At 46.1% G+C, this 72,089-nt stretch overlaps 3 protein-coding genes and 2 long non-coding RNA genes across 19 annotated transcripts in view; 3 read left to right on the top strand and 2 right to left on the bottom strand.

The window, feature by feature from the left end:
• Positions 1-15,875: 15,875 nt before the first annotated feature.
• Positions 15,876-33,198, bottom strand: LOC127928748 (regulator of cell cycle RGCC-like). The gene is made up of 5 exons (XM_052516097.1): positions 32,993-33,198; positions 32,525-32,710; positions 30,866-30,946; positions 28,112-28,174; positions 15,876-16,943 (listed from the first exon to the last, which is right to left on the bottom strand). Exons 1-5 carry the CDS (start codon positions 33,033-33,035, stop codon positions 16,936-16,938), a joined length of 381 nt encoding a protein of 126 aa, XP_052372057.1. The 5' UTR covers positions 33,036-33,198; the 3' UTR covers positions 15,876-16,935.
• A 1,697-nt stretch (positions 33,199-34,895) lies between these two features.
• Positions 34,896-43,002, top strand: LOC118378410 (protocadherin-20-like). The gene is made up of 3 exons (XM_035765387.2): positions 34,896-35,020; positions 38,701-38,894; positions 40,461-43,002. Exons 1-3 carry the CDS (start codon positions 34,997-34,999, stop codon positions 42,892-42,894), a joined length of 2,652 nt encoding a protein of 883 aa, XP_035621280.1. The 5' UTR covers positions 34,896-34,996; the 3' UTR covers positions 42,895-43,002.
• A 21,235-nt stretch (positions 43,003-64,237) lies between these two features.
• The window catches only part of LOC118378409 (myelin proteolipid protein-like), a 12,436-nt gene continuing 4,584 nt past the window's right edge, over positions 64,238-72,089 (top strand). For 5 of the 8 annotated variants that reach the window (XM_052515993.1, XM_052515980.1, XM_052516008.1 and 2 more), the window contains exons 1-3: positions 66,180-66,382; positions 67,814-67,970; positions 71,195-71,366. In XM_052515993.1, the coding sequence (XP_052371953.1) occupies positions 66,180-66,382; positions 67,814-67,970; positions 71,195-71,366 (532 nt within the window). Of the gene's footprint in view, positions 64,692-66,179; positions 66,383-67,813; positions 67,971-71,194; positions 71,367-72,089 lie in introns of those variants that run through there. The other 3 variants (XM_052515988.1, XM_052515995.1, XM_052516018.1) reach the window with 3 other exon arrangements.
• LOC127928745 (uncharacterized) lies at positions 70,104-71,181 on the top strand. Its single transcript, XR_008132060.1, has 3 exons — positions 70,104-70,207; positions 70,274-70,768; positions 70,999-71,181. It is a non-coding gene; the product is annotated as an uncharacterized LOC127928745 (long non-coding RNA).
• Positions 71,376-72,089, bottom strand: part of LOC127928735 (uncharacterized) — a 1,486-nt gene continuing 772 nt past the window's right edge. The window contains exons 2-3 of one of the 8 annotated variants that reach the window (XR_008132044.1): positions 71,548-72,089; positions 71,376-71,501 (exon numbers count right to left, since the gene is read on the bottom strand). The exon at positions 71,548-72,089 is cut by the window's right edge and continues 240 nt beyond it. This is a non-coding gene — a long non-coding RNA (uncharacterized LOC127928735). The other 7 variants (XR_008132040.1, XR_008132056.1, XR_008132058.1 and 4 more) reach the window with 7 other exon arrangements.

Below are 72,089 nucleotides of genomic sequence, written 5' to 3'. Positions count from 1 at the left end.
TTACCATGTAGCTAACTACTGGAACTACACACTACTGTTTTACCATGTAGCTAACTACTGGAACTACACACTACTGTTTTACCATGTAGCGGTGTAGCTAACTACTGGAACTACACACTACTGTTTTACCATGTAGCGGTGTAGCTAACTACTGGAACTATACACTACTGTTTTACCATGTAGCGGTGTAGCTAACTACTGGAACTACACACTACTGTTTTACCATGTAGCGGTGTAGCTAACTACTGGAACGACACACTACTGTTTTACCATGTAGCGGTGTAGCTAACTACTGGAACTACACACTACTGTTTTACCATGTAGCGGTGTAGCTAACTACTGGAACTATACACTACTGTTTTACCATGTAGCGGTGTAGCTAACTACTGGAACGACACACTACTGTTTTACCATGTAGCGGTGTAGCTAACTACTGGAACTACACACTACTGTTTTACCATGTAGCGGTGTAGCTAACTACTGGAACTATACACTACTGTTTTACCATGTAGCGGTGTAGCTAACTACTGGAACTACACACTACTGTTTTCCCATGTAGCGGTGTAGCTAACTACTGGAACGACACACTACTGTTTTACCATGTAGCGGTGTAGCTAACTACTGGAACTACACACTACTGTTTTACCATGTAGCAGTGTAGCTAACTACTGGAACTACACACTACTGTTTTACCATGTAGCTAACTACTGGACCTACACACTACTGTTTTACCATGTAGTGGTGAAGCTAACTACTGGAACTACACACTACTGTTTTACCATGTAGCGGTGTAGCTAACTACTGGAACTATACACTACTGTTTTACCATGTAGTGGTGTAGCTAACTATTTGAACTACACACTACTGTTTTACCATGTAGCGGTGTAGCTAACTACTGGAACTACACACTACTGTTTTACCATGTAGCTAACTACTGGAACTACACACTACTGTTTTACCATGTAGCTAACTACTGGAACTACACACTACTGTTTTACCATGTAGCGGTGTAGCTAACTACTGGAACTACACACTACTGTTTTACCATGTAGCGGTGTAGCTAACTACTGGAACTATACACTACTGTTTTACCATGTAGCGGTGTAGCTAACTACTGGAACTACACACTACTGTTTTACCATGTAGCGGTGTAGCTAACTACTGGAACTATACACTACTGTTTTACCATGTAGCGGTGTAGCTAACTACTGGAACTACACACTACTGTTTTCCCATGTAGCGGTGTAGCTAACTACTGGAACTATACACTACTGTTTTACCATGTAGCGGTGTAGCTAACTACTGGAACTACACACTACTGTTTTACCATGTAGCGGTGTAGCTAACTACTGGAACTATACACTACTGTTTTACCATGTAGTGGTGTAGCTAACTACTTGAACGACACACTACTGTTTTACCATGTAGCGGTGTAGCTAACTACTGGAACTATACACTACTGTTTTACCATGTAGCGGTGTAGATAACTACTGGAACTACACACTACTGTTTTCCCATGTAGCGGTGTAGCTAACTACTGGAACGACACACTACTGTTTTACCATGTAGCGGTGTAGCTAACTACTGGAACTACACACTACTGTTTTACCATGTAGCGGTGTAGCTAACTACTGGAACTATACACTACTGTTTTACCATGTAGCGGTGTAGCTAACTACTGGAACGACACACTACTGTTTTACCATGTAGCGGTGTAGCTAACTACTGGAACTATACACTACTGTTTTCCCATGTAGCGGTGTAGCTAACTACTGGAACGACACACTACTGTTTTACCATGTAGCGGTGTAGCTAACTACTGGAACTACACACTACTGTTTTACCATGTAGCAGTGTAGCTAACTACTGGAACTACACACTACTGTTTTACCATGTAGCTAACTACTGGACCTACACACTACTGTTTTACCATGTAGTGGTGAAGCTAACTACTGGAACTACACACTACTGTTTTACCATGTAGCGGTGTAGCTAACTACTGGAACTACACACTACTGTTTTACCATGTAGCTAACTACTGGAACTACACACTACTGTTTTACCATGTAGCGGTGTAGCTAACTACTGGAACTACACACTACTGTTTTACCATGTAGCTAACTACTGGAACTACACACTACTGTTTTACCATGTAGCTAACTACTGGAACTACACACTACTGTTTTACCATGTAGCGGTGTAGCTAACTACTGGAACTACACACTACTGTTTTACCATGTAGCGGTGTAGCTAACTACTGGAACTACACACTACTGTTTTACCATGTAGCGGTGTAGCTAACTACTGGAACTACACACTACTGTTTTACCATGTAGCGGTGTAACTAACTACTGGAACGACACACTACTGTTTTACCATGTAGCGGTGTAGCTAACTACTGGAACTACACACTACTGTTTTACCATGTAGCGGTGTAGCTAACTACTGGAACTATACACTACTGTTTTCCCATGTAGCGGTGTAGCTAACTACTGGAACGACACACTACTGTTTTACCATGTAGCGGTGTAGCTAACTACTGGAACTACACACTACTGTTTTACCATGTAGCAGTGTAGCTAACTACTGGAACTACACACTACTGTTTTACCATGTAGCTAACTACTGGACCTACACACTACTGTTTTACCATGTAGTGGTGAAGCTAACTACTGGAACTACACACTACTGTTTTACCATGTAGCGGTGTAGCTAACTACTGGAACTATACACTACTGTTTTACCATGTAGTGGTGTAGCTAACTATTTGAACTACACACTACTGTTTTACCATGTAGCGGTGTAGCTAACTACTGGAACTACACACTACTGTTTTACCATGTAGCTAACTACTGGAACTACACACTACTGTTTTACCATGTAGCTAACTACTGGAACTACACACTACTGTTTTACCATGTAGCGGTGTAGCTAACTACTGGAACTACACACTACTGTTTTACCATGTAGCGGTGTAGCTAACTACTGGAACTATACACTACTGTTTTACCATGTAGCGGTGTAGCTAACTACTGGAACTACACACTACTGTTTTACCATGTAGCGGTGTAGCTAACTACTGGAACTATACACTACTGTTTTACCATGTAGCGGTGTAGCTAACTACTGGAACTACACACTACTGTTTTCCCATGTAGCGGTGTAGCTAACTACTGGAACTACACACTACTGTTTTACCATGTAGCGGTGTAGCTAACTACTGGAACTACACACTACTGTTTTACCATGTAGCGGTGTAGCTAACTACTGGAACTATACACTACTGTTTTACCATGTAGCGGTGTAGCTAACTACTTGAACGACACACTACTGTTTTACCATGTAGCGGTGTAGCTAACTACTGGAACTATACACTACTGTTTTACCATGTAGCGGTGTAGATAACTACTGGAACTACACACTACTGTTTTCCCATGTAGCGGTGTAGCTAACTACTGGAACGACACACTACTGTTTTACCATGTAGCGGTGTAGCTAACTACTGGAACTACACACTACTGTTTTACCATGTAGCGGTGTAGCTAACTACTGGAACTATACACTACTGTTTTACCATGTAGCGGTGTAGCTAACTACTGGAACGACACACTACTGTTTTACCATGTAGCGGTGTAGCTAACTACTGGAACTATACACTACTGTTTTCCCATGTAGCGGTGTAGCTAACTACTGGAACGACACACTACTGTTTTACCATGTAGCGGTGTAGCTAACTACTGGAACTACACACTACTGTTTTACCATGTAGCAGTGTAGCTAACTACTGGAACTACACACTACTGTTTTACCATGTAGCTAACTACTGGACCTACACACTACTGTTTTACCATGTAGTGGTGAAGCTAACTACTGGAACTACACACTACTGTTTTACCATGTAGCGGTGTAGCTAACTACTGGAACTATACACTACTGTTTTACCATGTAGTGGTGTAGCTAACTATTTGAACTACACACTACTGTTTTACCATGTAGCGGTGTAGCTAACTACTGGAACTACACACTACTGTTTTACCATGTAGCTAACTACTGGAACTACACACTACTGTTTTACCATGTAGCTAACTACTGGAACTACACACTACTGTTTTACCATGTAGCGGTGTAGCTAACTACTGGAACTACACACTACTGTTTTACCATGTAGCGGTGTAGCTAACTACTGGAACTATACACTACTGTTTTACCATGTAGCGGTGTAGCTAACTACTGGAACTACACACTACTGTTTTACCATGTAGCGGTGTAACTAACTACTGGAACGACACACTACTGTTTTACCATGTAGCGGTGTAGCTAACTACTGGAACTACACACTACTGTTTTACCATGTAGCGGTGTGGCTAACTACTGGAACTATACACTACTGTTTTCCCATGTAGCGGTGTAGCTAACTACTGGAACGACACACTACTGTTTTACCATGTAGCGGTGTAGCTAACTACTGGAACTACACACTACTGTTTTACCATGTAGCGGTGTAGCTAACTACTGGAACTATACACTACTGTTTTACCATGTAGAGGTGTAGCTAACTACTTGAACGACACACTACTGTTTTACCATGTAGCGGTGTAGCTAACTACTGGAACTATACACTACTGTTTTACCATGTAGCGGTGTAGCTAACTACTGGAACTACACACTACTGTTTTCCCATGTAGCGGTGTAGCTAACTACTGGAACGACACACTACTGTTTTACCATGTAGCGGTGTAGCTAACTACTGGAACGACACACTACTGTTTTACCATGTAGCGGTGTAGCTAACTACTGGAACTATACACTACTGTTTTACCATGTAGCGGTGTAGCTAACTACTGGAACGACACACTACTGTTTTACCATGTAGCGGTGTAGCTAACTACTTGAACGACACACTACTGTTTTACCATGTAGCGGTGTAGCTAACTACTGGAACTATACACTACTGTTTTACCATGTAGCGGTGTAGCTAACTACTGGAACTACACACTACTGTTTTCCCATGTAGCGGTGTAGCTAACTACTGGAACGACACACTACTGTTTTACCATGTAGCGGTGTAGCTAACTACTGGAACTACACACTACTGTTTTACCATGTAGCAGTGTAGCTAACTACTGGAACTACACACTACTGTTTTACCATGTAGCTAACTACTGGACCTACACACTACTGTTTTACCATGTAGTGGTGAAGCTAACTACTGGAACTACACACTACTGTTTTACCATGTAGCGGTGTAGCTAACTACTGGAACTATACACTACTGTTTTACCATGTAGCGGTGTAGCTAACTACTGGAACTACACACTACTGTTTTACCATGTAGCGGTGTAGCTAACTACTGGAACTACACACTACTGTTTTACCATGTAGCTAACTACTGGAACTACACACTACTGTTTTACCATGTAGCTAACTACTGGAACTACACACTACTGTTTTACCATGTAGCGGTGTAGCTAACTACTGGAACTACACACTACTGTTTTACCATGTAGCGGTGTAGCTAACTACTGGAACTACACACTACTGTTTTACCATGTAGCGGTGTAGCTAACTACTGGAACTACACACTACTGTTTTACCATGTAGCGGTGTAGCTAACTACTGGAACTATACACTACTGTTTTACCATGTAGCGGTGTAGCTAACTACTGGAACGACACACTACTGTTTTACCATGTAGCGGTGTAGCTAACTACTGGAACTATACACTACTGTTTTCCCATGTAGCGGTGTAGCTAACTACTGGAACGACACACTACTGTTTTACCATGTAGCGGTGTAGCTAACTACTGGAACTACACACTACTGTTTTACCATGTAGCAGTGTAGCTAACTACTGGAACTACACACTACTGTTTTACCATGTAGCTAACTACTGGACCTACACACTACTGTTTTACCATGTAGTGGTGAAGCTAACTACTGGAACTACACACTACTGTTTTAAAATGTAGCGGTGTAGCTAACTACTGGAACTATACACTACTGTTTTACCATGTAGTGGTGTAGCTAACTACTGGAACTATACACTACTGTTTTACCATGTAGCGGTGTAGCTAACTACTGGAACTACACACTACTGTTTTCCCATGTAGCGGTGTAGCTAACTACTGGAACGACACACTACTGTTTTACCATGTAGCGGTGTAGCTAACTACTGGAACTACACACTACTGTTTTACCATGTAGCGGTGTAGCTAACTACTGGAACTATACACTACTGTTTTACCATGTAGCGGTGTAGCTAACTACTGGAACTACACACTACTGTTTTACCATGTAGCGGTGTAGCTAACTACTTGAACGACACACTACTGTTTTACCATGTAGCGGTGTAGCTAACTACTGGAACTATACACTACTGTTTTACCATGTAGCGGTGTAGCTAACTACTGGAACTACACACTACTGTTTTCCCATGTAGCGGTGTAGCTAACTACTGGAACGACACACTACTGTTTTACCATGTAGCGGTGTAGCTAACTACTGGAACTACACACTACTGTTTTACCATGTAGCAGTGTAGCTAACTACTGGAACTACACACTACTGTTTTACCATGTAGCTAACTACTGGACCTACACACTACTGTTTTACCATGTAGTGGTGAAGCTAACTACTGGAACTACACACTACTGTTTTACCATGTAGCGGTGTAGCTAACTACTGGAACTATACACTACTGTTTTACCATGTAGTGGTGTAGCTAACTATTTGAACTACACACTACTGTTTTACCATGTAGCGGTGTAGCTAACTACTGGAACTACACACTACTGTTTTACCATGTAGCTAACTACTGGAACTACACACTACTGTTTTACCATGTAGCTAACTACTGGAACTACACACTACTGTTTTACCATGTAGCGGTGTAGCTAACTACTGGAACTACACACTACTGTTTTACCATGTAGCGGTGTAGCTAACTACTGGAACTATACACTACTGTTTTACCATGTAGCGGTGTAGCTAACTACTGGAACGACACACTACTGTTTTACCATGTAGCGGTGTAGCTAACTACTGGAACTATACACTACTGTTTTACCATGTAGCGGTGTAGCTAACTACTGGAACTACACACTACTGTTTTCCCATGTAGCGGTGTAGCTAACTACTGGAACGACACACTACTGTTTTACCATGTAGCGGTGTAGCTAACTACTGGAACTACACACTACTGTTTTACCATGTAGCGGTGTAGCTAACTACTGGAACTATACACTACTGTTTTACCATGTAGCGGTGTAGCTAACTACTTGAACGACACACTACTGTTTTACCATGTAGCGGTGTAGCTAACTACTGGAACTATACACTACTGTTTTACCATGTAGCGGTGTAGCTAACTACTGGAACTACACACTACTGTTTTCCCATGTAGCGGTGTGGCTAACTACTGGAACTACACACTACTGTTTTACCATGTAGCGGTGTAGCTAACTACTGGAACTACACACTACTGTTTTTACCATGTAGCAGTGTAGCTAACTACTGGAACTACACACTACTGTTTTACCATGTAGCTAACTACTGGACCTACACACTACTGTTTTACCATGTAGTGGTGAAGCTAACTACTGGAACTACACACTACTGTTTTACCATGTAGCGGTGTAGCTAACTACTGGAACTATACACTACTGTTTTACCATGTAGTGGTGTAGCTAACTATTTGAACTACACACTACTGTTTTACCATGTAGCGGTGTAGCTAACTACTGGAACTACACACTACTGTTTTACCATGTAGCTAACTACTGGAACTACACACTACTGTTTTACCATGTAGCTAACTACTGGAACTACACACTACTGTTTTACCATGTAGCGGTGTAGCTAACTACTGGAACTACACACTACTGTTTTACCATGTAGCGGTGTAGCTAACTACTGGAACTATACACTACTGTTTTACCATGTAGCGGTGTAGCTAACTACTGGAACTACACACTACTGTTTTACCATGTAGCGGTGTAGCTAACTACTGGAACTACACACTACTGTTTTACCATGTAGCGGTGTAGCTAACTACTGGAACTACACACTACTGTTTTACCATGTAGCGGTGTGGCTAACTACTGGAACTATACACTACTGTTTTCCCATGTAGCGGTGTAGCTAACTACTGGAACGACACACTACTGTTTTACCATGTAGCGGTGTAGCTAACTACTGGAACTACACACTACTGTTTTACCATGTAGCGGTGTAGCTAACTACTGGAACTATACACTACTGTTTTACCATGTAGAGGTGTAGCTAACTACTTGAACGACACACTACTGTTTTACCATGTAGCGGTGTAGCTAACTACTGGAACTATACACTACTGTTTTACCATGTAGCGGTGTAGCTAACTACTGGAACTACACACTACTGTTTTCCCATGTAGCGGTGTAGCTAACTACTGGAACGACACACTACTGTTTTACCATGTAGCGGTGTAGCTAACTACTGGAACGACACACTACTGTTTTACCATGTAGCGGTGTAGCTAACTACTGGAACTATACACTACTGTTTTCCCATGTAGTGGTGTAGCTAACTACTGGAACGACACACTACTGTTTTACCATGTAGCGGTGTAGCTAACTACTGGAACTACACACTACTGTTTTACCATGTAGCAGTGTAGCTAACTACTGGAACTACACACTACTGTTTTACCATGTAGCGGTGTAGCTAACTACTGGAACTACACACTACTGTTTTCCCATGTAGCGGTGTAGCTAACTACTGGAACGACACACTACTGTTTTACCATGTAGCGGTGTAGCTAACTACTGGAACTACACACTACTGTTTTACCATGTAGCAGTGTAGCTAACTACTGGAACTACACACTACTGTTTTACCATGTAGCTAACTACTGGACCTACACACTACTGTTTTACCATGTAGTGGTGAAGCTAACTACTGGAACTACACACTACTGTTTTACCATGTAGCGGTGTAGCTAACTACTGGAACTATACACTACTGTTTTACCATGTAGTGGTGTAGCTAACTATTTGAACTACACACTACTGTTTTACCATGTAGCGGTGTAGCTAACTACTGGAACTACACACTACTGTTTTACCATGTAGCTAACTACTGGAACTACACACTACTGTTTTACCATGTAGCTAACTACTGGAACTACACACTACTGTTTTACCATGTAGCGGTGTAGCTAACTACTGGAACTACACACTACTGTTTTACCATGTAGCGGTGTAGCTAACTACTGGAACTATACACTACTATTTTACCATGTAGCGGTGTAGCTAACTACTGGAACGACACACTACTGTTTTACCATGTAGCGGTGTAGCTAACTACTGGAACGACACACTACTGTTTTACCATGTAGCGGTGTAGCTAACTACTGGAACTACACACTACTGTTTTCCCATGTAGCGGTGTGGCTAACTACTGGAACTATACACTACTGTTTTCCCATGTAGCGGTGTAGCTAACTACTGGAACGACACACTACTGTTTTACCATGTAGCGGTGTAGCTAACTACTGGAACTACACACTACTGTTTTACCATGTAGCGGTGTAGCTAACTACTGGAACTATACACTACTGTTTTACCATGTAGAGGTGTAGCTAACTACTTGAACGACACACTACTGTTTTACCATGTAGCGGTGTAGCTAACTACTGGAACTATACACTAATGTTTTACCATGTAGCGGTGTAGCTAACTACTGGAACTACACACTACTGTTTTCCCATGTAGCGGTGTAGCTAACTACTGGAACGACACACTACTGTTTTACCATGTAGCGGTGTAGCTAACTACTGGAACTACACACTACTGTTTTACCATGTAGCGGTGTAGCTAACTACTGGAACTATACACTACTGTTTTACCATGTAGCGGTGTAGCTAACTACTGGAACTACACACTACTGTTTTACCATGTAGCGGTGTAGCTAACTACTGGAACTACACACTACTGTTTTACCATGTAGCGGTGTAGCTAACTACTGGAACTATACACTACTGTTTTACCATGTAGCGGTGTAGCTAACTACTGGAACTACACACTACTGTTTTCCCATGTAGCGGTGTAGCTAACTACTGGAACGACACACTACTGTTTTACCATGTAGCGGTGTAGCTAACTACTGGAACTACACACTACTGTTTTACCATGTAGCAGTGTAGCTAACTACTGGAACTACACACTACTGTTTTACCATGTAGCTAACTACTGGACCTACACACTACTGTTTTACCATGTAGTGGTGAAGCTAACTACTGGAACTACACACTACTGTTTTACCATGTAGCGGTGTAGCTAACTACTGGAACTATACACTACTGTTTTACCATGTAGTGGTGTAGCTAACTATTTGAACTACACACTACTGTTTTACCATGTAGCGGTGTAGCTAACTACTGGAACTACACACTACTGTTTTACCATGTAGCTAACTACTGGAACTACACACTACTGTTTTACCATGTAGCTAACTACTGGAACTACACACTACTGTTTTACCATGTAGCGGTGTAGCTAACTACTGGAACTACACACTACTGTTTTACCATGTAGCGGTGTAGCTAACTACTGGAACTATACACTACTGTTTTACCATGTAGCGGTGTAGCTAACTACTGGAACGACACACTACTGTTTTACCATGTAGCGGTGTAGCTAACTACTGGAACTATACACTACTGTTTTACCATGTAGCGGTGTAGCTAACTACTGGAACGACACACTACTGTTTTACCATGTAGCGGTGTAGCTAACTACTGGAACTATACACTACTTTTCTAGCAAAATGAAAAGATAATATGGGTGAACTATGCAATAATGTTCCTCATTTCAACTGACTGTCTAGTAGACTGACTCTCTACATCATTACTCTGTCATTTAGATTAACAAAGTGAGCCATAGATGATATGACCCTTGACTTTCACAGACAGCCAATCATCACCCACAAACAGTCCAAGGAGACCAATTAGCATGGAGACAACACGGGGCAGCCTTACTTGATGAATGTAATACATTACGTTCGCATCATATTGAAGGTAATTTTCTGGGAGTTGATCATGATAACAACACTGCCATCAGACAACAGAGTGATGTTGCTAATGCAACGATACTATAACACAGATCACTGCAGGTGAGCACCGATGGTTTCTGACACCGATAGAGGTAGGGAGTGGAGATGTGACTGGGATTAAGTCATGTTGTCCACTCTCACATCCTCCCAAGACAAGGTATGTATTGGAGCATGTGATTGTGCATACTGTTTTTATTAGCCTGTTTTTTATTTCATCTTGCCCAGCTCGCTAATGACATTTTTGTTGTTGTTGAATTTTACCCCCTTTTTCTCCCCAATTTCGTGGTATTCAATTGTTTTAGTAGCTACTATCTTGTCTCATCGCTACAACTCCCGTACGGGCTCGGGAGAGACAAAGGTTGAAAGTCATGCGTCCTCCGATACACAACCCAACCAAGCCGCACTGCTTCTTAACACAGCGCGCATCCAACCCGGAAGCCAGCCGCACCAATGTGTCGGAGGAAACACCGTGCACCTGGCATTCTTGGTTAGCGTGCACTGCGCCCGGCCTGCCACAGGAGTCGCTGGTGCGCGATGAGACAAGGACATCCCTACCGGCCAGGCCCTCCCTAACCCGGACGACGCTAGACCAATTGTGCGTCGCCCCACGGACCTCCCGGTCGCGGCCGGTTACGACAGAGCCTGCGTGCGAACCCAGAGTCTCTGATGGCACAGCTGGCGCTGCAGTACAGCGCCCTTAACCACTGCGCCACCCGAGAGGCCAGCTAATGAAAATTTGATGTGCATTTCTCCTCATATGCTCTTTGAGAAATCTATTGTCACACAGTGGGGTGGGGTATCCCCATTGAGAATAACTAGTGACAAAAACTAATTTAATTCTTAAGTAATCCCTGACACAATTTTGGGAATAGTGAAGTGAGAAGAGCCACAGCCTTTTCAGTTTCAATCTGAACCTGACCACTGACTGCATTGTTTTCCTCGTCATTGTGGCTCTTCCTGTATAGATGGCTCTCACCCCGACACCACCCTGTACAGGAAACTGCCTCATCAATCCTAAAACCCAAACTTCAAGGGGAAGTTCCAGACAATCTCCAGTGTTGATGCCAGGCCAAATTTGGTGTTAGCATGTTAGCTAGACCACTACCTGGTAACACTGTCTTTGTCCTAAATGGTACCCTATACCCTACGTAGTGCACTACTTTGACCAGATACCTATGGGCCCAGTCAGAAGTAGTGTACTATATAGAGGATAGGGTGACATTTTGGATACATCCCAGGTTTGTCCTCCCTGCGCCGCTGTGGCCTCAATCAGTCAGTACATCTCCTTTATCTGGCTGGAGCAGACAGGCAGTTCGGGGACAGGGACACGTTCCTCTATTGGTGACTATTGTTTTGGCGTTTCTCTCTCTATTTCTCTCTCAACCCCCACATTTCCTGCGTCTGCTCCCCCTCCCTACACACACACACACACTACTCTCTCAAGTGCTAAGTCTTGTTGTGGTCAGGTGGGGTTGAGTCGTGTTGGCAAGGGTTCAGAAGTCCCTCCCATGGACAAAGTGTCTTAAATGAACCATAAACACACAGAGAACATAATGTTTAGAATGTCCTGCCGTCCCTTCCTTTAGGGGGAAACCTTCTTACTGTGAACATAACCCATGATGCAATGGAAAAGCTAAAGGAAGGTGATGAACAGTTCAGTATGTACCAGTACCGTAGGTTCAGTAATAGCACAATAAACAACCCCTTCCTCTCGTCAGGGGATACAGCTGGCTCTTCAATACCGACTCCTTCTCCAGCTTGAATAAAGCCAGTGTTCCTTTGTCAGAAAGACAGCTTCTTTTAATGTCCTGTGTTGGTTGTTGGTCAGTGAAAGTTTGTTTGTATTATTTTGTAGCCACTCCTTCAGAGGTATGTGTATGTGAATAGGACTTGGTGTTTTTTGTTAGTGCAATGTTTCACTTAGAGTCTTGGTCAGTATTCTGTTTCATTTGTTCCCAGGGGGGTGCACCTTGGGGGTGTTTAGGCAAGAGGCCTGCGGGCATACATCACCCATAATATTTAATGTCTATGCACACTAGGTAAGACCTGGGCGGACCACCCCCTGTATTTGGTTAGCACGCCAGGTGGTGCTATAAGTTAGGTAAGTAGTGGGTTGGCAGGTAAGGTAAGAGAGGGGATTCTTTCATTTTTACTTTGGTTCCGTCCAGCCCGTTTTCCCCACTTTACCGTGTTAGAGAGGAATACATTTCCTGTAAACTGTATTTTTCTCTGCATCTGTCATCCTTCCCCTTGCCTACAATCACATCCCTTTTCACTCCACGGCCTACAATCACATACCTTTTCACTCCACGGCCTACAATCACACACCTTTTCACTCCACGGCCTACAATCACACACCTTTTCACTCCACGGCCTACAATCACACACCTTTTCACTCCACGGCCTACAATCACACACCTTTTCACTCCACGGCCTACAATCACACACCTTTTCACTCCACAGCCTACAATCACACACCTTTTCACTCCACAGCCTACAATCACATACCTTTTCACTCCACAGCCTACAATCACATACCTTTTCACTCCACAGGCCTACAATCACACACCTTTTCACTCCACAGCCTACAATCACATACCTTTTCACTCCACAGCCTACAATCACACACCTTTTCACTCCACAGCCTACAATCACACACCTTTTCACTCCACAGCCTACAATCACACACCTTTTCACTCCACAGCCTACAATCACACACCTTTTCACTCCACAGCCTACAATCACATACCTTTTCACTCCACAGCCTACAATCACATACCTTTTCACTCCACAGCCTACAATCACATACCTTTTCACTCCACGGCCTACAATCACATACCTTTTCACTCCACAGCCTACAATCACATACCTTTTCACTCCATACCTTTTCACTCCACGGCCTACAATCACATACCTTTTCACTCCACAGCCTACAATCACATACCTTTTCACTCCACGGCCTACAATCACATACCTTTTCACTCCACGGCCTACAATCACATACCTTTTCACTCCACGGCCTACAATCACACACCTTTTCACTCCACAGCCTACAATCACATACCTTTTCACTCCACGGCCTACAATCACACACCTTTTCACTCCACGGCCTACAATCACACACCTTTTCACTCCACAGCCTACAATCACACACCTTTTCACTCCACAGCCTACAATCACACACCTTTTCACTCCACAGCCTACAATCACACACCTTTTCACTCCACAGCCTACAATCACATACCTTTTCACACCACGGCCTACAATCACATACCTTTTCACTCCACGGCCTACAATCACATACCTTTTCACTCCACGGCCTACAATCACATACCTTTTCACTCCACGGCCTACAATCACATACCTTTTCACTCCACGGCCTACAATCACATACCTTTTCACTCCACGGCCTACAATCACATACCTTTTCACTCCACGGCCTACAATCACACACCTTTTCACTCCACGGCCTACAATCACACACCTTTTCACTCCACGGCCTACAATCACACACCTTTTCACTCCACGGCCTACAATCACATACCTTTTCACTCCACGGCCTACAATCACACACCTTTTCACTCCACGGCCTACAATCACATACCTTTTCACTCCACGGCCTACAATCACACACCTTTTCACTCCACGGCCTACAATCACATACCTTTTCACTCCACGGCCTACAATCACATACCTTTTCACTCCACGGCCTACAATCACACACCTTTTCACTCCACGGCCTACAATCACATACCTTTTCACTCCACGGCCTACAATCACATACCTTTTCACTCCACGGCCTACAATCACATACCTTTTCACTCCACGGCCTACAATCACATACCTTTTCACTCCACGGCCTACAATCACACACCTTTTCACTCCACGGCCTACAATCACATACCTTTTCACTCCACGGCCTACAATCACATACCTTTTCACTCCACGGCCTACAATCACACACCTTTTCACTCCACGGCCTACAATCACACACCTTTTCACTCCACGGCCTACAATCACATACCTTTTCACTCCACGGCCTACAATCACACACCTTTTCACTCCACAGCCTACAATCACACACCTTTTCACTCCACAGCCTACAATCACATACCTTTTCACTCCACGGCCTACAATCACACACCTTTTCACTCCACAGCCTACAATCACATACCTTTTCACTCCACGGCCTACAATCACACACCTTTTCACTCCACAGCCTACAATCACATACCTTTTCACTCCACGGCCTACAATCACACACCTTTTCACTCCACAGCCTACAATCACACACCTTTTCACTCCACGGCCTACAATCACATACCTTTTCACTCCACGGCCTACAATCACATACCTTTTCACTCCACGGCCTACAATCACATACCTTTTCACTCCACGGGGAGTTGAGATGTATCAGGGTGTTGCGTTCCCTCCTCCAAGAGGCGTACGATCAAATATTTCCTAAATATTTGATCAATTCAACATATTCACTCATATCTCCTCGGTGACATAGCTGATGCCCCCAAACAATGTAAAGGGTTTTGAGAAAAGTTGTAAAAGTGCTATTTGAATCCAATCCAATAGCATCATTATTCATATCATGTGATATCATTGATAGCATTAGATATATATATATATATAGATAGATAGATAGATAGATAGATAGATAGATAGATAGATAGATAGATAGATAGATAGATAGATAGATAGATAGATAGATATGGATTACTCCGTGCTTCTAGACTATTTCTTGGCTTTGAAATAACTCAAAAAGAGAGCAAACATTTTTTTAAATACGTATCTTTATTCCTCTGTACAAAAATCCTTATCATCATCAGGTTAGGGACTGGTCTGTTTGTAGTATTGTATAATATAATACTGTACATCACTTTGCACTTTACAATATAGAACGGAGCATTTACACAATTACTGTACATGGGGAGGTTCCAACACATTGGGTTGTGATAACATTGGGTTTCACTATTATAAGGCCTTCCACCAGGAAACAGCAGGTTGACATAAACACTTACTGATCACAAGATACTGTGGAGTCTCTGCTGAGAACACGTTCATGTTCTCCTGTTGAAGAGAGACAGGTTCATGTTCTCCTGTTGAAGAGAGACACGTTCGTGTTCTCCTGTTGAAGAGAGACACGTTCGTGTTCTCCTGTTGAAGAGAGACAGGTTCATGTTCTCCTGTTGAAGAGAGACACGTTCATGTTCTCTTCTTGAAGAGAGACAGGTTCATGTTCTCCTGTTGAAGAGAGACACGTTCGTGTTCTCCTGTTGAAGAGAGACACGTTCGTGTTCTCCTGTTGAAGAGAGACAGGTTGTCTATAAGACAGCATGATTTAGGTGTGACCACGTCACCAGTCTGAGGGAAGGGATGTAGTCTACCACCTCAGGTCCAGTGTTGTTCTAGATATTGGAACATGATGCTCTTTTAATTCCTCATGTTTTTCCCCAGAGGGGCCAGGAGAGAGCTGGCTTTCTCCGAACACAACAGGACAGAACTGTGCTATTTTAGATCTGTGTGTGTGTGTGTGTGTGTGTGTGTGTGTGTGTGTGTGTGTGTGTGTGTGTGTGTGTGTGTGTGTGTGTGTGTGTGTGTGTGTGTGTGTGTGTGTGTGTGTGTGTGTGTGTGTGTGTGTGTGTGTGTTCAGCAGTAGCCATCCATGCAGCCTGTTCTCTCTTCTCTTTCCACGTGGTCTCAGCAGCTCTCTCGCCTTCTCCATCTCTCTCCGTCTCTCTCCGTCTCTCTCCATCGACATCTCTCCGTCTCCGTCTCTCTCCATCTCCGTCTTTCTCCCTCTAAATCTCTCCGTCTCTCTCCGTCTCTTTCCGTTCACATATCTGTCAGACAGACAGTCGTTAGCATACAGTTATGTGTGTGCGCATGTCTACGTCTCTGTGTGTTCTCTGAAACAGCACTGCCTCTCTGCTGATAGTGGTATCAGTGATAGTCATGTACTATAGACTACTATCACTGGAGGGTGTATAGATAGCCCACCTCAACCCTGCAGACATGGAGCTGTGATTTAGCTGGATACTGCATATAGACACAAGGGGAGCTGTGATTTAGCTGGATACTGCATATAGACACTAGGGGAGCTGTGATTCAGCGGGATACTGCATATAGACACTAGGGGAGCTGTGATTCAGCGGGATACTGCATATAGACACTAGGGGAGCTGTGATTCAGCGGGATACTGCATATAGACACGAGGGGAGCTGTGATTTAGCTGGATACTGCATATAGACACTAGGGGAGCTGTGATTCAGCGGGATACTGCATATAGACACTAGGGGAGCTGTGATTCAGCGGGATACTGCAGGGATGACACTAGAGGAGATATGGGATTCAGCTGGACACTGCATATAGACACTAGGGGAGATATGAGATTCAGCGGGACACTGCATATAGACACTAGCGGAGCTGTGATTCAGCGGGATACTGCATGTAGACACTAGGGGAGCTGTGATTTAGCTGGATACTGCATATAGACACTAGGGGAGCTGTGATTCAGCGGGATACTGCATATAGACACTAGGGGAGCTGTGATTCAGTGGGATACTGCATATAGACACTAGGGGAGCTCTGTGATTCAGTGGGATACTACATATAGACACTGGGGGAGCTGTGATTCAGCGGGATACTGCATATAGACACTAGGGGATCTCTGTGATTCAGCGGGATACTGCATATAGACACTAGGGGAGCTCTGTGATTCAGCTGGATACTGCATATAGGCACTAGGGGAGCTGTGATTCAGCGGGATACTGCATATAGACACTAGGGGAGCTGTGATTCAGCTGGATACTGCAGGGATGACACTAGAGGAGATATGAGATTCAGCTGGATACTGCAGGGATGACACTAGAGGAGATATGAGATTTAGCTGGATACTGCATATAGACACTAGGGGAGCTGTGATTTAGCTGGATATTTAGCTGGATACTGCATATAGACACTAGGGGAGCTGTGATTTAGCTGGATACTGCATATAAACACGAGGGGAGCTGTGATTCAGCGGGATACTGCATATAGACACTAGGGGAGCTGTGATTCAGCGGGATACTGCATATAGACACTAGGGGAGCTGTGATTCAGTGGGATACTGCATATAGACACTAGGGGAGCTGTGATTTAGCTGGATACTGCATATAGACACTAGGGGAGCTGTGATTCAGCGGGATACTGCATATAGACACTAGGGGAGATATGAGATTCAGCGGGACACTGCATATAGACACTAGGGGAGCTGTGATTCAGCGGGATACTGCATATAGACACTAGGGGAGCTGTGATTTAGCTGGATACTGAATATAGACACTAGGGGAGCTGTGATTCAGCGGGATACTGCATATAGACACTAGGGGAGCTGTGATTCAGCGGGATACTGCATATAGACACTAGAGGAGATATGGGATTCAGCTGGACACTGCATATAAACACTAGGGGAGATATGAGATTCAGCGGGACACTGCATATAGACACTAGGGGAGCTGTGATTCAGCGGGATACTGCATATAGACACTTGGGGAGCTGTGATTCAGCGGGATACTGCATATAGACACTAGGGGAGCTCTGTGATTCAGTGGGATACTGCATATAGACACTAGGGGAGCTCTGTGATTCAGCTGGATACTGCATATAGACACTAGGGGAGCTGTGATTCAGCGGGATACTGCAGGGATGACACTAGAGGAGATATGGGATTCAGCTGGACACTGCATATAGACACTAGGGGAGATATGAGATTCAGCGGGACACTGCATATAGACACTAGGGGAGCTGTGATTCAGCGGGACACTGCATATAGACACTAGCGGAGCTGTGATTCAGCGGGATACTGCATGTAGACACTAGGGGAGCTGTGATTTAGCTGGATACTGCATATAGACACTAGGGGAGCTGTGATTCAGCGGGATACTGCATATAGACACTAGGGGAGCTGTGATTCAGTGGGATACTGCATATAGACACTAGGGGAGCTCTGTGATTCAGTGGGATACTACATATAGACACTGGGGGAGCTGTGATTCAGCGGGATACTGCATATAGACACTAGGGGATCTCTGTGATTCAGCGGGATACTGCATATAGACACTAGGGGAGCTCTGTGATTCAGCTGGATACTGCATATAGGCACTAGGGGAGCTGTGATTCAGCGGGATACTGCATATAGACACTAGGGGAGCTGTGATTCAGCTGGATACTGCAGGGATGACACTAGAGGAGATATGAGATTCAGCTGGATACTGCAGGGATGACACTAGAGGAGATATGAGATTTAGCTGGATACTGCATATAGACACTAGGGGAGCTGTGATTTAGCTGGATACTGCATATAGACACTAGGGGAGCTGTGATTTAGCTGGATACTACATATAAACACGAGGGGAGCTGTGATTCAGCGGGATACTGCATATAGACACTAGGGAGCTGTGATTCAGCGGGATACTGCATATAGACACTAGGGGAGCTGTGATTCAGTGGGATACTGCATATAGACACTAGGGAGCTGTGATTTAGCTGGATACTGCATATAGACACTAGGGAGCTGTGATTCAGCGGGATACTGCATATAGACACTAGGTGAGATATGAGATTCAGCGGGACACTGCATATAGACACTAGGGGAGCTGTGATTCAGCGGGATACTGCATATAGACACTAGGGGAGCTGTGATTTAGCTGGATACTGAATATAGACACTAGGGGAGCTGTGATTCAGCGGGATACTGCATATAGACACTAGGGAGCTGTGATTCAGCGGGATACTGCATATAGACACTAGAGGAGATATGGGATTCAGCTGGACACTGCATATAAACACTAGGGAGATATGAGATTCAGCGGGACACACTGCATATAGACACTAGGGAGCTGTGATTCAGCGGGATACTGCATATAGACACTTGGGGAGCTGTGATTTAGCTGGATACTGCATATAGACACTAGGGGAGCTGTGATTCAGCGGGATACTGCATATAGACACTAGGGAGCTCTGTGATTCAGTGGGATACTGCATATAGACACTAGGGGAGCTCTGTGATTCAGCTGGATACTGCATATAGACACTAGGGGAGCTGTGATTCAGCGGGATACTGCAGGGATGACACTAGAGGAGATATGGGATTCAGCTGGACACTGCATATAGACACTAGGGGAGATATGAGATTCAGCGGGACACTGCATATAGACACTAGGGGAGCTGTGATTTAGCGGGATACTGCATATAGACACTAGGGGAGCTGTGATTCAGCGGGATACTGCATATAGACACTAGGGGAGCTGTGATTCAGCGGGATACTGCATATAGACACTAGGGGAGCTGTGATTCAGTGGGATACTACATATAGACACTGGGGGAGATATGAGATTCAGCGGGATACTGCATATAGACACTAGGGGAGCTGTGATTTAGCTGGATACTGCATATAGACACTAGGGGAGCTGTGATTCAGCGGGATACTGCATATAGACACTAGGGGAGCTGTGATTCAGCGGGATACTGCAGGGATGACACTAGAGGAGATATGGGATTCAGCTGGACACTGCATATAGACACTAGGGGAGATATGACATTCAGCGGGACACTGCATATAGACACTAGGGGAGCTGTGATTCGGCGGGATACTACATATAGACACTGGGGGAGCTCTGTGATTCAACGGGATACTGCATATAGACACGAGGGGAGCTCTGTGATTCAGCTGGATACTGCATATAGACACTAGGGGAGCTGTGATTCAGGGGGATACTGCAGGGATGACACTAGAGGAGATATGGGATTCAGCTGGACACTGCATATAGACACTAGGGGAGCTGTGATTCAGCGGGATACTACATATAGACACTAGGGGAGGTCTGTGATTCAGCTGGATACTGCATATAGACACTGGGGGAGGTCTGTGATTCAGCTGGATACTGCAGGGATGACACTAGAGGAGATATGAGATTCAGCTGGATACTGCAGGGATGACACTAGAGGAGATATGAGATTTAGCTGGATACTGCATATAGACACTAGGGGAGCAGTGATTCAGCGGGATACTGCATATAGACACTAGGGGAGGTCTGTGATTCAGCTGGATACTGCAGGGATGACACTAGAGGAGATATGAGATTCAGCTGGATACTGCATATAGACACTAGGGGAGCTGTGATTCAGCGGGATACTGCAGGGATGACACTAGAGGAGATATGGGATTCAGCTGGACACTGCATATAGACACTAGGGGAGATATGAGATTCAGCGGGACACTGCATATAGACACTAGGGGAGCTGTGATTCAGCGGGATACTGCATATAGACACTAGGGAGCTGTGATTCAGCGGGATACTGCATATAGACACTAGGGGAGCTGTGATTCAGTGGGATACTACATATAGACACTGGGGAGCTCTGTGATTCAGCGGGACACTGCATATAGACACTAGGGAGCTGTGATTTAGCTGGATACTGCATATAGACACTAGGGGAGCTGTGATTCAGCGGGATACTGCATATAGACACTAGGGGAGCTGTGATTCAGCGGGATACTGCAGGGATGACACTAGAGGAGATATGGGATTCAGCTGGACACTGCATATAGACACTAGGGGAGATATGAGATTCAGCGGGACACTGCATATAGACACTAGGGGAGCTGTGATTCGGCGGGATACTACATATAGACACTGGGGGAGCTCTGTGATTCAACGGGATACTGCATATAGACACGAGGGGAGCTCTGTGATTCAGCTGGATACTGCATATAGACACTAGGGGAGCTGTGATTCAGGGGGATACTGCAGGGATGACACTAGAGGAGATATGGGATTCAGCTGGACACTGCATATAGACACTAGGGGAGCTGTGATTCAGCGGGATACTACATATAGACACTAGGGGAGGTCTGTGATTCAGCTGGATACTGCATATAGACACTGGGGGAGGTCTGTGATTCAGCTGGATACTGCAGGGATGACACTAGAGGAGATATGAGATTCAGCTGGATACTGCAGGGATGACACTAGAGGAGATATGAGATTTAGCTGGATACTGCATATAGACACTAGGGGAGCAGTGATTCAGCGGGATACTGCATATAGACACTAGGGGAGCTCTGTGATTCAGTGGGATACTGCATATAGGCACTAGGGGAGCTGTGATTCAGCGGGATACTGCATATAGACACTGGGGGAGGTCTGTGATTCAGCTGGATACTGCAGGGATGACACTAGAGGAGATATGAGATTCAGCTGGATACTGCAGGGATGACACTAGAGGAGATATGAGATTTAGCTGGATACTGCATATAGACACTAGGGGAGCTGTGATTTAGCTGGATACTGCATATAGACACTAGAGGAGCTGTGATTTAGCTGGATACTGCATATAGACACTAGGGGAGCTGTGATTTAGCTGGATACTGCATATAGACACTAGGGGAGCTGTGATTCAGCGGGATACTGCATATAGACACTAGGGGAGCTGTGATTTAGCGGGATACTGCATATAGACACTAGGGGAGCTGTGATTCAGCGGGATACTGCATATAGACACTAGGGGAGCTGTGATTTAGCGGGATACTGCATATAGACACTAGGGGAGCTGTGATTCAGCGGGATACTGCATATAGACACTAGGGGAGCTGTGATTCAGCGGGATACTGCATATAGACACTAGGGGAGCTGTGATTCAGTGGGATACTACATATAGACACTGGGGGAGCTCTGTGATTCAGCGGGACACTGCATATAGACACTAGGGGAGCTGTGATTCAGCGGGATACTGCATATAGACACTAGGGGAGCTGTGATTCAGCGGGATACTGCATATAGACACTAGGGGAGCTGTGATTCAGCGGGATACTGCATATAGACACTAGGGGAGCTGTGATTTAGCTGGATACTGCATATAGACACTAGGGGAGCTGTGATTCAGCGGGATACTGCATATAGACACTAGGGGAGCTCTGTGATTCAGCTGGATACTGCATATAGACACTAGGGGAGCTGTGATTCAGCGGGATACTGCATATAGACACTAGGGGAGCTGTGATTCAGCGGGATACTGCATATAGACACTAGGGGAGCTCTGTGATTCAGCTGGATACTGCATATAGACACTAGGGGAGCTGTGATTCAGCGGGATACTGCATATAGACACTAGGGGAGCTGTGATTCAGCGGGATACTGCATATAGACACTAGGGGAGCTGTGATTCAGCGGGATACTGCATATAGACACTAGGGGAGCTGTGATTTAGCGGGATACTGCATATAGACACTAGGGGAGCTGTGATTCAGCGGGATACTGCATATAGACACTAGGGGAGCTGTGATTCAGTGGGATACTACATATAGACACTGGGGAGCTCTGTGATTCAGCGGGACACTGCATATAGACACTAGGGGAGCTGTGATTCAGTGGATACTACATATAGACACTAGGGAGCTGTGATTCAGCTGGATACTGCATATAGACACTAGGGGAGCTGTGATTCAGCAGGATACTGCATATAGACACTAGGGGAGCTGTGATTCAGCGGGATACTGCATATAGACACTAGGGGAGCTGTGATTTAGCGGGATACTGCATATAGACACGAGGGGAGCTGTGATTCAGTGGGATACTGCATATAGACACTAGGGGAGCTGTGATTTAGCGGGATACTGCATATAGATACTAGGGGAGCTCTGTGATTCAGCTGGATACTGCATATAGACACTAGGGGAGCTGTGATTCAGCGGGATACTGCATATAGACACTAGGGGAGCTGTGATTCAGCGGGATACTGCATATAGACACTAGTGGAGCTGTGATTCAGCGGGATACTGCATATAGACACTTGGGGAGCTGTGATTTAGCTGGATACTGTATGTAGACACTAGGGGAGCTGTGATTCAGCGGGATACTGTATATAGACACTAGGGGAGCTGTGATTCAGCGGGATACTGCATATAGACACTAGGGGAGCTCTGTGATTCAGCGGGATACTGCATATAGACACTAGGGGAGCTCTGTGATTCAGCTGGATACTGCATATAGACACTAGGGGAGCTGGGATTCAGCGGGATACTGTAGGGATGACACTAGAGGAGATATGGGATTCAGCTGGACACTGCATATAGACACTAGGGGAGATATGAGATTCAGCGGGACACTGCATATAGACACTAGGGGAGCTGTGATTCAGCGGGATACTGCATATAGACACTAGGGGAGCTGTGATTCAGCGGGATACTGCATATAGACACTAGGGGAGCTCTGTGATTCAGTGGGATACTACATATAGACACTGAGGGAGCTCTGTGATTCATCGGGACACTGCATATAGACACTAGGGTAGCTGTGATTCAGCGAGATACTGCATATAGACACTAGGGGAGCTGTGATTCAGCGGGATACTTCATATAGACACTAGGGGAGCTGTGCTTTAGCTGGATACTGCATATAGACACTAGGGGAGCTGTGATTCAGCGGGATGCTGCATATAGACACTAGGGGAGCTGTGATTTAGCTGGATACTGCATATAGACACTAGGGGAGCTGTGATTCAGCAGGATACTGCATATAGACACTAGGGGAGCTCTGTGATTCAGCTGGATACTGCATATAGACACTAGGGGAGCTGTGATTCAGCGGGATACTGCATATAGACACTAGGGGAGCTGTGATTCAGCGGGATACTGCATATAGACACTAGGGGAGCTGTGATTCAGCGGGATACTGCATATAGACACTTGGGGAGCTGTGATTTAGCTGGATACTGCATATAGACACTAGGGGAGCTGTGATTCAGCGGGATACTGCATATAGACACTAGGGGAGCTGTGATTCAGCGGGATACTGTATATAGACACTAGGAGAGCTCTGTGATTCAGCGGGATCCTGCATATTGACACTAGGTTGAGATCTGTGATTCAGCGGGATACTGCATATAGACACTAGGGGAGCTGTGATTCAGCGGGATACTGCATATAGACACTAGGGGAGCTCTGTGATTCAGCGGGATACTGCATATAGACACTAGGGGAGCTCTGTGATTCAGCTGGATACTGCATATAGACACTAGGGGAGCTGTGATTCAGCGGGATACTGTAGGGATGACACTAGAGGAGATATGGGATTCAGCTGGACACTGCATATAGACACTAGGGGAGATATGAGATTCAGCGGGACACTGCATATAGACACTAGGGGAGCTGTGATTCAGCGGGATACTGCATATAGACACTAGGGGAGCTGTGATTCAGCGGGATACTGCATATAGACACTAGGGGAGCTCTGTGATTCAGTGGGATACTACATATAGACACTGAGGGAGCTCTGTGATTCATCGGGACACTGCATATAGAGACTAGGGTAGCTGTGATTCAGCAAGATACTGCATATAGACACTAGGGGAGCTGTGATTCAGCGGGATACTGCATATAGACACTAGGGGAGCTGTGATTCAGCGGGATACTTCATATAGACACTAGGGGAGCTGTGATTTAGCTGGATACTGCATATAGACACTAGGGGAGGTGTGATTCAGCTGGATACTGCATATAGACACTAGGGGAGCTGTGATTCAGCAGGATACTGCATATAGACACTAGGGGAGCTCTGTGATTCAGCTGGATACTGCATATAGACACTAGGGGAGCTGTGATTCAGCGGGATACTGCATATAGACACTAGGGGAGCTGTGATTCAGCGGGATACTGCATATAGACACTAGGGGATCTGTGATTCAGCGGGATACTGCATATAGACACTTGGGGAGCTGTGATTTAGCTGGATACTGCATATAGACACTAGGGGAGGTGTGATTCAGCGGGATACTGTATATAGACACTAGGGGAGCTGTGATTCAGCGGGATACTGCATATAGACACTAGGGGAGCTGTGATTCAGCGGGATACTGCATATAGACACTAGGGGAGCTCTGTGATTCAGCGGGATACTGCATATAGACACTAGGGGATCTCTGTGATTCAGCTGGATACTGCATATAGACACTAGGGGAGCTCTGTGATTTAGCTGGATACTGCATATAGACACTAGGGGAGCTGTGATTCAGCTGGATACTGCATATAGACACTAGGGGAGGTCTGTGATTCAGTGGGATACTGCAGGGATGACACTAGAGGAGATATGAGATTTAGCTGGATACTGCAGGGATGACACTAGAGGAGATATGAGATTTAGCTGGATACTGCAGGGATGACACTAGAGGAGATATGTGATTCAGCTGGATACTGCATATAGACACTAGGGGAGCTGTGATTCAGCGGGATACTGCAGGGATGACACTAGAGGAGATATGGGATTCAGCTGGATACTGCAGGGATGACACTAGAGGAGATATGGGATTCAGCTGGATACTGCAGGGATGACACTAGAGGAGATATGGGATTCAGCTGGATACTGCAGGGATGACACTAGAGGAGCTCTGTGATTCAGCTGGATACTGTATATAGACACTAGGGGAGCTGTGATTCAGCGGGATACTGCAGGGATGACACTGGAGGAGATATGGGATTCAGCTGGATACTGCAGGGATGACACTGGAGGAGATATGGGATTCAGCTGGATACTGCAGGGATGACACTAGAGGAGATGTGATTTCCAAATGGCACCCTATTCCCTTTAGGGATGTACTACCCCATAGGGCTCTGGTCAAAAGCAGTGCACTATACGGCTTGTAGGCTACTGGCTACTTGCCGCTCTACATGTTAACATCTCAATGAAAAGGGGAATGAATAATATTAAAGGCCTAACCAGCAGTAAATAGTGCAGGCCACTGAGGCCAGGTAGTAGGTTTCACTGTGTGGGGACGGCAATAGAAGTTCAGCTGGCATAGAAACACTAGACTAATGGAATATAAGGAGATTGAAACACTAGACTAATGGAATATAAAGAGATTGAAACACTAGACTAATGGAATATAAAGAGATTGAAACACTAGATTAATGGAATATAAAGAGATTGAAACACTAGACTAGTGGAATATAGGGAGATTGAAACACTAGACTAATGGAATATAAGGAGATTGAAACACTAGACTAATGGAATATAAGGAGATTGAAACACTAGACTAATGGAATATAAAGAGATTGAAACACTAGACTAATGGAATATAAGGAGATTGAAACACTAGACTAATGGAATATAAAGAGATTGAAACACTAGACTAATGGAATATAAGGAGATTGAAACACTAGACTAATGGAATATAAGGAGATTGAAACACTAGACTAATGGAATATAAAGAGATTGAAACACTAGACTAATGGAATATAAGGAGATTGAAACACTAGATTAATGGACTATAAGGAGATTGAAACACTAGACTAATGGAATATAAGGAGATTGAAACACTAGACTAATGGAATATAAGGAGATTGAAACACTAGACTAATGGAATATAAGGAGATTGAAACACTAGACTAATGGAATATAAGGAGATTGAAATACTAGACTAATGGAATATAAGGAGATTGAAACACTAGACTAATGGAATATAAGGAGATTGAAACACTAGATTAATGGAATATAACATTTACATTACATTTAAGTCATTTAGCAGACGCTCTTATCCATATAAAGAGATTGAAACACTAGACTAATGGAATATAAGGAGATTGAAACACTAGATTAATGGAATATAAAGAGATTGAAACACTAGACTAATGGAATATAAAGAGATTGAAACACTAGACTAATGGAATATAAGGAGATTGAAACACTAGACTAATGGAATATAAGGAGATTGAAACACTAGACTAATGGAATATAAGGAGATTGAAACACTAGACTAATGGAATATAAAGAGATTGAAACACTAGACTAATGGAATATAAAGAGATTGAAACACTAGACTAATGGAATATAAGGAGATTGAAACACTAGACTAATGGAATATAAGGAGATTGAAACACTAGACTAATGGAATATAAGGAGATTGAAACACTAGACTAATGGGATATAATGGCATTGTCAGGTTGTGCTCAATTTTTGTTTTGTTTTAAGATGCATACCAGCTAGTTCCCGGTCCAAACTGTCGATGAATCTCTGTAGGTCTTCTGTGTCTCCCATTCTGGCTGGAGACAAAAAGGAGAGCATGTGAGAAGGAGAAAAGGAGAGCATGTGAGAAGGAGAAAAGGAGAGCATGTGAGAAGGAGAAAAGGAGAGCATGTGAGAAGGAGAAAAGGAGAGCATGTGAGAAGGAGAAAAGGAGAGCATGTGAGAAGGAGAAAAGGAGAGCATGTGAGAAGGAGAAAAGGAGAGCATGTGAGAAGGAGAAAAGGAGAGCATGTGAGAAGGAAAAAAGGAGAGTGGTTGAAAGGAACATTTCTGTGGAGAGATTCAGCAGTAGCAGCTCTATGTTCACTGGCATTTCCTCCTTTGGACCAGAGCAGGAAAAGTGATCCAACTCACAGAATTATATAAGAAGAACCTGCATCCCAAATGGCACCCTATTCCCTAGTGCCCTTAGGGCCCTGGATAAATGTAGTGAACTATATAGGAAATAGGGTACCATTTGGAACACAATGAAGGAGTCAGGACACAACCCCTGGTTTAACCAATATAGAAAATAAAATGCACATACTCTTATTCAGCTGGCTTTATAAAAAATCACATCTTAAACAGCCCATAATGTAAAACTCCACTGAGCCAATGAGACGCCTGCAGCACACCTCAGACTGACCGTCATGGATCTTACAGTGTTATATTTAGCTTATGTATGGCTTATGAATACTTTATGTCATGCTATGTATGTCTAATGCATGTCTTAAGTCGTGTTATGTATGTCTAATGTATGTCTTAAGTCGTGTTATGTATGTCTAATGTATGTCTTAAGTCGTGTTATGTATGTCTAATGTATGTCTTAAGTAGTGTTATGTATGTCTAATGTATGTCTTAAGTAGTGTTATGCATGTCTTAAGTAATGCAATGTGTGCCAGTATAATGGAGACAGACAGACTGGTGCCCCTAAACCAGCACTCTGTGGTCTTTCCATTAACATTATTCCTTCATCTACATTAGACAATGTAGACTCTTTCACCTAGCCACACACAGCTGCTTCTACCTCCCCCCAACTCCTCTCTCCTCCCCTCAAACCACTCTCTCCTCTCCTAAAACCACTGTCTCCTCCCCTCAAACCACTCTCTCCTCCCCCCAACTCCTCTCTCCTCCCCTCAAACCACTCTCTCCTCCCCCCAACTTCTCTCCTCTCCCCTCCAGACACTCTTCTCTCCCCTCCAGACACTCTCCTCTCCCCTCCAGACACTCTCCTCTCCCCTCCAGACACTATCCTCTCCCCTCCAGACACTCTTCTCTCCCCTCCAGACACTCTCCTCTCCCCTCCAGACACTCTCCTCTCCCCTCCAGACACTCTCCTCTCCCCTCCAGACACTCTTCTCTCCCCTCCAGACACTCTCTCCTCCCCTCCAGACACTCTCTCCTCCCCTCCAGACACTCTCCCCTCCCCTCCAGACACTCTCTCCTCCCCTCCAGACACTATCCTCTCCACTCCAGACACTCTCTTCTGATCAGTGGTACATTATTTAACCATTATACCAACCCTAGGCCACCACCACACACTGACACACAAACCTTTACCAACCCTAAACCCCCACCACACACCTATACCAACCCTAAACCCCCACCACACACCTATACCAGCCCTAAACCCTAAACCCCCACACACCTATACCAACCCTAAACCCCCACCACACACCTATACCAGCCCTAAACCCCCACACACCTATACCAACCCTAAACCCCCAACACACACCTATACCAACCCTAAACCCTAAACCCCCACACACATATACCAACCCTAAACCCCCAACACACACCTATACCAACCCTAAACCCTAAACCCCCACACACATATACCAACCCTAAACCCTAAACCCCCACCACACACCTATACCAACCCTAAACCCTAAACCCCCACCACACACCTATACCAACCCTAAACCCCCACACACATATACCAACCCTAAACCCTAAACCCCCACCACACACCTATACCAACCCTAAACCCCCACCACACACCTATACCAACCCTAAACCCCCACCACACACCTATACCAACCCTAAACCCCCACCACACACCTATACCAACCCTAAACCCCCACCACACACCTATACCAACCATAAACCCCCACCACACACCTATACCAACCCTAAACCCCCACCACACACCTATACCAACCCTAAACCCCCACCACACACCTATACCAACCATAAACCCCCACCACACACCTATACCAACCCTAAACCCCCACCACACACCTATACCAACCCTAAACCCCCACCACACACCTATACCAACCCTAAACCCCCACCACACACCTATACCAACCATAAACCCCACTCCCCAACCCCCAGATGACGCTCAATAGCCCTGCAGGAGACAGGCTGTAGAAGCACAGCAGCCCAGCTTTGTTTTGTAAACTCAACTCAATGGTGATCGATGGTAATGCACTAATTATCTGTGTAAAAGTAATATTGAATGGACTGATAATGATCTCCTACTGCAGTGTTTCCCAACCCTGGTCCTCCAGTATCCCCAACAGGAAGCCGTTTCATTGTAGCTCTTGACAAACACCCCTCATTCAACTCATTGAGGGCTTGATAATTAGTTGACTAAATGTGTACTGTTCGGAGGTGCTTGAGGACCAGGAAATACTGTGCTACTATGACTCTAGCTGGTCAGATAGCTCAGAGCTAGTTTAGATGGTCCACTGATGGGTTGAGATGTAGTGGTATAAGTCTCTTACCTTTGGGCGTCACTGTTATGCCTGCAGTGTGGAGCTCTTCTTCGCTGGTGTTCCAACTGTTACCCAGAGACACCTCACTGCCTGGAGGGAGGGATGAGCAAGAGAGGGACAGACAAGGTTAGACCATGTGGAACAACTAATATTTACCATCTTAGTAGACACTTTTATTCAAAGCAACTTACAGTCTTGGATGCCTACCTGGCATTGCTGTCATGCCCTGGCCATAGAGAGGCTTTTATTCTCTATTTTGGTTAGGCCAGGGTGTGACTAGGGTGGGCATTCTATGTTCATTTTCTATGTTTTGGATTTCTGTGTTTGGCCATGTTTGATGTCACCTGAGTCAGCTCTCCATACTCATCCTGAGGTGCGTGCTAGCCATCTGGTGAAGACTGTGCCAGCCTCCCGCACCAGGCCTCCTGTGCGCCTCCCTAGCCCTGCACGTCCTGTGCCAGCTCGGCGCTACAGCTCTCCAATACGTGCTCTGAGCCTGGTGCGCTACATTCCAGCTCCCTGCATCTGCCGGGCTAGGGTGAGAATCCAGGACGGATGGTGCCAGTCCTGCTCTACAGACCTCCAGTGCGTCTCCTTGGGCCAGGATATCCTGCGCCGGCGTTGCGCACTGTGTCTCCCGTGTGTCTGCACAGCCCAGTGCATCCTGTGCCTGCACCCTGCACGTGCCGGGCTAAAATCACCATCCAGCCAGGACGGGTTGTGCAGGCCCTTAGTTTGAGACCTCCAGTACGCCTCCACGGCCCGGTCTATCCTGTGCCTCCTCTAAGGACCAGGCTGTCTCTCCGTCTCCTCCCTCCAGGTTCTCCCGCCTGTCCGGCATCGCCCGCCTGTCCGGGGCCCGCTGTGAGGGTCCCCAGGGTCCGGGTGGGCCTTCTTTACGCCACCTAAGTGGGCCAAGCCGAAGGTGGAGCGGGGTCCACGTCCCGCACCAGAGCCGCCGCCGTAAAGAAGGGCCACCCGGACCCTCCCCTTTAGAGTCAAGTTTTGCGGCCGGAGTCCGCAACTTTGGGGGGTACTGTCACGCCCTGGCCATAGAGAGGCTTTTATTCTCTATTTTGGTTAGGCCAGGGTGTGACTAGGGTGGGCATTCTATTTTCATTTTCTATGTTTTGGATTTCTGTGTTTTACCATGTGTGGTTCTCAATCAGAGGCAGCTGTCTATCGTTGTCTCTGATTGAGAACCATACTTAGGTAGCCTTTTTTGTTTAGTGTTCAGCTTCACCATTAAAATGACGAACAGGTACCACGCTGCTGTCTTCCACCAACGGACCATTCTGACAGCTAATGTTGAATATAACTTTCAGATTGAATAAGCTAATGCAACTCTTCATCCACAGACAGTCATGCACATCCATTCCATGTAATGGAGCAAACCAAACATGCATTAGTTGAAATGGTGTTATTTTGTGTTCCTTTCTATTTTCATGTTACTCTCTATTTTCATGTAAAGTTGATGCATGTTCATGAGCCGATGATGTCACCAGAGAAACCTGTCAAGTGTGGGTTGACCGTGGCTGCCCACATGCGTATTCTCCCGCTATACCACATCTGAGTCACCGTTCACGCATAAACAACACGCGCCCTCTTCCACCTATATAATGGACACATAACAACGACCATAACGGTTTAGACCTGAAGGCTACTCACTGCAGTCACTATTGTCCTCCACGCCGCTGTCGCTGACCACTGAGCCCTCGTCCCCAAGCCCGGTGCGCCGTTTGGCTTCAGACAGGAGCCGCTCGTATGCGTACGGGACGCTTTGTGAAGGCTCTCTCAACTCCTCAACCACATCAGCGAACTCCTGGAGCAGATCAGTTAGCTCCAGCTCCAAGTCTGATAGGGGATTTCGAATATGGTTTTAGTTAGAGTGAGAATAATTCAATTCGTGATTGAATATAATAACTTTACACGTGTATTTTAATTAGCCTATTAATAATAGACTTAAAGTGATTAACGTCAAAAACGAAATAACCGATACCAAACTAAATCAGGCTATTTGAAATCGATCCAGATTAAAAATCTACACCAGCAGGACTAAAATGCAAGAAAAAAACGTTGCAATAATCAATAGCCTAGTGATAAACATGTCACATCAAGCCAACACTCAGAACCCACCTGAAAAGTTGTCTGTGGGCATTCTGAAGTTTTCTGTAGACATTCTGAAAAGCGGGAATAATGCGTCGATGACTAATAGAATACTTAAACTGTTCAAGATGTCAAGTTTCAAGTGGACACATGGGGTCTTCTGTTTATAAAGCCTCCTTAGACTCTACTCACAACGGGTCGCGCTCTGCAGCACCCAATCAGATCACTGCGTGCGCGGCGTCTGTGGTTACAATAGTGAGTGAGGGAAAAAACAAACGTAAACGAATGAACGGAACAGTCTCAGAAACCCCAAAATAGACTCTTATGCAACTCGGAGACATCTTTCTGATGGGTTTTCCATGCGTCACAGAAATCCTCTCTTTGCTGCCAATTCAGTCTAGAGTTTAAAGGAAATTGACGAATGGAATAATGAAATTTTGCAAAAAGATTTTGTCTATGAGTTCAACCATTATGTAGTAAATGGTATGCCTACTGTTTCCTATTATCTATTATAAACAGCCAATCTGGCTATCCTACTACTGTTTCCTATTATCTATTATAAACAGCCAATCTGGCTATCCTACTACTGTTTCCCAGGAAATAACCTTTATTAACAAAACCTCACTGTAAAATTCTATTCATGAAGTTCGTTTTTATCATTATTTTTGAAAATTAAGCCCAAACCACAGTAACTGTCAAATGTTTGGACACACCTACTCATTCAAGGGTTTTTCTTTATTTTTAATATTTTATACATTGTAGAATAATAGTGAAGACATCAAAACTATGAAATAACACATATATAATCTTGTAGTAAACAAAAAATGTTAAACAAATAAAATACATTTTATATTTGAGATTCTTCAAAGTAGCCACCCTTTGCCTTGATGACAGCTTTGCACACTCTTGGCATTCTCTCAACCAGCTTCATGAGGAATGCTTTTCCAACAGTCATGAAGGAGTTCCCACATATGCTGAGCACTTTTTGGCTGCTTTTCCTTCACTCTGGGGTCCAACTCACCCCAAACCATCTCAATTGGGTTGAGGTCGGGTGATTGTGGAGGCCAGGTCATCTGATGCAGCACTCCATCACTCTCCTTGGTCAAATAGCCCTTACACAGCCTGGAACCGTTTATCCTGGTACTGTATATTCACTGTAGAATGCCCATTGTTGTAAAGTAACATGAAACTATTCCAACCAACCAACAGGGGTCACTCAAGAATTGTGAATGAAACGTTACAATTCATGTCACTGCCAACGTAGACCTCTGTCCTACTGACTGACTTACTGGTGTTATGCCTACACCTCTGGGGAGAAAATATTATAGCCCTTTTAAGTCATATTTCTATACTGAGTTGGACAATACTAGAATTGGAGAAGCACTCTGAGACCACAGTGATCACTTGCCATTTGTGGCCACAGTTGACACAGGCGGAATTGGAACTTTGTGGTGGAACAGCTGTCCTCAAACTGACTCGTTTGTCATCATGATTAACAGTAAGTATGTTACTACGGTTACAGAGAAGAACCTTTTGTATGTCATGTTCCTTTCACCACAACCATTTACATAATCATTTTACTTTCAATTGGTCAATTCCTCAAACCACTAAACCAGAGATAAAGGGTACAGGAAGAAGTTAAAGAATACTGTCAAATCAGGTTATTCAGTGACCTGTAGTGCAAAGAATACTGACTAACCAGTTGTTCTTATTTTCTGCTGCAAACTGTAAAATCAGCTCATTAAGTTACAGTAGTGGGAGGGGCATCAGGTGTGTGTGTTAGCATAGCAGTGCCCAAATAAGGCAGTAGGTGTACAACCCCACCTCCAGCCCCAGTCTTCCTCCCTACACTAGTCTGGCAGAGTGACAGGTGGGAGGGGTGGGAGGGGAGGAGACGGTGTTAACAGTATCCAGGTAGGCTACAGGTACAGCTACCTCCAGCCCCAGTCTTCCTACTCTTAGCAGAGGTGGAGGCAGAGGAAACCCAGACAGGTGTCATGTGTGTAGGCTACGGGCCATGGGACGGATGAAAATATGAACTGGGCTGTACTCCTTCAGGTCAGTCAATCATTAGAGAATTTCCTTATCGCTTAATTAATGAATCACTGTACGGCAATGTATCTGTCATATCATCTGTCATATTATATCTTAATATATGCCATTCTTGTATCTATGTAATTGTCTAATAAATATTAGTTCACCAAAGGTCAGTGAACCGCCATAGGTCAATATGAGTGCAGTATCTGTGACTACATCTTCTCGTTCATGCATTGACACAGACTGATGAATAGTTTTCTCTGGAAGCTAATAGAAGGCAATATGACAGTGTTATCTTTGACTACATTCATTCGTAACCTGTTTATTTAGTTACTCTGGCAGCATAGTATTATTGTTGATCATTACTTGGTCCTTGTTTTGGTACCTCTCATATCACAGGGAGCTAGTATATGGGTGATAGGTCATGGGTTATGGGATATTGTTGAGAAAAAAGTCACAAAGTCCTTGAGTTAATGGGTTACTGTTGTGACTGGGAGCACATGAAAAAGAAGACACTCTACACTCCTTGGGTGTATAAAGAATAATGCTCAAGGAGAGCTATTATTCACTATTATTTAATATGGAACATCGTCATGTAAATATGTAAATTGTAATGTAAATGATCTGCATGTGTTTTGTTAAGTGCTTTTTTATAATGATTCTTTATAATTCCACAAGCATGTTTTGTCATTAGTCATGGTGAAGTAGGTTTGAATAGTAAGTGGATGGGGGAGGGGGGTGGGGGGTGAGATGCATCAGATTATATTACAATACTGCTGCACACACATGATTTGTCCCCAATGCCACCCTAATTCCCCAAATAGTGCACAGAGGTACTGCACTGGGCCCTGGTCAGAAGTACTGCACTGGGCCCTGGTCAGAAGTAGTTCACTGGGTCCTGGTCAGAAGTACTGCACTGGGTCCTGGTCAGAAGTACTGCACTGGGCCCTGGTCAGAAGTAGTTCACTGGGTCCTGGTCAGAAGTACTGCACTGGGTCCTGGTCAGAAGTACTGCACTGGGTCCTGGTCAGAAGTAGTTCACTGGGTCCTGGTCAGAAGTACTGCACTGGGTCCTTGTCAGAAGTAGTTCACTGGGTCCTGGTCAGAAGTAGTTCACTGGGTCCTGGTCAGAAGTACTGCACTGGGTCCTGGTCAGAAGTAGTTCACTGGATCCTGGTGAGAAGTAGTTCACTGGGTCCTGGTCAGAAGTAGTTCACTGGGTCCTGGTCAGAAGTACTGCACTGGGTCCTGGTCAGAAGTACTGCACTGGGTCCTGGTCAGAAGTAGTTCACTGGGTCCTGGTCAGAAGTAGTTCACTGGGTCCTGGTCAGAAGTAGTTCACTGGGTCCTGGTCAGAAGTACTGCACTGGGTCCTGGTCAGAAGTAGTTCACTGGGTCCTGGTCAGAAGTAGTTCACTGGGTCCTGGTCAGAAGTACTGCACTGGGTCCTGGTCAGAAGTACTGCACTGGGTCCTGGTCAGAAGTAGTTCACTGGGTCCTGGTCAGAAGTAGTTCACTGGGTCCTGGTCAGAAGTACTGCACTGGGTCCTGGTGAGAAGTACTGCACTGGGTCCTGGTCAAAAGTAGTTCACTGGGTCCTGGTCAGAAGTACTGCACTGGGTCCTGGTCAGAAGTAGTTCACTGGGTCCTGGTCAGAAGTACTGCACTGGGTCCTGGTCAAAAGTAGTTCACTGGGTCCTGGTCAGAAGTACTGCACTGGGTCCTGGTCAGAAGTAGTTCACTGGGTCCTGGTCAGAAGTACTGCACTGGGTCCTGGTCAAAAGTACTGCACTGGGTCCTGGTCAGAAGTACTGCACTGGGTCCTGGTCAGAAGTAGTTCACTGGGTCCTGGTCAGAAGTACTGCACTGGGTCCTGGTCAGAAGTACTGCACTGGGTCCTGGTCAGAAGTAGTTCACTGGGTCCTGGTCAGAAGTACTGCACTGGGTCCTGGTCAGAAGTAGTTCACTGGGTCCTGGTCAGAAGTACTGCACTGGGCCCTGGTCAGAAGTAGTTCACTGGGTCCTGGTCAGAAGTACTGCACTGGGTCCTGGTCAGAAGTAGTTCACTGGGTCCTGGTCAGAAGTACTGCACTGGGTCCTGGTCAGAAGTAGTTCACTGGGTCCTGGTCAGAAGTACTGCACTGGGTCCTGGTCAGAAGTACTGCACTGGGTCCTGGTCAGAAGTAGTTCACTGGGTCCTGGTCAGAAGTAGTTCACTGGGTCCTGGTCAGAAGTAGTTCACTGGGTCCTGGTCAGAAGTAGTTCACTGGGTCCTGGTCAGAAGTAGTTCACTGGGTCCTGGTCAGAAGTAGTTCACTGGGTCCTGGTCAGAAGTAGTTCACTGGGTCCTGGTCAGAAGTACTGCACTGGGTCCTTGTCAGAAGTAGTTCACTGGGTCCTGGTCAGAAGTAGTTCACTGGGTCCTGGTCAGAAGTAGTTCACTGGGTCCTGGTCAGAAGTAGTTCACTGGGTCCTGGTCAGAAGTACTGCACTGGGTCCTTGTCAGAAGTAGTTCACTGGGTCCTGGTCAGAAGTACTGCACTGGGTCCTGGTCAGAAGTAGTTCACTGGGTCCTGGTCAGAAGTACTGCACTGGGTCCTGGTCAGAAGTAGTTCACTGGGTCCTGGTCAGAAGTACTGCACTGGGCCCTGGTCAGAAGTAGTTCACTGGGTCCTGGTCAGAAGTACTGCACTGGGTCCTGGTCAGAAGTAGTTCACTGGGTCCTGGTCAGAAGTACTGCACTGGGTCCTGGTCAGAAGTAGTTCACTGGGTCCTGGTCAGAAGTACTGCATTGGGTCCTGGTCAGAAGTACTGCACTGGGTCCTGGTCAGAAGTAGTTCACTGGGTCCTGGTCAGAAGTAGTTCACTGGGTCCTGGTCAGAAGTAGTTCACTGGGTCCTGGTCAGAAGTAGTTCACTGGGTCCTGGTCAGAAGTAGTTCACTGGGTCCTGGTCAGAAGTAGTTCACTGGGTCCTGGTCAGAAGTAGTTCACTGGGTCCTGGTCAGAAGTACTGCACTGGGTCCTTGTCAGAAGTAGTTCACTGGGTCCTGGTCAGAAGTAGTTCACTGGGTCCTGGTCAGAAGTAGTTCACTGGGTCCTGGTCAGAAGTACTGCACTGGGTCCTTGTCAGAAGTAGTTCACTGGGTCCTGGTCAGAAGTAGTTCACTGGGTCCTGGTCAGAAGTAGTTCACTGGGTCCTGGTCAGAAGTAGTTCACTGGGTCCTGGTCAGAAGTACTGCACTGGGTCCTTGTCAGAAGTAGTTCACTGGGTCCTGGTCAGAAGTAGTTCACTGGGTCCTGGTCAGAAGTAGTTCACTGGGTCCTGGTCAGAAGTAGTTCACTGGGTCCTGGTCAGAAGTACTGCACTGGGTCCTTGTCAGAAGTACTGCACTAAATAGGAATAGGGTGCCATTTAGGACTCAGGAACAGTCCCTTGTTTTAAATGAGCCACTGAGGTAGAAATGTCACTGTTGATAATAGATCTTTAAAGGAGGGAAGATTTTTTCATCCTAGCCTACTTCAGGGGGAAATTCCAAGGATTATAATTTCCTCAGATGAATGTTTTTTCTCCTCACAACAATTTCTCTCCAGTGTTTAAGTTCCCTATTCAGGTTCTCCTTTAGAACGTGGTACATATCAGTGGTTTACTTCACACCAAGTGTTCCAAGTCCTACGTTTTCATTTCTATGTTCTCCTTTAGAACGTGCTGGTCACAGTCCATCTCAGGCAGATCCTGTGCTACGGTTCTGTTCGGCTCTCGGTTCCAGAGGAGCAGGAGGCTGGGGTCCGGGTCGGGTCCATCGGGTCCACGTTCCCCCCCCTTTACCAGCTCCTGACCCAGTTCTACCTCAGGGTGGACCAGGGGACAGGGGATGTCTACACCACCGACAACAGGTGGTTATTTATGGAAACTCATTCGAGATGTGGTAGCCTACAGGCCTTCTGACTGTTTCTTTACATAACTGGATGGATTTCTGCACTTATTTGACATTTGTTATTGCTGTATGTTTGTAATATATAGCGGCTGCTGATAAAGACACTTCCTCTTGACTAGTAGCAAAGTAATTATCTACACTATGTGACCAGAAGTATGTGGACATCTGCTCGTCGAAAATCTCATTCCAAAGTCATGGGCATTAATATGGAGTTGGTCCCCCCTTTGCTGATACGGGCGGCAGGGTATCCTAGTGGTTAGAGTGTTGGACTAGTAACCGAAAGGTTGCAAGTTCGAATCCCTGAGCTCACAAGTTACAAATCTGTCGTTCTGCCCCTGAACAGGCAGTTAACCCACTGTTCCTAGGCCGTCATTGAAAATAAGAATTTGTTCTTAACTGACTTGCCTAGTAAAATAAAGGTACAAAAATATATATATATAACAGCCTCCACTCCTTTGGGAAGGCTTTCATATTAGATGTTGGAACACTTCAGCCACAAGGGCATTAGTAAAGTCGGGCACTGATGTTGGGCGATTAGGTCTGGCTCGCAGTCGGCGTACCAATTAATCCCAAAGGTTTTCGATGGGGTTGAGGTAAGGACTCTGTGCAGGACAGTCAAGTTCTTCCACACCAATCTCGACAAATAATTTCTGTATGGACCTCGCTTTGTGCACAGGGGCATTGTCATGCTGAAACAGGAAAGGGCCATCTCCAAACTGTTGCCACAAAGATGGAAGCACAGAATCATCTAGAATGTCATTGTATGCCCTAGCGTTAAGAATTCCCTTCACTAAGGGGCCTAGCCAAAACCATGAAAAACAGCCCCAGACCATTATTCCTCCTCCACCAAACTTTACAGTTGGCACTATGCATTGGGGCAGGTAGCGTTCTCCTGGCATTCGCCAAACCCAGATTCATCCATCGGACTGCCAGATGGTGAAGCGTGATTCATCACTCCAGAGAACTCGTTTCCACTGCTCCAGAGTCCAATGGTGGTGAGCTTTGGCATTGCGCATGGTGATCTTAGGCTTGTGTGCAGCTGCTCGGCCATGGAAAACCATTTTATGAAGCTCCCGAATAATCGTTATTGTGCTGACGTTGCTTCCAGAGGCAGTTTAGAACTTGATAGTGAGTGTTGCAACCGAGGACGGACGATTTTTACACCCTACACACTTCAGCACTCGATGGTCCCGCTCTGTGAGCTTGTGTGGCCTACCACAGCCGCGATAACAGTACTTACAGTTGTCCGGGCAGCTCTAGCTGGGCAGAAATTTGACTAACTGACTTGTTGGAAAGGTGGCATCCTATTACGGTGCCACGTTAAAGTCACTGAGCTCTTAAGTACGGGCCATTATACTGCCAAAGTTTGTCCATGGAGATTGCATGGCTGTCTGTTAGATTTTACACACCTATCAGCAACGGGTGTGGCTGAAATAGCCGATTCCACTAATTTGAAGGGGTATCCACGTACTTTTGTATATATAGTGTATGTTGTAACAGTAATTTATCCATCTATCTATTGCAGGATGGACCGAGAGGCCCTGTGTCCTGACCAACTCCAGGCTGAGGAGTGTATCGTCCCACACGACGCCATCGTGGGCCCTGAGGCAGAGCTGGTGAAGTTCATGGTAGTAGTAGAGGACATCAATGACCACGCTCCTCACTTTGACAACACTGAGATCCATCTGAGTGTCTCTGAGGATGTGGCTGTAGGGGCCAGTTTCTTATTGGACGACCAGGCAGAGGACAGAGACATGGGAAGTAACGGACAGCTGCAGTACCACCTAGAGGGCGCCGGTGGGTTTTTCAGTGTGACAGTAGAAGAAGAAGATGAAGTGGCCATTTTCTTTTTGGTTGTGCGACAAGGACTAGACCGCGAGAAGCAGGATCTTCATGAGATGACTCTAGTGGCAACAGACTGTGGTTCTACCCCACTAAGCGCCACAGCAACGTTATTCATAAAAGTGACTGACGTGAATGACAACTGCCCAGAGATTACCCTGGGCAGCACCCAGAAGGTGGTTATTACAGAGGACACACCCAGAGACACAGTAGTAGCCAGGGTCAGAGCCACAGACCTAGACCTGGGCCCCAACGCTGCCATTACCTACTCCCTCAGCCCCAAGGTCTCAGAACGGGCAAGGGAACTCTTCAGTCTGAACAGTCACACTGGCCTGATCAGCCTGAGAGGAGACCTCAGAGACCGCCACAGTGACAGTGTTAGTGACAGGGGAGAGGAGGTGGTGTTGAAAGTGTTAGCCAGCGGCCCCCACTGCCCCCCTGCAGACACTCAGGTAACCGTATCCCTGCTCCCCGCTCCATACCAGGAGAATGGCATAAAGATCAGGTTCATAGCAGAGCATCAAAACCAGACGATAGTGTTGCAGGAAAACCAGCCCCCCACTGTCTTGGCTTTGCTAGAGCTACCGGGGGATACTACTAGTGTTAGAGGCTCATCGTATCTCTCCATTGAAGGAGAGGTGCCGTTCTCTTTGAGCCGGCAGAATGGCAAATACCTCCTGTCGACATCAAAGCCTTTAGACTACGAGGTGAAGAGTGAATATCATGTTTCTGTAGTGATGCGTGGTGATGTTGAAGAGCCTGCAGCTTACGGCTTCCCCAGGAGAGAGATCCAGGTGAGGGTGGTGGATGTGAATGATAATGCTCCACAGTTTCTCCAGAGTCACTATCTGATAGACATAGAGGAGAATAACCCCCCTGGGGCGTTTCTGCTGAAAGTTAGGGCGCAGGATGCAGACAGCGGTCAGAACGGGCAGGTCACTTACAAACTGGATCGACCATCACACACGGCGGCAGCGATAGCCCTTTATAGAATCGACCAGAACACAGGTCAGCTGACAGTTTCTGTACCACTGGACAGAGAACAACAGGATGTTCACAGATTGACAGTTGTAGCCAGAGATAACGGCTCTCCTCCATTAGAGTCCTCTGTGATGGTGACGATCACCGTCCTGGACCAGAATGATAACGCTCCTGTCTTCATCACCCCTCACTTCATGTTCTTCATCCCTGAGAATATACCTCTCCTGGCCCAGGTGGGGAAGGTGGGGGTGTCAGACATAGACGCAGGGCTTAACGGGGATGTGGAGGTGAGGGTGGTGAACAGCAGTGGCAGCCCCTTCGTCATAGACAACGCCCAGGGGACGCTGCGCTGCATGGCCGATGTCGACCGCGAGAAGCAGGACCGCTACGAGTTAGATCTGCTCGCCACCGACAACGGACGCCCGTCACCTCTGACCTCCGTCGCCAGGGTAACAGTGTTCATCGAGGATGTCAACGACAACCAGCCCCAGGTCATCCTTCCCAGCAGCAACCTGTCGTGTCTCACCATCTCCACTGGGACCACCACGGGCACCATGGTAACCAAGATCTACGCCATCGACAAGGACTCAGGGTTAAACTCGGAGATCACATACACCATTGCAGCGCGGGAACCACCGGGCACCTCTACATCATCCCATCACCACAGCAGCAGTCCCTTCCAGCTGGACGCTCGGTCTGGTAACGTGACCTTAGCCCAGAGGCTCATGGGTAAGGACCTGGGGATGCACCACCTGTTCATCGTGGTGACTGACGGTGGGAAACCAGCACCCCTCCACACCACCGTCTGGGTCAATCTGCTGGTCAACGACACCTTGGAACCATGCCATCTGGACACCATGCCCAGATCCCTGCCCTACAGACTGGCACAGACGCCCTCCGAAACCCCCTCCGAGATGCCCGTCTGCGACAGACACACTCAGTTGATCCTGCTGCTAGGCCTGGGCATGATGGTGGCCTCGCTCTGTCTGTTTCTGGCCACGGTTGTTTTATACATGAAACAGAGGAAGAGATCTAGAGGGGAACAACAGCAGAGGAGGGAGATAAATGAGGAGAATCAGATTCCTCTACGCATTCCGGAGAGATATTTCTTAGAACGAGAGAGAGGCTTGTTCTGATTGGACTCTATATTATGAATTGTTGACGTTTCTTGTATACCTTTTTAAAAGCATGAAATGCTTAAAATTAAATACAATTAAAATACATTTTCACTATTTTCACACAAAGGAGTCTCTCTCTTTCAATATTCTAAAATGAAACGCTCTGGTTCAATGTCTGATACAATCCAATATACATTTTATCAAGCAAATGAATGAAGGACTGAAGAAATAAAGAAAACAGCTTTAATATTAAGGTGAGGTGATGAATTAAAGAACATCATTGATGTCAGGGTGGCCTAGTGGTTAGAGCATTGGACTAATAACCAGAAGGTTGCAAGTTCAAACCCCCGAGCTGACAAGGCACAAATCTGTCATTCTGCCCCTGAACAGGCAGTTAACCCACTGTTCCAATTTTTTCTTAACTGACTTGCCTAGTAAAATAAATAAAAAGTATAACAAATGAAAGGAACATTTCTTTCTTCATTTGCTGTGAGCTTAATATTTAATTTACTTCAGCAAATTGTAGACTAAAATTAGCAGCAGAAACTAACCCAAAGTAATGCAAACAAAGACAAGACTGTGTGACTTGTTTGTTTATATGCCAAATAGCACCCTATTCCCAACATAGTGCCCTACTTTTGGAATGGCTCTGGTCAGAAGTAGTGCACTATATAGGGAATAGGGTGATATTTGGGACACAGCATATATCTAATCAAAATGTGAGTGAGAATGAAATCTGAGACATTCAAGGAAATCATTAACGAGATAAATGTGACCTGTCAACAGAGGCAGACGTTGATGTTCAATAAGGGATACACGTTTTGAATTTGTATGTAAGTAAATGTGAGAAGAAGAAAACACAAAGTGAAAGTGATTTTAATCACAAGATCTTAATGTTTGGTTTCCATTCTCTTTAGCATAATCCCTAGTGAGATCTTTATGTTTGGTTTCCATTATCTTTAGCCTAAACCATAGTGAGATCTTTATGTTTGGTTTACATTATCTTTAGTCCAATCCATAGTGAGATCTTTATGTTTGGTTTCCATTATCTTAAGTCTAATCCCTAGTGAGATCTTTATGTTTGATTTCCATTATCTTTAGCCTAATCCCTTGTGAGATCTTTATGTTTGGTTTCCATTATCTTTAGCCTAATCCCTAGTGAGATCTTTATGTTTGGTTTCCATTATCTTTAGCCTAATCCCTAGTGAGATCTTTATGTTTGGTTTCCATTATCTTTAGCCTAATCCCTAGTGAGATCTTTATGTTTGGTTTCCATTATCCTTAGTCTAATCCCTAGTGAGATCTTTATGTTTGGTTTCCATTATCTTTCGCCTAATCCCTAGTGAGATCTTTATGTTTGGTTTCCATTATATTTAGCCTAATCCCTAGTGAGATCTTTATGTTTGGTTTCCATTATCTTTAGTCTAAACCATAGTGAGATCTTTATGTTTGGTTTCCATTCTCTTTAGCATAATCCCTAGTGAGATCTTTATGTTTGGTTTCCATTATCTTTAGACTAATCCCTAGTGAGATCTTTATGTTTGATTTCCATTATCTTTAGCCTAATCCCTTGTGAGATCTTTATGTTTGGTTTCCATTATCTTTAGCCTAATCCCTAGTGAGATCTTTATGTTTGGTTTCCATTATCTTTAGCCTAATCCCTAGTGAGATCTTTATGTTTGGTTTCCATTATCCTTAGTCTAATCCCTAGTGAGATCTTTATGTTTGGTTTCCATTATCTTTCGCCTAATCCCTAGTGAGATCTTTATGTTTGGTTTCCATTATCTTTAGCCTAATCCCTAGTGAGATCTTTATGTTTGGTTTCCATTATCTTTAGCCTAATCCCTAGTGAGATCTGTATGTTTGGTTTCCATTATCTTTAGCCTAATCCCTAGTGAGATCTTTATGTTTGGTTTCCATTATCTTTAGCCTAATCCCTAGTGAGATCTTTATGTTTGGTTTCCATTATCTTTAGTCAAATCTCTAGTGAGATCTTTATGTTTGGTTTCCATTATCTTTAGTCTAATCCCTAGTGAGATCTTTATGTTTGGTTTCCATTATCTTTAGTCTAATCCCTAGTGAGATCTTTATGTTTGGTTTCCATTATCTTTAGCCTAATCCCTAGTGAGATCTTTATGTTTTGTTTCCATTATCTTTAGCCTAATCCCTAGTGAGATCTTTATGTTTGGTTTCCATTATCTTTAGCCTAATCCCTAGTGAGATCTTTATGTTTTGTTTCCATTATCTTTAGCCTAATCCCTAGTGAGATCTTTATGTTTGGTTTACATTATCTTTAGCCTAATCCCTAGTGAGATCTTTATGTTTTGTTTCCATTATCTGATCTATCAGCCGAACACAAAATGCCTAACAAGACCCAACATTCTTTGATCTAGTGTTTTCAAACCTGGGAGACAGCTACCCCTCTATTTCTATTTGTGCACCAGCTGTTTTTTTCTTTAAGGAATAAAACAACAAAAACAAGACATGAAAATTACTTGTGTCCCTAAATAAACAGTAGGTGAACTGAATAGTCACTCACTGTAAACCTGAAGTAGTGAGAAGACCATGAACTGTCTGTGTGGGGTATCAGGTGTTAAGCAACTGTACGCTAGTCCCTTAATGATGACAGTGAGGAGAGAAACACAGAGCAGCTCTTGGCCTGAAGACTGAGATCTTGTTCATACAAACCTGGGTTCAAACAGTGTTTGAAATCTTTCAAATACTTGATCTATGCTTAATTGAGCTTGTCTGCCGCAACGGAACCAATAGAATAATACCTGAAACATGCAAACTCCGCCCATCTGGCACTCCAGGGAGCCTCAAGCAAATGCTCAAAGACTTTTATGATTTCAAATACTATTTGAACCCAGGTCTGGTCTAAACTGAGGTAAGGCCCAGGTTAAGTTGATTAGAGCTTTCTCCGATTTCCCTCTCTGACTGATGGCTGCTCTCGGGTATTTAGACACACTAAAGGGTTTAATGTTCCTCTTGAGGGGAGGTGATGAAAGTTCCTCCAAGGAGCTGCTTAGAGGACTGCAGGAGGCCGTGGATCAGGTAGGTAGGGAGGCTGAGGAGGTGGGGTGTGGTGTGGTGAGGATTGGGGAAGGCAGGAGAGACAGGTGGGAGGTGGTGGGGAGGGGTGGTGACAGTGGAAGCGGTAAGGATGCAGTGGGAGAGACGGAGTGAGGGGCTATAAATTGCATATGGACAGACAGGTGAGAGGCCGGGGGAGTAATTGGGGGAGGGGTTGTATGGGTCAACAGACAGGTGAGATGCTGGGGGGCAGATGGGGAGGGTTGTATGGGTCAACAGACAGGTGAGAGGCTGGGGGGGCAGATGGGGGAGGGTTGTATGGGTCAACAGACAGGTGAGAGGCTGGGGGGGCAGATGGGGGAGGGTTGTATGGGTCAACAGACAGGTGAGAGGCTGGGGGGGCAGATGGGGGAGGGTTGTATGGGTCAACAGACAGGTGAGATGCTGGGGGGCAGATGGGGAAGGGGTTGTATGGGTCAACAGACAGGTGAGAGGCTGGGGGGCAGATGGGGGAGGGTTGTATGGGTCAACAGACAGGTGAGAGGCTGGGGGGCAGATGGGGGAGGGTTGTATGGGTCAACAGACAGGTGAGAGGCTGGGGAGGGGGATGGGGGAGGGGTTGTATGGGTCAACAGACAGGTGAGATGCTGGGGGGCAGATGGGGAGCGTTGTATGGGTCAACAGACAGGTGAGAGGCTGGGGAGGGGGATGGGGAGGGGTTGTATGGGTCAACAGACAGGTGAGAGGCTGGGGGGGTCAGATGGGGGAGGGGTTGTATGGGTCAACAGACAGGTGAGAGGCTGGGGGCAGATGGGGGAGGGTTGTATGGGTCAACAGACAGGTGAGAGGCTGGGGAGGGGATGGGGGAGGGGTTGTATGGGTCAACAGACAGGTGAGATGCTGGGGGCAGATGGGGGAGGGTTGTATGGGTCAACAGACAGGTGAGAGGCTGGGGAGGGGGATGGGGGAGGGGTTGTATGGGTCAACAGACAGGTGAGAGGCTGGGGGGCAGATGGGGGAGGGGGATGGGGGAGGGGTTGTATGGGTCAACAGACAGGTGAGAGGCTGGGGGGGGTCAGATGGGGGAGGGGTTGTATGGGTCAACAGACAGGTGAGAGGCTGGGGGGGCAGATGGGGGAGGGGTTGTATGGGTCAACAGACAGGTGAGAGGCTGGGGGGCAGATGGGGGAGGGGTTGCATGGGTCAACAGACAGGTGAGAGGCTGGGGGGCAGATGGGGGAGGGGAGGGGTTGTATGGATCAACAGACAGGTGAGAGGCTGGGGGGGCAGATGGGGGAGGGGTTGTATGGGTCATCAGACAGGTGAGAAGCAGCAGCAGCAAGGCACACCACCATCTCAAGTCACAGAGCGAGCCCTCCCTCCATCACCCGATATCTGCCATTCTCACTTCACTAATGTAGTGTTAGATCACATTTCACCCAGCCAGGACAGAACCCAGCCAGGACAGAACCCAACCAGAACAGAACCCAGCCAGGACAGAACCCAGCCAGGACAGAACCCAGCCAGGACAGAACCCAACCAGAACAGAACCCAGCCAGGACAGAACCCAGCCAGGACAGAACCCAACCAGAACAGAACCCAGCCAGAACAGAACCCAGCCAGGACAGAACCCAGCCAGGACAGAACCCAACCAGGACAGAACCCAGCCAGGACAGAACCCAGCCAGGACAGAACCCAACCAGAACAGAACCCAGCCAGGACAGAACCCAGCCAGGACAGAACCCAGCCAGGACAGAACCCAACCAGAACAGAACCCAACCAGAACAGAACCCAGCCAGGACAGAACCCAGCCAGGACAGAACCCAGCCAGGACAGAATACGCTGTTAGAAGAGTAGTGTGTAGACCAGATGTGATTGTCTGTTATAGAATAGAGTCGTGTCAGCTCTCTTCCCTGTCAAAGGCCCTGTTCAGGACAACGTTACAGAAGAGACCCCTGACATGTTGCCTGTTGTGTAGACCAGATGTGATTATAGAGTAGGGAGTTGTGTTGCCTGTTGTGTAGACCAGATGTGATTATAGAAGAGACCCCTGTCATGTTGCCTGTTGTGTAGACAAGATGTGATTATAGAAGAGACCCCTGACATGTTGCCTGTTGTGTAGACCAGATGTGATTATAGAGTAGGGAGTTGTGTTGCCTGTTGTGTAGACCAGATGTGATTATAGAGTAGGGAGTCGTGTTGCCTGTTGTGTAGACCAGATGTGATTATAGAGTAGGGAGTTGTGTTGCCTGTTGTGTAGACCAGATGTGATTATAGAGTAGGGAGTTGTGTTGCCTGTTGTGTAGACCAGATGTGATTATAGAGTAGGGAGTTGTGTTGCCTGTTGTGTAGACCAGATGTGATTATAGAGTAGGGAGTTGTGTTGCCTGTTGTGTAGACCAGATGTGATTATAGAGTAGGGAGTTGTGTTGCCTGTTGTGTAGACCAGATGTGATTATAGAATAGGGAGTCATGTTGCCTGTTGTGTAGACCAGATGTGATTATAGAGTAGGGAGTTGTGTTGCCTGTTGTGTAGACCAGATGTGATTATAGAGTAGGGAGTTGTGTTGCCTGTTGTGTAGACCAGATGTGATTATAGAGTAGGGAGTTGTGTTGCCTGTTGTGTAGACCAGATGTGATTATAGAATAGGGAGTCATGTTGCCTGTTGTGTAGACCAGATGTGATTATAGAGTAGGGAGTTGTGTTGCCTGTTGTGTAGACCAGATGTGATTATAGAGTAGGGAGTTGTGTTGCCTGTTGTGTAGACCAGATGTGATTATAGAGTAGGGAGTTGTGTTGCCTGTTGTGTAGACCAGATGTGATTATAGAGTAGGGAGTTGTGTTGCCTGTTGTGTAGACCAGATGTGATTATAGAGTAGGGAGTTGTGTTGCCTGTTGTGTAGACCAGATGTGATTATAGAGTAGGGAGTTGTGTTGCCTGTTGTGTAGACCAGATGTGATTATAGAGTAGGGAGTTGTGTTGCCTGTTGTGTAGACCAGATGTGATTATAGAGTAGGGAGTTGTGTTGCCTGTTGTGTAGACCAGATGTGATTATAGAGTAGGGAGCTGTGTTGCCTGTTGTGTAGACCAGATGTGATTATAGAGTAGGGAGTTGTGTTGCCTGTTGTGTAGACCAGATGTGATTATAGAGTAGGGAGTTGTGTTGCCTGTTGTGTAGACCAGATGTGATTATAGAGTAGGGAGCTGTGTTGCCTGTTGTGTAGACCAGATGTGATTATAGAGTAGGGAGTCATGTTGCCTGTTGTGTAGACCAGATGTGATTATAGAGTAGGGAGTTGTGTTGCCTGTTGTGTAGACCAGATGTGATTATAGAGTAGGGAGTTGTGTTGCCTGTTGTGTAGACCAGATGTGATTATAGAGTAGGGAGTTGTGTTGCCTGTTGTGTAGACCAGATGTGATTATAGAAGAGACCCTGACATGTTGCCTGTTGTGTAGACCAGATGTGATTATAGAAGAGACCCCGGACATGTTGCCTGTTGTGTAGACCAGATGTGATTATAGAGTAGGGAGTCATGTTGCCTGTTGTGTAGACCAGATGTGATTATAGAGTAAGGAGTTGTGTTGCCTGTTGTGTAGACCAGATGTCATTATAGAGTAGGGAGTTGTGTTGCCTGTTGTGTAGACCAGATGTGATTATAAAGTAGGGAGTCGTGTTGCCTGTTGTGTAGACCAGATGTGATTATAGAGTAGGGAGTTGTGTTGCCTGTTGTGTAGACCAGATGTGATTATAGAGTAGGGAGCTGTGTTGCCTGTTGTGTAGACCAGATGCGATTATAGAAGAGACCCCTGACATGTTGCCTGTTGTGTAGACCAGATGTGATTATAGAGTAGGGAGTTGTGTTGCCTGTTGTGTAGACCAGATGTGATTATAGAGTAGGGAGTTGTGTTGCCTGTTGTGTAGACCAGATGTGATTATAGAGTAGGGAGTTGTGTTGCCTGTTGTGTAGACCAGATGTGATTATAGAATAGGGAGTTGTGTTGCCTGTTGTGTAGACCAGATGTGATTATAGAGTAGGGAGTTGTGTTGCCTGTTGTGTAGACCAAATGTGATTATAGAATAGGGAGTCGTGTTGCCTGTTGTGTAGACCAGATGTGATTATAGAATAGGAGTCGTGTTGCCTGTTGTGTAGACCAGATGTGATTATAGAGTAGGGAGTTGTGTTGCCTGTTGTGTAGACCAGATGTGATTATTGAGTAGGAGTCGTGTTGCCTGTTGTGTAGACCAGATGTGATTATAGAGTAGGGAGTTGTGTTGCCTGTTGTGTAGACCAGATGTGATTATAGAGTAGGGAGCTGTGTTGCCTGTTGTGTAGACCAGATGTGATTATAGAGTAGGGAGTCATGTTGCCTGTTGTGTAGACCAGATGTGATTATAGAGTAGGGAGTTGTGTTGCCTGTTGTGTAGACCAGATGTGATTATAGAATAGGGAGTCATGTTGCCTGTTGTGTAGACCAGATGTGATTATAGAGTAGGGAGTCGTGTTGCCTGTTGTGTAGACCAGATGTGATTATAGAGTAGGGAGTTGTGTTGCCTGTTGTGTAGACCAGATGTGATTATAGAATAGGGAGTCATGTTGCCTGTTGTGTAGACCAGATGTGATTATAGAATAGGGAGTTGTGTTGCCTGTTGTGTAGACCAGATGTGATTATAGAGTAGGGAGTTGTGTTGCCTGTTGTGTAGACCAGATGTGATTATAGAATAGGGAGTCGTGTTGCCTGTTGTGTAGACCAGATGTGATTATAGAATAGGGAGTTGTGTTGCCTGTTGTGTAGACAAGATGTGATTATAGAATAGGGAGTCATGTTGCCTGTTGTGTAGACCAGATGTGATTATAGAGTAGGGAGTTGTGTTGCCTGTTGTGTAGACCAGATGTGATTATAGAGTAGGGAGTTGTGTTGCCTGTTGTGTAGACCAGATGTGATTATAGAGTAGGGAGTCATGTTGCCTGTTGTGTAGACCAGATGTGATTATAGAGTAGGGAGTTGTGTTGCCTGTTGTGTAGACCAGATGTGATTATAGAATAGGGAGTCGTGTTGCCTGTTGTGTAGACCAGATGTGATTATAGAATAGGGAGTCGTGTTGCCTGTTGTGTAGACCAGATGTGATTATAGAGTAGGGAGTTGTGTTGCCTGTTGTGTAGACCAGATGTGATTATAGAATAGGGAGTCGTGTCTGCTCTCGTAGTTACGTCTTTGACAAGTTCTCACTGTTTCACCTAACTGTTGTGAATACTTTCCAGGTGAGGAATGTGATGTGACAACTGACACGGTTCTTATCTTCACGTACTCCGGCATGCCCTTATTCCTTGGTATCCTTAATATTTGTAGACTGTTGTTCATAGTGAGGGAAAACATCAAACAAGACTTAACATGCATGTCACAAAGTTAAGAAGAATCAACATGAAAAAGGCCTCAGGTTGCAAACATGTCCAATTAGTACAACAAGATGAAATAGAACACAGAGACAAATCAATGTTTACTATATATCCAGCGTTGAAAACACAAACTGTCACAGAAGCAATTCCTGTTCAGTCAGTTCTCTCATGTTCTTCACAAGTTAAGACAGAAGAGGAATTAAATTGTTTTGCTGAGTGAACTCCCCTTATCACATAATCTTTCCAGCCATCTTGAAACCTCACACCACAGTCGTTGAAATAATTATTCAAGCCTTTGGAGTTTGGCACCTTGGGTATTTGTACCTGTCATCATGCTCGGTTTGATGTGTACGTGTGTGTGTGTGTGCGTGCGTGCGTGCGTGCGTGCGTGCGCGTGCGTGCGTGTGCGTGTGTGTGTGTGTGTGTGGGTGGGAGAGTGTGTGTGGGTAGATGAGTGTGTGTATGTGTGAGTGTGCATGTATGCGTGCAACCTCATAGATAGACATCTAGGTAGACAGGCACTATAGGCCACCAACTAGTTTCCTCTACTGTGTCTCCATCCTCATTCCTCCTTAGCGTGTGACTTGGTTTACACAGCAGTCAACTGGATGTTGAAAAAGCCTCACCGAGAATCCACAGTTCAATGGAATGTCCGTGTATTTACAACAGCACCAGGAAGTAGTGGTTATATCCTCTTCTTGAACCCGGAGTCATCTTCAGGTATTCAGTGGGGGAAGAGAACCTCCTCAAACTGTAGACTACCGATTCTCAACTTAAAAAGTGTCATTAATAAAATACTCCAGCCTGAACTTAAACAACTTAAAGCAGGTAGAAAGTGTGTAGAAATTATAATTAACTTGTTTTATTATTATTATAATTGAATCTCTGAAGAAGAAAAAATCCCTGCATTTTCAATATAAATCAAATCAAATCAAATCACATTTTATTTGTCACATACACATGGTTAGCAGATGTTAATGCGAGTGTAGCGAAATGCTTGTGCTTCGAAGTTCCGACAATGCAGTAATAACCAACAAGTAATCTAGCTAACAATTCCAAAACTACTACCTTATAGACACAAGTGTAAGGGGATAAAGAATATGTACATAAAGATATATGTACATATTGCGTTCATCCACCTCTGGCCTGCTCGCCTCCCTACCACTGAGGAAGTACAGCTCCCGCTCAGCCCAGTCAAAACTGTTCGCTGCTCTGGCCCCCCAATGGTGGAACAAACTCCCTCACGACGCCAGGACAGCGGAGTCAATCACCACCTTCCGGAGACACCTGAAACCCCACCTCTTTAAGGAATACCTAGGATAGGATAAAGTAATCCTTCTCACCCCCCTTAAAAGATTTAGATGCACTATTGTAAAGTGGCTGTTCCACTGGATGTCATAAGGTGAATGCACCAATTTGTAAGTCGCTCTGGATAAGAGCGTCTGCTAAATGACTTAAATGTAAATGTAAATATATGAATGAGTGATGGTACAGAGCAGCATAGGCAAGATACAGTAGATGGTATTGAGTACAGTATATACAAATGAGATGAGTATGTAAACAAAGTGGCATAGTTAAAGTGGCTAGTGATACATGTATTACATAGAGATGCAGTAGATGTATTTATTTTACCTTCATTTAACTAGGCAAGTCAGTTAAAGAACAAATTCTTATTTTCAATGACAGCCTAGGAACAGTGTGTTAACTGCCTGTTCAGGGGCAGAACGACAGATTTGTACCTTGTCAGCTCGGGGGTTTGAACTTGCAACCTTAAAACTTACTACCCTCTCCACTACTGTTCCGTCGATGTGGATAGGGCTATCATCCAGAAGGCAAGGTCAGTACAGGTGCATCAAAGCTGGGACCGAGAGACTGAAAAACAGCTTCTATCCCAAGGCCATCAGACTGTTAAACAGCCACCACTAACATTGAGTGGCTGCTGCCAACACACTGTCATTGACACTGACCCAACTCCAGCCACTTTAATAATAGGAATTGATGGGAAATGATGTAAATATATCACTAGCCACTTTAAACAATGCTACCTTATATAATGTTACTTACCCTACATTATTCATCTCATATGCATACGTATATACTGTACTCTATATCATCGACTGCATCCTTATGTAATACATGTATCACTAGCCACTTTAACTATGCCACTTTGTTTACTTTGTCTACATACTCATCTCATATGTATATACTGTACTCGATACCATCTACTGTATGCTGCTCTGTACCATCACTCATTCATATATCCTTATGTACATATTCTTTATCCCCTTACACTGTGTATAAGACAGTAGTTTTGGAATTGTTAGTTAGATTACTTGTTGGTTATTACTGCATTGTCGGAAGGACAAGCACAAGCATTTCGCTACACTCGCATTAACATCTGCTAACCATGTGTATGTGACAAATAAAATTTGATTTGATTTTATTTGAACACTGTGGAACACAGGGAGCACTACAGAACACTGGGAACACTATGGAGCACTATGGAAAACTGGGGCCACTACGGAACACTGGGAACACTACTGAACACTACAGAAAACTGGGGGCACTACAGAACTTTGGGGACCACTATGGAACACTGGGGACACTATGGAACACTGGGGACACTATGGAACACTGCGAACATTACAGAACACTGGGAACACTACGGAACGCTGGGAACACTATGGAACACTGGGAACACTACAGAACACTGGGGAACATTATGGAACACTGGGAACACTACATAACACTGGGGAACACTACATGTTGTTCCCTTGACAATGGAAGAGGTGGGGATGTTGTTGCCTTGACAATGGAAGAGGTGGGGATGTTGTTGCCTTGACAATGGAAGAGGTGGGGATGTTGTTCCCTTGACAATGGAAGAGGTGGGGATGTTGTTCCCTTGACAATGGAAGAGGTGGGGATGTTGTTGCCTTGACAATGGAAGAGGTGGGGATGTTGTTCCCTTGACAATGGAAGAGGTGGGGATGTTGTTGCCTTGACAATGGAAGAGGTGGGGATGTTGTTCCCTTGACAATGGAAGAGGTGGGGATGATGTTTCCTTGTCATACAGTATAATTGCTACATGTACTATCAACATAACATTGAAAATAGTTTTTCAGATTGTATTTTGGTGCTGATTTTTTTTGCTACCCAATTATTGGGTCGCGACTGAGACAACCTGGTTCAATTTGGGTCCCGAGGCAAAACCAGTTAAGAACCAATGGTCTACTGGAAGTCTATTCCTATTCACAGGATGAGCTTTGATCTGAGGATTTCTCAGGTAGTCAGTCACCTGACATAGAAATGACTACAGCCTTATAAAAAGAGACTTTTATTCGAATGGATCTTGTCTCGTGGCCTCAGAACGTGAGAAGCCTGGGTTCCTGAGGCTATTACATCTAATACTCTGATTTGAGCCTGTGTAGAACAGTATAACTTACTGTACATATGGAGCAGGCTTATCATGTGTAAGGCTGCCACCTGGTGGCTGTGATGTGTGAGGGAAATAATATACTGTTATACTGTATATACTGTCCACCAGCGTTTCCCAAACTAAGGATCGCGAAAGCAATGTGGGGTCATCTAATTTGAGAATGGATTTGTGGGAGAAACTGTGGTTCCTAGAACCAGTGTCACTGATCTCCGGTAGCCGCTAGATGCGGTTGTAATAAACAGAGCGGTTTTTGTTTTCTTCTTACAAATGTGGATCTATCTTTTGAACGGTTAAAGCTACACAATATCATGACCTCATCACTGAAAGATAATGCTGGAACACATACAGTACGTGTCTTCTATTACCCTCAACAAGGCCCACAATCCTCTTCTATTACCCTCAACAAGGCCCACAATCCTCTTCTATTACCCTCAACAAGGCCCACAAGCCTCTTCTATTACCCTCAACAAGGCCCACAATCCTCTTATATTACCCTCAACAAGGCCCACAAACCTCTTCTATTACCCTCAACAAGGCCCACAAGCCTCTTCTATTACCCTCAACAAGGCCCACAATCCTCTTATATTACCCTCAACAAGGCCCACAATCCTCTTCTATTACCCTCAACAAGGCCCACAAACCTCTTCTATTACCCTCAACAAGGCCCACAATCCTCTTCTATTACCCTCAACAAGGCCCACAAACCTCTTCTATTACCCTCAACAAGGCCCACAAGCCTCTTCTATTACCCTCAACAAGGCCCACAATCCTCTTATATTACCCTCAACAAGGCCCACAATCCTCTTCTATTACCCTCAACAAGGCCCACAAACCTCTTCTATTACCCTCAACAAGGCCCACAAACCTCTTCTATTACCCTCAACAAGGCCCACAAGCCTCTTCTATTATCCTCAACAATGCCCACAAGACTCAGAAGAACAAAAGACAAGACCAGGCACTAAATCAGACAAGGGGAGGGGGGTAACTTTGTCAATGATTATGTTATTTTATACACAGAAGAGCATACCAAATTATTGCCTGAACATCCCAATACTTTTCTGACGCATTTCAGTCAATTCAAACCATACTTCCTTCAGCTTTAAATGCTGTCAATGGTCCTGTCAGACTGATTTGTAATCCACTGTCATAGTAACAGAAAGTCTATATTGGCACTGATTCCGTCTTTTTTACATGGTGGGGTTGCAGGGAAACAAATTGGGCCCAAAAATGTGTTCACGGGCCAGAAAAGCTTGGGAACCCTGTTGACTTTATAAGTCAAATATATTTGAGTAGTAAAGAGGTAAACAACAACAACGAGTCCCACACAGTTCGCAACAGGACATACCAGAATAGGGCATTGTTCACTAGGCTACATACAGTAAATTATTGGGATCATCTGCTTACCACCAGTGTTTGGAATATATTGAGCTCGTTGGCAAAACAGACCATGGGAAGCCTTTTTACATGGAGATTTATTTGTCAATGGTCCGTGGTGAGTCTGTGTAAACTATGTGATTATATTGGAGAAAGGTTTATATATAATTTACTGTTCTACTGTGTCTAAGTAGTAGCCAGGGAAACTAATTGTTCTCACTTTATGACAGAAGATCGAGAGTTTTCTGCCTGACTGACCTTTTAACCTGAATTCTCAGCCTGACTGACCTTTTAACCTGAATTCTCTGCCTGACTGACCTTTTAACCTGAATTCTCTGCCTGACTGACCTTTTAACCTGAATTCTCAGCCTGACTGGCCTTTTAACCTGAATTCTCAGCCTGACTACGGCCTTTTAACCTGAATTCTCAGCCTGACTGACCTTTTAACCTGAATTCTCTGCCTGACTGGCCTTTTAACCTGAATTCTCAGCCTGACTACGGCCTTTTAACCTGAATTCTCAGCCTGACTACGGCCTTTTAACCTGAATTCTCAGCCTGACTACGGCCTTTTAACCTGAATTCTCTGCCTGACTGACCTTTTAACCTGAATTCACTGCCTGACTACGGCCTTTTAACCTGAATTCTCAGCCTGACTACGGCCTTTTAACCTGAATTCTCAGCCTGACTACGGCCTTTTAACCTGAATTCTTAGCCTGACTACGGCCTTTTAACCTGAATTCTCAGCCTGACTGTGGCCTTTTAACCTGAATTCTCAGCCTGACTACGGCCTTTTAACCTGAATTCTTAGCCTGACTACGGCCTTTTAACCTGAAGTCTCTGCCTGACTGTGGCCTTATAACCTGAATTCTCAGCCTGGCTGAAATATCAAATCAAGTTTTATTGGTCACACACACATGGTTAGCAGATGTTATTTTGAGTGTAGCGAAATGCTTGTGCATTTAGTGCAGCAATATTTAATATGTAATCTGATGTAAAACAACTACCTAATACACAAATCTAAGTAAAGGAATAAGAATATATAAATATATGGATGAACAATGACCGAGCGGCATAGGCAAGATGCAATAGATGGTATAAAATACAGTATATACAGTACATGTACAATGAGCAATGCGAGATATGTAAACATGATTAAAGTGACATTATTAAAGTGACTAGTGATCCATTTATTAAAGTGGCCACTGATTTCAAGTCTGTATGTAGGCAGAAGCCTCACTGTGTCAGTGATGGCTGTTTATCAGAATGATGGCCTTGAGATAGAAGCTATTTTTCAGTCTCTCGGTCCCAGCTTTGATGCACCTGTACTGACCTCGCCTTCTGGATGATAGCGGGGTAAACAGGCAGTGGCTCGGGTGGTTGTTGTCCTTGGTTATCTTTTTGGCCATCCTGTGTCATCAGGTGTTATAGGTGTCCTGGAGGGCAGGTAGTTTGCCCCCAGTGATGCGTTGTGCAGACCACACCACCCTCTGGAGACCCCTGCGGTTGTGGGTGGTGCAGTTGCCGTACCAGGCGGTGATACAGCCCGACAGGATGCTCTCAATTGTGCATCTGTAAAAGTTTGAGAAGGTTTTAGATGACAAGACACATTTCTTCAGCCTCCTGAGGTTGAAGAGGCACTATTGCGCCTTCTTCACCACACTATCTATGTGGTATGTGGTATGTGGTATGCAAATTGAAGTGAGTCTAAAGTGGGTCTAGGGTGACAGGTAAGGTGGAGGTGATATGATCCTTAACTAGCCTCTCAAAGCAATTCATGATGACAGATAGTCATTTAGTTCAGTTGCCTTTGCCTTATTGGGTACAGGAACAATGGCGGCCATCTTGAAGCATGTGGGGACAGCAGACTGGGATAGGGAGAGTTTGAATATGTCCGTAAACACACCAGCCAGCTGGTCTGCGCGTGGGCTCGGGATGCTGTCTGGGCCGGCAGCCTTGCGAGGTTTAACATGTTTAAATGTCTTACCCATGTCGGCCAAGGAGAAGGAGAGCCCACAGTCCTTGGTAGCGGGCCACGTCGGGACACTGTGTTATCCTCAAAGCGGGCAAAGAAGGTGTTTAGTTTGTCTGGAAGTAAGATGTCGGTGTCCGTGACGTGGTTTATTTTCTTTTTGTAGGGTGTGATTGTCTGTAGACCCTGCCACATATGTCTCGTGTCTGAGCCGTTGAATTGCAACTCCAATTTGTCCCTATACTGACATTTCGCTTGTTTGATTTCCTTGAGGAGGGAATAACTACACTGTTTGTATTCGGCCATATTCCCGGTCAACTTTCCATGGTTAAATGCTTGGTTTGTGTTTTCAGTTTTTCTCGAATGCTGAATTTCAGTCAGCTCAAAGAACAGTGCCTGAGTGTTGCAGTGTTTGGCTCTGGATAAGAGTGCCAGCTAAATGACTAAAATGTCTGTTGATTATTCTCTACCCTCTGTGCATGTGGTGGTCTACAGTGTTAGCCATGCTCTCACTGACCCTCATGTTTTCTCTTTCTCTGTGTCCCCTTCCAGAGGGCCTGAGGCTGAGGACACCCTGGCCTGACACCGAGACGTGCCAGCCCCAATCCACCTGGCCCCCCTTTACCTGCTACCTGCCTGTTGCTGCCTCCACTGGTTCTGTCAATTCAATTCAATTCAAAGGGCTTTATTGGCATGGGAAACATGTGTTAACATTGCCAAAGCAATTGAGGTAGATAATATATCAAGTGAATATAGAAAGTGAAATAAACAATCAAAATTAACAGTAAACATTACACGTACAGAAGTTTCAAAACAATAAAGACATTACAAATGTCATATTATATATATACAGTGTTTTAACAATGTACAAATGGTTAAAGGACACAAGATAAACTAAATAAGCATAAATATGGGTTGTATTTACTGAAAGCGGGCAGTATTATTTATTTATTTTCTGTCTCCCCCTCAAATCACTGACCCCCACCCCACATACTTGGATTCCATTACTTACCATGACGTCTTTATGATGAGGCGTCTGACCGTAGGGTCTTGAAGTGTGTTATTTCTGGATATTGTCTGAGCCTGCTGGCTATTAATATTGGTATTGCTCTTTCCTTATTGAAATGGTGAATAAAGGAAGATTCTGCTTTCATTTTCCATCAAGACAATGTTAGAGATGTAATGTATTATTTTATAGGGCCTATGTATCTGTATTACAGACAGCAAGTCAAATAAAGATTAGTGCCAACAGGAAGTGTGACTTACATTTACATTTACATTTAAGTCATTTAGCAGACGCTCTTATCCAGAGCGACTTACAAATTGGTGCTCTTTCCCTAATGATTTCCTAAGACTAAGGTATTTAGGCAGTTATCAGTTATTCCACACCAAGGCCAGATGAGGCTGGATGGCAACAACACCACACACAACTACAATGCAACTAATTCATCTCCTTGGTACATGACTGCTCAGTCTGTTGAATATTCACTCAATGGAAAGATGGATTTCTTGTCTGAATTCAACATTTTATTAAACCTTCAAAAGCAACACGGACAGTAAAGGAAGTTTATCAAATAAAGTCATTGACAGGAAAAGTGATTTACTACATCAATTATAGTCACAGCCTTTCCCGTTCGTGTGATTAACTGGGGGAATGGGATGGAGAAATGGTTTACTGTACAGTAGGCTGGGTTGGCTCAACAGGCAGAATGGATCCCAAAGGGCACCCTATTCCCTATGACTTTTTCCTGTGTAATGGGGCTCTGGTCTAAAGTAGAGCACTATGTATAGGGAATAGGGTGCCCTTTGGGATGCAACCCATCTGTTGATGAAGCCACCTGAAATGGATGGCTGCATACCAAACATCCATCTCTGTCCTCGTGGATAATAAGGTGAGGAAACAGTCCATGTCAGCCAGGACCAACTTTTTAAAGAAATACAATTTATTTCCATCTCTAGTTCAGTAAAAGAAGTAGTTTTTTTTCTGGTCACAAGCTACTCCAGAAAATTGCGGTAAACAGCGCCACACTCAGGCAGAAAAAGTCATATTCTATTCCAACCAGGCCTGTCTTTTCAAAGAAAACACAATTTAATTCTCTCCATTTGAGCAAAAGAAGTGGTTTTGTCGTGATCATAAGAAATCCGAACAATTAAGGTAAAGAGCACCACGGTCAAGCAGAAAATATCACATAGTGAGAACAATTAGTTTCTCTGGCTACTTGGAAATAGTTTAAAAAGTTAATGAATAGATGACATTCAGTCTGGGGTGTAAAGTAAAAATATTTTGAAGTACTACTTAAGTAGTTTTTTGGGGTAACTTTACTTTACTATTTATATTTTTGACAACTTTTACTTTTCCTTCACTACATTCCTAATGAAAATAATGTACTTTTTACTCCATATATTTTCCCTGACACCCAAAAGTACTCGCCACATTTTGAATGCTTAGCAGGACAGAAAATGGTCCAAATCACACACTTATCAACAGAACCTCCCTGGTCACTCCTACTGCCTCTGATCTGGAGGACTCACTAAACAGAGAACATCCCTGGTCACTCCTACTGCCTCTGATCTGGAGGACTCACTAAACAGAGAACCTCCCTGGTCACTCCTACTGCCTCTGATCTGGAGGACTCACTAAACAGAGAACATCCCTGGTCACTCCTACTGCCTCTGATCTGGAGGACTCACTAAACAGAGAACATCCCTGGTCACTCCTACTGCCTCTGATCTGGAGGACTCACTAAACAGAGAACCTCCCTGGTCACTCCTACTGCCTCTGATCTGGAGGACTCACTAAACAGAGAACATCCCTGGTCACTCCTACTGCCTCTGATCTGGAGGACTCACTAAACAGAGAACATCCCTGGTCACTCCTACTGCCTCTGATCTGGAGGACTCACTAAACAGAGAAAATCCCTGGTCACTCCTACTGCCTCTGATCTGGAGGACTCACTAAACAGAGAACATCCCTGGTCACTCCTACTGCCTCTGATCTGGAGGACTCACTAAACAGAGAACCTCCCTGGTCACTCCTACTGCCTCTGATCTGGAGGACTCACTAAACAGAGAACATCCCTGGTCACTCCTACTGCCTCTGATCTGGAGGACTCACTAAACAGAGAACATCCCTGGTCACTCCTACTGCCTCTGATCTGGAGGACTCACTAAACAGAGAACATCCCTGGTCACTCCTACTGCCTCTGATCTGGAGGACTCACTAAACAGAGAACATCCCTGGTCACTCCTACTGCCTCTGATCTGGCGGACTCACTAAACACAAATGCATGGTTTGTAAATGATGTTGGACTGTTGGAATGTATCCCTGGCGATCCGTAAATAAAAAATATAAAAAATGTGCCGCCTGGTTTGGTTAACATAAGTCATTTTAATTATTCATACTTTTACTCTTGATACTTAAGTATATTTAAAACCAAATACTTTTAGACTTTTACTCAAGTAGTATTTTACTGGGTGACTTTCACTTTTACTTGAGTCCTTTTCTATTAAGGTATCTTTACTTTTACTCAAGTATGACAATTGGGCCCTTTTTCCACCACTGCATTCACTGCTATAAACCTGTCTCGAATATAAATCTCACAGTTTACACAGAGGACCTTTGACAATACATCTCTGTGTGAAAAGGCATCCCATGGTCTGTTTTGTCAACGAACTCAATGTTCTCCAAACACTGGTGGTAACCAGATGATCCCAATAATTTACTGTATGTAGCCTAGTAAACGATTGCCCCCCTCTAGTATGTTCTGTTGCAAACTGTCTGGGTCTCGTTTCCTTGTTTACGACTCAAAGATATTTGACATATCATGTCAAAGACGAAATGAACCTCAAAACACTGGTCTCAAATGTATAAGCATAACAAGGCTACACAGAACCATGGTGGATACATTGAGAGGCATTACACCATATTAAACCGTGTCCCAGTCCAACATGCCTAGCTCTGCCCACTGGGGCATGGCTTATGGGGGGCTCTTTGAAATCAGCGCTCCGATCGTTGTGTTCCACCGGATCCAGTTATCTCACAACGCCGGCTTCAAACAGCTTCAAAGAAGCGGACACCAACTGTTTCACACACAGCCACTGTGGGATGTACAACGCCCTAATGTTCTCACCCTAATGTTCTCACACACAGCCACTGTGGGATGTACAACGCCCTAATGTTCTCACCCTAATGTTCTCACACACAGTCACTGTGGGATGTACAACGCCCTAATGTTCTCACCCTAATGTTCTCACACACAGCCACTGTGGGATGTACAACGGCCTAATGTTCTCACCCTAATGTTCTCACACACAGCCACTGTGGGATGTACAACGCCCTAATATTCTCACCCTAATGTTCTCACACACAGTGGGATGTACAACGGCCTAATGTTCTCACACACAACGGCCTAATGTTCTCACACACAGCCACTGTGGGATGTACAATGCCCTAATGTTCTCACCCTAATGTTCTCACACACAGTGGGATGTACAACGGCCTAATGTTCTCACACACAACGGCCTAATGTTCTCACACAACGGCCTAATGTTCTCACACACAGCCACTGTGGGATGTACAACGGCCTAATGTTCTCACCCTAATGTTCTCACACACAGTCACTGTGGGATGTACAACGGCCTAATGTTCTCACCCTAATGTTCTCACACACAGCCACTGTGGGATGTACAACGGCCTAATGTTCTCACCCTAATGTTCTCACACACAGCCACTGTGGGATGTACAACGGCCTAATGTTCTCACCCTAATGTTCTCACACACAGTCACTGTGGGATGTACAACGCCCTAATGTTCTCACCCTAATGTTCTCACACACAGCCACTGTGGGATGTACAACGCCCTAATGTTCTCACCCTAATGTTCTCACACACAGCCACTGTGGGATGTACAACGGCCTAATGTTCTCACCCTAATGTTCTCACACACAGCCACTGTGGGATGTACAATGGCCTAATGTTCTCACCCCAGATACTGGGGTGCAAAAGAGCAAGAGGATAAGTAATAATATGGGGATGAGGTAGTTGGGTGTGCTATTTACAGATGGGTTGTGTACAGGTACAGTGATCGGTAAGCTGCTCTGACAGCTGATGCTTAAAGTTAGAGAGGGAGATTTTTGCAATTCGTTCGAGTCGTTGGCAAGAGAACTGGAAGGAAAGGCAGCCAAAGGAAGTGTTGGCTTTGGGGATGACCAGTGAGATATACCTGCTGGAGCACGTGCTACGGGTGGGTGTTGCTATGGTGACCAGTGAGCTGAGATAAGATGGGGCTTTACCTAGCAAAGACTTATAGATGACCTGAAGCCAGTGGGTTTGGCTACGAATATGTAGTGAGGGCCAGCCAACGAGAGCATACAAGTCACCGCAGCCCGTCTGGTGTTCAACCTTCCCAAGTTCTCTCACGTCACCCCGCTCCTCCGCTCTCTCCACTGGCTTCCAGTTGAAGCTCGCATCCGCTACAAGACCATGGTGCTCGCCTACGGAGCTGTGAGGGGAACGGCACCTCAGTACCTCCAGGCTCTGATCAGGCCCTACACCCAAACAAGGGCACTGCGTTCATCCACCTCTGGCCTGCTCGCCTCCCTACCACTGAGGAAGTACAGTTCCCGCTCAGCCCAGTCAAAACTGTTCGCTGCTCTGGCCCCCAATGGTGGAACAAACTCCCTCACGACGCCAGGACAGCGGAGTCAATCACCACCTTCCGGAGACACCTGAAACCCCACCTCTTCAAGGAATACCTAGGATAGGGTAAGTAAGGGTAAGTAATCCTTCTCACCCCCCTTCTCCCCCCCCCAACAAGATTTAGATGCAAGTGGCTGTTCCACTGGGTGTCATAGGTGTTTGCACCAATTTGTAAGTCGCTCTGGATAAGAGCGTCTGCTAAATGACTTAAATGTAAATGTAAATGTAAGTCACAGTGGTGGTTAGTATATGGGGCTTTGGTGACAAAACGGATGGCACTGTGATAGACTACATCCAGTTTGCTGAGTAGAGTGTTGGAGGCTATTTTATAAATGGTGGGCGGGCGGGCGGGGGCAACAATCGGTTGAAGAAAGAAAGAAAAAGACAGACAGAAAGAAAGAAAGAAAAAGACAGACAGAAAGAAAGAAAGAAAGAAAGAAAGAAAGAAAGAAAGAAAGAAAGAAAGAAAAGAAAGACATGAAGAAAAATAACATGGAACCTTTTCTGACCAGAAATCTTGGAGATGCTACCAAATGATATGCAAATACACATGGTGCTGCTGACCAACAATGAACTGAAGTACATTTTTCCAAATTGCTACATTTCCTTATCAGTTATTAGTTGAATATTACATGTTACAATTGACAATACGGCATGTATAGCCCCTCATATCCCTCCTTCATTATCCTCCGTCTTGAACCGTAGTCCATTGAAAAGCGACCTTGTTTCTTTAAGATTCGACTGTCAGCCATCAACGGGTCAGTCTGTTCTTTGTTGAAGAGAGAGCGAGTTGAGGTTGATGTTTTGGGGACTGAGGACAAGTCGTGCATAATATCACCCGAGCAGCTGCGGTGGAAAGCAGCACAGAACGCCTCTGTTGAGCGCACATCCTACCAGAGACAACATGGGTAAGTTATCTACGTTTGTCAAGGTACCTCTAATAGGCTATTTTATAGCCAACCAACTACAAACAAACGATACGTTTTCTTTGGTATTCTTTTAATGATTTTCACATTATAACATGTACTATTAGGCAATGGCTGGCATGGAAGGGTAAGATTGCCTATACTCACTGGTGATGCCAGTACTATGTAATTAATTTAATGCTTCTAGAGGCACATACTGGCATACTTTTCAGACGTGCCTTGTCGCGTTTGCTTTCACTTACAATTTCTTATTTTACCGAAATACCGTGTTTTAAGTAGTATTTGTTTGAGGAAAGTAGCAAGTGAGTTAATTATAGGGCACTTTGCAACAATTTGAACAAAATGGGCTTCGGTTCCTAAAAATGTTAAACTTGCTTCCTCGGGCATACAGGGCTGGGATGTAACTGAGAAGTTAATTGAGGTTCCTAATAGGTCCGTATGTTTATTCGGAATGTTGAGGGCCTTTTGAGGTCAGAACAGTGTAAATAGAGACAAGTGAAACTGTTTAAACTAGAGTGAAAACCTCTGCACCTGTTGCTGGGTGACTATGCTATTTTCCTTCCTCTGTGTACTGAGAAGTGCTGCTATTTTGTCAAAATAACTCAATTGCTTGAACATAAGTATTGAGACTATCAAGTGTTGGTTATCACTGCATGTGCTGGCGGTTAGTCAGTGTTCTTTCATTGGCAAACTTTTTAATTGGTTTAAAACTCATTTCCACACTGGTGTTGTTATGCAACCTGGAAGACGGTCTGATCTCTCACTCACACACACAACCCTGGAGTGGCCGAGTGCATGTGTGTGCTTCCTCTTCCTGCCTTCTGTAATAATGGTACCAGCTCCAGCCAGTCTTCTGAGATCTTTCCCCACTTCCAGCTCAGACTATTGGATATCCCTCTGGTTGTCACAAGCCTCCTTCTGCTCCTATAAACCCCAGTGTGGGTGCTGGAGGTGGCTCTGGCTATTGTTTGCTTGACATTGGAGGCCCTTATCTTCCCACACTGCACCGGGACAAAGAACGTTGTCTCTGCAGTCTCTCTCTTCTTCGTCTCTCTTTCGCTGACCTCCATATTTTCTCGCTGTCCCCATGGTGTGGGCTGGGGTTAGTGTTGGGACAAACAGACAGATCCTCATGTCCTAAGGGCCCATTCACAGCACATGACTCTGGGGAAGAATGCCCCGTATCTATCAGACAGACCAAACACTACTGTGCATAGAAAACAGAACAGTCCAAGGCCTCAGAGTAACTCAGGGATGAGCTATTTTACGACCACAGCTGGATAGTGTAATAACTGTAGCCAGATCCTTCCAGTATACAGCTGTTGTTTATCCATCCATGTAGTTACAGTGACGTTATGTTCATTAACACTCCCCTGGTGGTGTTATAGCCTGTCTTTGTTGTGACTGCTGTAGTAAGTGCCTGGGAGGATTGCCCTATGCTTCTCTACAGGTAACCCTACATTAACCCCTATGTCCTGTCCTATAGGTTGTTATGACTGTTGTATGAAGTGCCTGGGAGGGGTACCATATTGCTCCCTGGTGGCCACTCTGCTGTGTTTCTCTGGGATCGCTCTGTTCTGTGGCTGTGGTCACCAGGCCCTCACTGAGACGGAGAGACTCATCGAGACATACTTCGCCCGTAACCTACAGGACTACAGTACCCTGGCCTACCTGTGAGTGGCTCAAAGGCTATTGCTTTACACCCCCAGGACCAGGATTGGCCACCTCTGGTATAGATGTCCCCTAGGTCGGCTGTATAAGCATGTTCAACTAAATGGTAGACCTACTGACCTCTGTACTGATGTGTTGTGCTACTTTTTTCCCTCCTCTTCTCCCCCCGCCTCTCTGTTCTCCCCCGCCTCTCTGTTCTCCCCCCCGCCTCTCTGTTCTCTCCCCCGCCTCTCTGTTCTCCCCCCCGCCTCTCTGATCTCCCCCGCCTCTCTGTTCTCCCCCTGCCCCCCTCTCTGTTCTCCCCCTGCCTCTCTGTTCTCCCCCCGCCTCTCTGATCTCCCCCGCCTCTCTGTTCTCCCCCTGCCCCCCTCTCTGTTCTCCCCCCTCTCTGTTCTCCCCCTGCCCCCCTCTCTGTTCTCTCCCCCGCCTCTCTGTTCTCCCCCCGCCTCTCTGTTCTCCCCCGCCTCTCTGTTCTCCCCCCGCCTCTCTGTTCTCCCCCCGCCTCTCTGTTCTCCCCCCGCCTCTCTGTTCTCCCCCCTGTTCTCCCCCTGCCCCCCCCCCCTCTGTTCTCTCCCCCCGCCTCTCTGATCTCCCCCGCCTCTCTGTTCTCCCCCCCGCCTCTCTGTTCTCCCCCTGCCCCCCTCTCTGTTCTCTCCCCCGCCTCTCTGTTCTCCCCCCGCCTCTCTGTTCTCCCCCGCCTCTCTGTTCTCCCCCCCGCCTCTCTGTTCTCCCCCGCCTCTCTGTTCTCCCCCCGCCTCTCTGATCTCCCCCGCCTCTCTGTTCTCCCCCCGCCTCTCTGTTCTCCCCCCGCCTCTCTGATCTCCCCCGCCTCTCTGATCTCCCCCGCCTCTCTGATCTCCCCCCGCCTCTCTGTTCTCCCCCGCCTCTCTGTTCTCCCCCCCTCCTCTCTGTTCTCCCCCGCCTCTCTGTTCTCCCCCGCCTCTCTGTTCTCCCCCGCCTCTCTGTTCTCCCCCGCCTCTCTGTTCTCCCCCCGCCTCTCTGTTCTCCCCCGCCTCTCTGTTCTCCCCCCGCCTCTCTGTTCTCCCCCCCCGCCTCTCTGTTCTCCCCCGCCTCTCTGTTCTCCCCCCGCCTCTCTGTTCTCCCCCCGCCTCTCTGTTCTCCCCCTGCCCCCCCCTCTCTGTTCTCTCCCCCCGCCTCTCTGTTCTCCCCCTGCCCCGCCGCCTCTCGGTTCTCCCCCTGCCTCTCGGTTCTCCCCCTGCCTCTCGGTTCTCCCTCCTGCCCCGCCACCTCTCGGTTCTCCCCCTGCCTCTCGGTTCTCCCTCCTGCCCCGCCACCTCTCGGTTCTCCCCCCTGCCTCTCTGTTCTCCCCCCTGCCTCTCGGTTCTCCCCCCTGCCCCGCCACCTCTCGGTTCTCCCTCCTGCCCCGCCACCACTCGGTTCTCCCTCCTGTACCTCCTTCTCTTTCTACATAGTATCCAGTACTTCCAGTATGTTATCTATGGCTTGGCTTCATTCTTCTTCCTCTACTGCATCGTACTGCTGGCGGAGGGATTCTACACCACCAGCGCCACCAAGCAGACCTTCGGAGAGTTTAGGAGCACCCTGTGTGGGCGCTGTCTTAGTAGCATGGTGAGAGAGTGGGGGGAATGGTGGAGGTGTGAGGGTAACAGGGTGGAGGTGTGAGGGTAACAGGGTGAGGGTAACAGGGTGGAGGTGTGAGGGTAACAGGGTGAGGGTAACAGGGTGGAGGTGTGAGGGTAACAGGGTGGGTTGGGGGTGTGACGGTAACAGGGTGGAGGGAGGGTAACAGGGTGGAGGGAGGGTAACAGGGTGGAGGTGTGACGGTAACAGGGTGGGGTGAGGGTAACAGGGTGGGGTGAGGGTAACAGGGTGGGGTGGAGGTGTGACAGTAACAGGGTGGAGTGGTGAGGGTAACAGGGTGGAGGTGTGACAGTAACAGGGTGGAGGTGTGAGGGTAACAGGGTGGAGGTGTGACAGTAACAGGGTAGAGTGAGGGTAACAGGGTGGGGTGGAGGTGTGAGGGTAACAGGGTGGAGGTGTGAGGGTAACAGGGTGGAGGTGTGAGGGTAACAGGGTGGAGGTGTGAGGGTAACAGGGTGGAGGTGTGAGGTGTGAGGGTAACAGGGTGGAGGTGTGAGGGTAACAGGGTGGAGGTGTGAGGGTAACAGGGTGGAGGTGTGAGGGTAACGGGGTGGAGGTGTGACGGTAACAGGGTAACCGGGTCGGGTGGAGGTGTGACGGTAACAGGGTGGAGGTGTGACGGTAACAGGGTGGGGTGGGGGTGTGAGGGTAACAGGGTGGAGTGAGGGTAACAGGGTGGAGGTGTGAGGGTAACAGGGTGGGGTGGAGGTGTGACAGTAACAGGGTAGAGTGAGGGTAACAGGGTGGGGTGGAGGTGTGAGGGTAACAGGGTGGAGGTGTGAGGGTAACAGGGTGGAGGTGTGAGGGTAACAGGGTGGAGGTGTGAGGGTAACAGGGTGGAGGTGTGAGGGTAACAGGGTGGAGGTGTGAGGGTAACAGGGTGGAGGTGTGAGGGTAACAGGGTGGAGGTGTGAGGGTAACAGGGTGGGGTGTGAGGGTAACAGGGTGGGGTGAGGGTAACAGGGTGGGGTGGAGGTGTGAGGGTAACAGGGTGGAGGTGTGAGGGTAACAGGGTGGAGGTGTGAGGGTAACAGGGTGGGGTGGAGGTGTGACAGTAACAGGGTAGAGTGAGGGTAACAGGGTGGGGTGGAGGTGTGAGGGTAACAGGGTGGAGGTGTGAGGGTAACAGGGTGGAGGTGTGAGGGTAACAGGGTGGAGGTGTGAGGGTAACAGGGTGGAGGTGTGAGGTGTGAGGGTAACAGGGTGGAGGTGTGAGGTGTGAGGGTAACAGGGTGGCGGTGTGACGGTAACTGGGTGGAGGTGTGAGGGTAACCGGGTGGGGTGGAGGTGTGAGGGTAACAGGGTGGAGGTGTGAGGGTAACAGGGTGGAGGTGTGAGGGTAACTGGGTGGGGTGGAGGTGTGAGGGTAACTGGGTGGGGTGGAGGTGTGATGGTAACTGGGTGGGGTGGAGGTGTGAGGGTAACTGGGTGGGGTGGAGGTGTGACGGTGACAGGGTGGAGTGAGGGTAACTGGGTGGGGTGGAGGTGTGACGGTGACAGGGTGGAGTGAGGGTAACAGGGTGGAGTGGAGGTGTGAGGGTAACAGGGTGGAGTGGAGGTAACAGGGTGGAGTGGAGGTGTGAGGGTAACAGGGTGGGGTGGAGGTGTGAGGGTAACTGGGTGGGGTGGAGGTGTGAGGGTGGGGTGGAGGTGTGAGGGTAACTGGGTGGGGCGGAGGGTAACTGGGTGGGGTGGCGGTGTGAGGGTAACTGGGTGGGGTGGCGGTGTGAGGGTAACTGGGTGGGGTGGAGGTGTGAGGGTAACTGGGTGGGGTGGAGGTGTGAGGGTAACAGGGTGGGTGGCGGTGTGAGGGTAACCGGGTGGAGGTGTGAGGGTAACAGGGTCGGGTGGAGGTGTGAGGGTAACAGGGTGGGGTGAGGGTAACAGGGTGGAGGTGTGAGGGTAACTGGGTGGGGTGGAGGTGTGAGGGTAACAGGGTCGGGTGGAGGTGTGAGGGTAACAGGGTGGGGTGAAGGTAGAGTGGGGGTTGATGCTAGTGGGATGAAGGTAAGAGTGGGGGTTGATGCTAGTGGGATGAAGGTAAGAGTGGGGGTTGAGGCTAGTGGGATGAAGGTAAGAGTGAGGGTTGAGGCTAGTGGGATGAAGGTAGAGTGGGGGTTGAGGCTAGTGGGATGAAGGTAAGAGTGAGGGCTGAGGCTAGTGGGATGAAGGTAAGAGTGAGGGCTGAGGCTAGTGGGATGAAGGTAAGAGTGAGGGTTGAGGCTAGTGGGATGAAGGTAAGAGTGGGGGCTGAGGCTAGTGGGATGAAGGTAAGAGTGAGGGCTGAGGCTAGTGGGATGAAGGTAAGAGTGAGGGCTGAGGCTAGTGGGATGAAGGTAAGAGTGAGGGCTGAGGCTAGTGGGATGAAGGTAAGAGTGAGGGCTGAGGCTAGTGGGATGAAGGTAAGAGTGAGGGCTGAGGCTAGTGGGATGAAGGTAAGAGTGAGGGCTGAGGCTAGTGGGATGAAGGTAAGAGTGAGGGCTGAGGCTAGTGGGATGAAGGTAAGAGTGAGGGCTGAGGCTAGTGGGATGAAGGTAAGAGTGAGGGCTGAGGCTAGTGGGATGAAGGTAAGAGTGAGGGCTGAGGCTAGTGGGATGAAGGTAAGAGTGAGGGCTGAGGCTAGTGGGATGAAGGTAAGAGTGAGGGCTGAGGCTAGTGGGATGAAGGTAAGAGTGAGGGCTGAGGCTAGTGGGATGAAGGTAAGAGTGAGGGCTGAGGCTAGTGGGATGAAGGTAAGAGTGAGGGCTGAGGCTAGTGGGATGAAGGTAAGAGTGGGGCTGAGGCTAGTGGGATGAAGGTAAGAGTGGGGGCTGAGGCTAGTGGGATGAAGGTAAGAGTGGGGGTTGAGGCTAGTGGGATGAAGGTAAGAGTGGGGGTTGAGGCTAGTGGGATGAAGGTAAGAGTGAGGGTTGAGGCTAGTGGGATGAAGGTAAGAGTGAGGGTTGAGGCTAGTGGGATGAAGGTAAGAGTGGGGGTTGAGGCTAGTGGGATGAAGGTAAGAGTGAGGGCTGAGGCTAGTGGGATGAAGGTAAGAGTGAGGGTTGAGGCTAGTGGGATGAAGGTAAGAGTGAGGGTTGAGGCTAGTGGGATGAAGGTAAGAGTGAGGGCTGAGATGAGCGCTCAACCAAACTGATTAATTTTTGTCCTGTTATGATTCATAAACATCCATCTCTCTCTCCCTTCATCTCCAGTTTATATTGATAACGTACCTGCTGGTGGTGGTGTGGCTATTGGTGTTTGCCTTCTCTGCCTTGCCTGTCTACTTCTTCTACAACATGGACACTACCTGCCACACCATCACCGTCCTGACTGAGGAGACCCCAACTAGCATCAACCAGCTCTGTATTGACGCCAGGCAGTACGGTAAGGACATCAAACCTTCCCTCACTGTAGTTCTCTATATGACCTAATCATCTATATGTAAACCTGACCTCACTAGTTCTCTATATGACCTAATCATCTATATGTAAACCTGACCTCACTAGTTCTCTATATGACCTAATCATCTATGTGTAAACCTGACCTCACTAGTTCTCTATATGACCTAATCATCTATATGTAAACCTGACCTCACTAGTTCTCTATATGACCTAATCATCTATATGTAAACCTGACCTCACTAGTTCTCTATATGACCTAATCATCTACGTGTAAACCTGACCTCACTAGTTCTCTATATGACCTAATCATCTATGTGTAAACCTGACCTCACTAGTTCTCTATATGACCTAATCATCTATATGTAAACCTGACCTCACTAGTTCTCTATATGACCTAATCATCTATATGTAAACCTGACCTCACTAGTTCTCTATATGACCTAATCATCTATGTGTAAACCTGACCTCACTAGTTCTCTATATGACCTAATCATCTATATGTAAACCTGACCTCACTAGTTCTCTATATGACCTAATCATCTATATGTAAACCTGACCTCACTAGTTCTCTATATGACCTAATCATCTATGTGTAAACCTGACCTCACTAGTTCTCTATATGACCTAATCATCTATGTGTAAACCTGACCTCACTAGTTCTCTATATAACCTAATCATCTATGTGTAAACCTGACCTCACTAGTTC

The sequence above is a fragment of the Oncorhynchus keta genome, chromosome 4, assembly GCF_023373465.1.
Source record: "Oncorhynchus keta strain PuntledgeMale-10-30-2019 chromosome 4, Oket_V2, whole genome shotgun sequence".
NCBI classification, from domain to species: Eukaryota; Metazoa; Chordata; class Actinopteri; order Salmoniformes; family Salmonidae; genus Oncorhynchus; species Oncorhynchus keta.
This window is presented reverse-complemented; position numbering and strand designations above follow the sequence as displayed.

Coding starts and splice junctions, on each gene's coding strand:
- LOC127928748 (XM_052516097.1), bottom strand. CDS start 33,035: ATGTCTACAGAAAACTTCAGAATGCCCACAGACAACTTTTCAG. Junction 30,947..32,524: donor GGAGGACAATAGTGACTGCA/GTGAGTAGCCTT, acceptor CCCTCCCTCCAG/GCAGTGAGGTGTCTCTGGGT. Junction 28,175..30,865: donor CATAACAGTGACGCCCAAAG/GTAAGAGACTTA, acceptor TTTTGTCTCCAG/CCAGAATGGGAGACACAGAA.
- LOC118378410 (XM_035765387.2), top strand. CDS start 34,997: ATGAACTGGGCTGTACTCCTTCAG. Junction 35,021..38,700: donor ACTGGGCTGTACTCCTTCAG/GTCAGTCAATCA, acceptor GTTCTCCTTTAG/AACGTGCTGGTCACAGTCCA. Junction 38,895..40,460: donor GTCTACACCACCGACAACAG/GTGGTTATTTAT, acceptor TATCTATTGCAG/GATGGACCGAGAGGCCCTGT.